The sequence below is a fragment of the Leuresthes tenuis genome, unplaced genomic scaffold (assembly GCF_036924035.1).
Source record: "Leuresthes tenuis unplaced genomic scaffold, fLeuTen1.0.hap1 SCAF_23, whole genome shotgun sequence".
Classification (NCBI taxonomy): domain Eukaryota; kingdom Metazoa; phylum Chordata; class Actinopteri; order Atheriniformes; family Atherinopsidae; genus Leuresthes; species Leuresthes tenuis.
The window spans coordinates 27,850,847-27,922,935 of record NW_027325377.1 but is presented as its reverse complement, the minus strand read 5'-3'; the positions used below and the strand labels follow the sequence as shown (position 1 = coordinate 27,922,935).

Genomic DNA, 72,089 nt, shown 5'->3' with positions numbered 1-72,089 from the left:
ATTATCGTGGACCAAAAACGGAACATTATCGTGGACCAGAGACAGAACATTATCGTGGATCAGAGACAGAACATTATCGTGGACCAGCGACGGAACTTTATCAAGGACCAGAGACAGACCATTACCATGAAACCTAAACAGAACATTATCGTTGACCAGAAACGGAAAATTATCGTGAAACCGAACATTACCGTGAAACAGAAACACAACATTATCGTGGACCAGAGACGGAACATTACCGTGGACCAGAACATTACCGTGAAACCGAACATTATCGTGGACCAGAGATCGAAAATTACCGTGGACCAGAGACAGAACATTACCGTGGACCAGAGACATAACATTACCGTGGACCAGAGACAGAACATTACCATGGACCAGAGACCGAACTTTACCTTGAAACCGAACATTACCGTGGACCAGAGACAGAACATTACCATGGACCAGAGACAGAACATTACCGTGAAACCGAAACAGAACATTATCGTGGACCAGACACGGAACATTACCGTGAAACCGAACATTATCGTGGACAAGAGATCGAACATTACCGTGGACCAGAGACAGAACATTACCGTGGACCAGAGACATAACATTACCATGGACCAGAGACAGAACATTACCATGGACCAGAGACCGAACTTTACCTTGAAACCGAACATTACCGTGGACCAGAGACAGAACATTACCATGGACCAGAGACAGAACATTACCGTGAAACAGAACATTATCATGGACCAGAAACGGAACATTACCGTGAAACAGAAACAGAACATTATCGTGGACCAGAAACGGAACATTACCGTGAAACCGAAACAGAAGATTATCGTGGACCACAAACGGAACATTACCGTGAAACAGAAACACAACATTACCGTGGACCAGAGACAGAACATTACCGTGAAACCGAAACAGAACATTATCGTGGACCAGAGACGGAACATTACCGTGAAACCGAACATTATCGTGGACCAGACACAGAACATTACCGTGGACCAGAGACAGAACATTACCATGAAACCGAAACAGAGCATTATCGCGGACCAGAAACGGAACATTACCGTGAAACAGAAACACAAAATTATCGTGGACCAGAAACGGAACATTACCGTGAAACAGAAACAGAACGTTACCTTGGACCAGAGACAGAACATTACCGTGAAACCGAAACAGAACATTATCGTGGACCAGAGACGGAACATTACAGTGAAACCGAACATTATCGTGGACCAGACACAGAACATTACCGTGGACCAGAGACAGAACATTACCATGAAACCGAAACAGAACATTATCGTGGACCAGAAACGGAACATTACCGTGAAACAGAAACAGAACGTTATCGTGGACCAGAGACGGAACATTACCGTGAAACCGAACATTATCGTGGACCAGAGATGGAACATTACCGTGGACCAGAGACAGAACATTACCGTGGACCAGAGACAGAACATTACTGTGGACCAGAGACCGAACTTTACCTTGAAACCGAACGTTACCGTGGACCAGAGACAGAACATTACCGTGAAACCGAACATTATCGTGGACCAGAGATCGAACATTACCGTGGACCAGAGACAGAACATTACCATGGACCAGAGACGGAACATTACTGTGAAACCGAACATTATCGTGGACCAGACACAGAACATTACCGTGGACCAGAGACAGAACATTACCATGAAACCGAAACAGAACATTATCGTGGACCAGAAACGGAACATTACCGTGAAACAGAAACACAAAATTATCGTGGACCAGAAACGGAACATTACCGTGAAACAGAAACAGAACGTTACCTTGGACCAGAGACAGAACATTACCGTGAAACCGAAACAGAACATTATCGTGGACCAGAGACGGAACATTACAGTGAAACCGAACATTATCGTGGACCAGACACAGAACATTACCGTGGACCAGAGACAGAACATTACCATGAAACCGAAACAGAACATTATCGTGGACCAGAAACGGAACATTACCGTGAAACAGAAACAGAACGTTATCGTGGACCAGAGACGGAACATTACCGTGAAACCGAACATTATCGTGGACAAGAGATGGAACATTACCGTGGACCAGAGACAGAACATTACCGTGGACCAGAGACAGAACATTACTGTGGACCAGAGACCGAACTTTACCTTGAAACCGAACGTTACCGTGGACCAGAGACAGAACATTACCATGGACCAGAGACAGAACATTACCATGAAACAGAACATTATCATGGACCAGAAATGGAACATTACCGTGTAACAGAAACACAACATTATCGTGGACCAGAGACGGAACATTACCGTGAACCTGAAACAGAATATTATCGTGGACCAGAAACGGAACATTACCGTGAAACCGAAACAGAACATTATCGTGGACCAGAGACGGAACATTACCGTGAAACCGAACATTATCGTGGACCAGAGATCGAACATTACCGTGGACCAGAGACAGAACATTACCGTGGACCAGAGACAGAACATTACCGTGGACCAGAGACCGAACTTTACCTTGAAACCGAACATTACCGTGGACCAGAGACAGAACATTACCCTGGACCAGAGACAGAACATTACCGTGAAAAAGAACATTATCATGGACCAGAAACGGAACATTACCGTGAAACAGAAACAGAACATTATCATGGACCAGAAACGGAACATTACCGTGAAACCGAAACAGAAAATTATCGTGGACCAGAAACGGAACATTACCGTGAAACAGAAACACAACATTACCGTGGACCAGAGACAGAACATTACCGTGAAACCGAAACAGAACATTATCGTGGACCAGAAACGGAATATTATCGTGGACCAGAGACAGAACATTATCGTTGATCAGAGAAAGAACATTATCGTGGACCAGAGACGGAACTTTATCAAGGACCAGAGACAAAACATTACCGTGAAACCTAAACAGAACATTATCGTTGACCAGAAACGGAACATTATCGTGAAACCGAACATTATCGTGGACCAAAAACACAACATTATCGTGGACCAGAAATGGAACATTACCGTGAAACAGAAACACAAAATTATCGTGGACCAGAAACGGAACATTACCGTGAAACAGAAACAGAACGTTATCGTGGACCAGAGACGGAACATTACCGTGAAACCGAACATTATCGTGGACCAGAGATCGAACATTACCGTGGACCAGAGACAGAACATTACCGTGGACCAGAGACCGAACATTACCTTGAAACCGAACATTACCGTGGACCAGAGACAGAACATTACCATGGACCAGAGACAGAACATTACCGTGAAACAGAACATTATCATGGACCAGAAACGGAACATTACCGTGAAACAGAAACAGAACATTATCGTGGACCAGAAACGGAACATTACCGTGAAACCGAAACAGAAGATTATCGTGGACCAGAAACGGAACATTACCGTGAAACAGAAACACAACATTACCTTGGACCAGAGACAGAACATTACCGTGAAACCGAAACAGAACATTATCGTGGACCAGAGATCGAACATTACCGTGAAACCGAACATTATCGTGGACCAGACACAGAACATTACCGTGGACCAGAGACAGAACATTACCATGAAACCGAAACAGAACATTATCGTGGACCAGAAACGGAACATTACCGTGAAACAGAAACACAAAATTATCGTGGACCAGAAACGGAACATTACAGTGAAACAGAAACAGAACGTTATCGTGGACCAGAGACGGAACATTATCGTGAAACCGAACATTATCGTGGACCAGAGATCGAACATTACCGTGGACCAGAGACAGAACATTACCGTGGACCAGAGACAGAACATTACTGTGGACCAGAGACCGAACTTTACCTTGAAACCGAACGTTACCGTGGACCAGAGACAGAATATTACCATGGACCAGAGACAGAACATTACCATGAAACAGAACATTATCATGGACCAGAAACGGAACATTACCGTGTAACAGAAACACAACATTATCGTGGACCAGAGAAGGAACATTACCGTGGACCAGAGACGGAACATTACCGTGAACCTGAAACAGAATATTATCGTGGACCAGAAACGGAACATTACCGTGAAACCAAAACAGAACATTATCGTGGACCAGAAACGGAACATTACCGTTAAAACGAAAGAGAAGATTATCGTGGACCAGAAACGGAACATTACCGTGAAACAGAAACACAACATTACCGTGGACCAGAGACAGAACATTACCGTGAAACCGAAACAGAACATTATCGTGGACCAAAAACGGAACATTATCGTGGACCAGAGACAGAACATTATCGTGGATCAGAGACAGAACATTATCGTGGACCAGCGACGGAACTTTATCAAGGACCAGAGACAGACCATTACCATGAAACCTAAACAGAACATTATCGTTGACCAGAAACGGAAAATTATCGTGAAACCGAACATTACCGTGAAACAGAAACACAACATTATCGTGGACCAGAGACGGAACATTACCGTGGACCAGAACAGTACCGTGAAACCGAACATTATCGTGGACCAGAGACCGAACATTACCGTGAAACCGAAACAGAACATTATCGTGGACCAGACACGGAACATTACCGTGAAACCGAACATTATCGTGGACCAGAGATCGAAAATTACCGTGGACCAGAGACAGAACATTACCGTGGACCAGAGACATAACATTACCGTGGACCAGAGACAGAACATTACCATGGACCAGAGACCGAACTTTACCTTGAAACCGAACATTACCGTGGACCAGAGACAGAACATTACCATGGACCAGAGACAGAACATTACCGTGAAACCGAAACAGAACATTATCGTGGACCAGACACGGAACATTACCGTGAAACCGAACATTATCGTGGACAAGAGATCGAACATTACCGTGGACCAGAGACAGAACATTACCGTGGACCAGAGACATAACATTACCATGGACCAAAGACAGAACATTACCATGGACCAGAGACCGAACTTTACCTTGAAACCGAACATTACCGTGGACCAGAGACAGAACATTACCATGGACCAGAAACGGAACATTACCGTGAAACAGAAACAGAACATTATCGTGGACCAGAAACGGAACATTACCGTGAAACCGAAACAGAAGATTATCGTGGACCAGAAACGGAACATTACCGTGAAACCGAAACAGAAGATTATCGTGGACCACAAACGGAACATTACCGTGAAACAGAAACACAACATTACCGTGGACCAGAGACAGAACATTATTACCGTGAAACCGAACATTATCGTGGACCAGAGATCGAGCTTTATCCTGGACCAGAGACAGAACATTACCGTGGACCAGAAATGGAACATTACCGTGGACCAGAGACAGAACATTACTGTGGACAAGAGACCGAACTTTACCTTGAAACCGAACATTACCGTGGACAAGAGACAGAACATTACCATGGACCAGAGACAGAACATTACCATGAAACAGAACATTATCGTGGACCAGAAACGGAACATTATCGTGAAACCGAAACAGAACATTATCGTGGACCAGAAACGGAACATTACCGTGAAACCGAAACAGAACATTATGGTGGACGAGAGACGGAACATTACCGTGAAACCGAACATTATCGTGGACCAGAGATCGAACATTACCGTGGACCAGAGACAGAACATTACCGTGGACCAGAGACAGAAAATTACCGTGGACCAGAAATGGAACATTACCGTGAAACCGAACATTATCGTGGACCAGATACGGAACATTACTGTAGACCAGAGACGGAACATTACCGTGGACCAGAACATTACCGTGGACCAGAACATTACCGTGAAACCGAACATTATCGTCAAACCGAACATTATCGTGGACCAGAGACTGAACATTACCGTGAAACCGAACATTACCGTGGATCAGAGACCGAACATTACCGTGAAACCCAACATTACCGTGAAACCAAAACACAAAACTACCGTGGACCAGAGACAGAACATTACCGTGAAACCGAAACAGAACATTATCGTGGACCAGAAACGGAACATTACCGTGAAACCGAAACAGAACATTATCGTGGACCAGAAACGGAACATTACCGTGAATCAGAAACAGAACATTAGCGTGGACCAGAGACAGAACATTACCGTGAACTAGAGACAGAACATTACCGTGAAACAGAAAAACAACATTTTCGTGGACCAGAGACGGAACATTACCGTGAAACCGAAACAGAACATTATCGTGGACCAGAAACGGAACATTACCATGGACCAGAGACAGAACATTACCATGGACCAAAGACAGAACATTACCGTGAAAGAGAACATTATCATGGACCAGAAACGGAACATTACCGTGAAACAGAAACAGAACATTATCGTGGACCAGAAACGGAAAATTACCGTGAAACCGAAACAGAACATTATCGTGGACCAGAAACGGAACATTACCGTGAAACCGAAACAGAACATTATCGTGGACCAGAAACGGAACATTACCGTGAAACCGAAACAGAACATTATCGTGGACCAGAAACGGAACATTACCGTGGACCAGAGACAGAACATTACCTTGAAACCAAAACAGAACATTATCGTGGACCAGAAACGGAACATTATCGTGGACCAGAAACGGAACATTATCGTGGACCAGAGACAGAACATTACCGTGAAACCGAAACAGAACATTATCGTGGACCAGAACCGGAACATTATCGTGGACCAGAGACAGAACATTATCGTGGATCAGAGACAGAACATTATCGTGGACCAGAGACGGAACATTATCGTGGACCAGAGACAGAACATTACCGTGAAACCTAAACAGAACATTACCGTGGACCAGAAACGGAACATTATCGTGAAACCGAACATTATCGTGGACCAGAAACACAACATTATCGTGGACCAGAAACGGAACATTACCGTGAAACAGAAACACAACATTATCGTGGACCAGAGACGGAACATTACCGTGAAACCGAACATTATCGTGGACCAGAGATCGAACTTTATCCTGGACCAGAGACAGAACATTACCGTCGACCAGAAATGGAACATTACCGTGGACCAGAGACAGAATATTACTGTGGACCAGAGACCGAACTTTACCTTGAAACCGAACATTACCGTGGACCAGAGACAGAACATTACCATGGACCAGAGACAGAACATTACCATGAAACAGAACATTATCATGGACCAGAAAAGGAACATTACCGTGAAACAGAAACACAACATTATCGTGGACCAGAGACGGAACATTACCGTGGACCAGAGACGGAACATTACCGTGAAACCGAAACAGAACATTATTGTGGACCAGAAACGGAACATTACCGTGAAACCAAAACAGAACATTATCGTGGACCAGAGACGGAACATTACCATGAAACCGAAACAGATTATTATCGTGGACCAGAAACGGAACATTACCGTGAAACCGAAACAGAACATTATCGTGGACCAGAGACGGAACATTACCGTGAAACCGAACATTATCGTGGACCAGAGATCAAACATTACCGTGGACCAGAGACAGAACATTACCGTGGACCAGAGACAGAAAATTACCGTGGACCAGAGATAGAACATTACCGTGGACCAGAGACAGAACATTACCGTGGACCAGAGACAGAATATTACTGTGGACCAGAGACCGAACTTTATCTTGAAACCGAACATTACCGTGGACAAGAGACAGAACATTACCATGGACCAGAGACAGAACATTACCGTGAAACAGAACATTATCATGGACCAGAAACGGAACATTACCGTGAAACAGAAACACAACATTTTCGTGGACCAGAGACGGAACATTACCGTGGACCAGAGACGGAACATTACCGTGAAACCGAAACAGAACATTATCGTGAACCAGAAACGGAACATTACCGTGAAACCGAACATTATCGTGGACCAGACACGGAACATTACCGTGAAACCGAACATTATCGTGGACCAGAGATCGAACATTACCGTGGACCAGAGACAGAACATTACCTGGACCAGAGACAGAACATTACCGTGGACCAGAGACAGAACATTACCTTGAAACCAAAACAGAACATTATCGTGGACCAGAAACGGAACATTATCGTGGACCAGAAACGGAACATTATCGTGGACCAGAGACAGAACATTACCGTGAAACCGAAACAGAACATTATCGTGGACCAGAACCGGAACATTATCGTGGACCAGAGACAGAACATTATCGTGGATCAGAGACAGAACATTATCGTGGACCAGAGACGGAACATTATCGTGGACCAGAGACAGATCATTACCGTGAAACCTAAACACAACATTACCGTGGACCAGAAACGGAACATTATCGTGAAACCGAACATTATCGTGGACCAGAAACACAACATTATCGTGGACCAGAAACGGAACATTACCGTGAAACAGAAACACAACATTATCGTGGACCAGAGACGGAACATTACCGTGAAACCGAACATTATCGTGGACCAGAGATCGAACTTTATCCTGGACCAGAGACAGAACATTACCGTCGACCAGAAATGGAACATTACCGTGGACCAGAGACAGAATATTACTGTGGACCAGAGACCGAACTTTACCTTGAAACCGAACATTACCGTGGACCAGAGACAGAACATTACCATGGACCAGAGACAGAACATTACCATGAAACAGAACATTATCATGGACCAGAAAAGGAACATTACCGTGAAACAGTAACACAACATTATCGTGGACCAGAGACGGAACATTACCGTGGACCAGAGACGGAACATTACCGTGAAACCGAAACAGAACATTATTGTGGACCAGAAACGGAACATTACCGTGAAACCAAAACAGAACATTATCGTGGACCAGAGACGGAACATTACCGTGAAACCGAAACAGATTATTATCGTGGACCAGAAACGGAACATTACCGTGAAACCGAAACAGAACATTATCGTGGACCAGAGACGGAACATTACCGTGAAACCGAACATTATCGTGGACCAGAGATCGAACATTACCGTGGACCAGAGACAGAACATTACCGTGGACCAGAGACAGAAAATTACCGTGGACCAGAGATAGAACATTACCGTGGACAAGAGACAGAACATTACCGTGGACCAGAGACAGAATATTACTGTGGACCAAAGACCGAACTTTATCTTGAAACCGAACATTACCGTGGACAAGAGACAGAACATTACCATGGACCAGAGACAGAACATTACCGTGAAACAGAACATTATCATGGACCAGAAACGGAACATTACTGTGAAACAGAAACACAACATTTTCGTGGACCAGAGACGGAACATTACCGTGGACCAGAGACGGAACATTACCGTGAAACCGAAACAGAACATTATCGTGAACCAGAAACGGAACATTACCGTGAAACCGAACATTATCGTGGACCAGACACGGAACATTACCGTGAAACCGAACATTATCGTGGACCAGAGATCGAACATTACCGTGGACCAGAGACAGAACATTACCGTGGACCAGAGACAGAACATTACCGTGGACCAGAGACAGAACATTACCGTGGACCAAAAATGGAACATTACCGTGAAACCGAACATTACCATGGACCAGATACGGAACATTACTGTGGACCAGAGACGGAACATTACCGTGGACCAAAACATTACCGTGGACCAGAACATTACCGTGAAACCGAACATTATCGTGGACCAGAGACCGAACATTACCGTGAAATCGAAACAGAACATTATCGTGGACCAGACACGGAACATTACCGTGAAACCGAACATTATCGTGGACCAGAGATCGAACATTACCGTGGACCAGAGACAGAACATTACCGTGGACCAGAGACAGAACATTACCGTGGACCAGAGACAGAACATTACCATGGACGAGAGACCGAACTTTACCTTGAAACCGAACATTACCGTGGACCAGAGACAGAACATTACCATGGACAAGAGACAGAACATTACCGTGAAACAGAACATTATAATGGACCAGAAACGGAACATTACCGTGAAACAGAAACAGAACATTATCGTGGACCAGAAACGGAACATTACCGTGAAACCGAAACAGAAGATTATCGTGGACCAGAAACGGAACATTACCGTGAAACAGAAACACAACATTACCGTGGACCAGAGACAGAACATTACCGTGAAACCGAAACAGAACATTATCGTTGACCAGAAACGGAACATTATCGTGGACCAGAGACAGAACATTATCGTGGATCAGAGACAGAACATTATCGTGGACCAGAGACGGAACATTATCATGGACCAGAGACAAAACATTACCGTGAAACCTAAACAGAACATTATCGTTGACCAAAAACGGAACATTATCGTGAAACCGAACATTATCGTGGACCAGAAACACAACATTATCGTGGACCAGAAATGGAACATTACCGTGAAACAGAAACACAACATTATCGTGGACCAGAGACGGAACATTACCGTGAAACCAAACATTACCGTGGACCAGAGACAGAACATTACCGTGAAACCGAAACAGAACATTATCGTGGACCAGAAACGGAACATTACCGTGAAACAGAAACACAACATTATCGTGGACAAGAGACGGAACATTACCGTGAAACCAAACATTATCGTGGACCAAAGATCGAACATTATCGTGGACCAGAGACAGAACATTACCGTGGACCAGAAATGGAAAATTACCGTGAAACCGAACATTATCGTGGACCAGACACGGAACATTACCGTGGACCAGAAATGGAACATTACCGTGAAACCGAACATCACCATGGACAAGATACGGAACATTACTGTGGACCAGAGACGGAACATTACCGTGGACCAGAACATTACCGTGGACCAGAACATTACCGTGAAACCGAACATTATCGTGGACCAGAGACCGAACATTACCGTGAAACCGAACATTACCGTGGACCAGAACCGGAACATTACCGTGAAACAGAAAAACAACATTATCGTGGACCAGAACCGGAACATTATCGTGGACCAGACACAGAACATTATCGTGGATCAGAGACAGAACATTATCGTGGACCAGAGACGGAACATTATCGTGGACCAGAGACAGAACATTATCGTGGACCAGAGACGGAACATTATCGTGGACCAGAAACTGAACATTATCGTGAAACCGAACATTATCGTGGACCAGAAACACAACATTATCGTGGACCAGAAACGGAACATTACCGTGAAACAGAAACACAACATCATCGTGGACCAGAGACGGAACATTACCGTGAAACCGAACATTATCGTGGACCAGAGATCGAACTTTATCCTGGACCAGAGACAGAACATTACCGTGGACCAGAAATGGAACAATACCGTGGACCAGAGACAGAACATTACTGTGGACCAGAGACAGAACTTTACATTGAAACCGAACATTACCGTGGACCAGAGACAGAACATTACCATGGACCAGAGACAGAACATTACCATGAAACAGAACATTATCATGGACCAGAAACGGAACATTACCGTGAAACAGAAACACAACATTATCGTGGACCAGAGACGGAATATTACCGTGGACCAGAGACGGAACATTACCGTGAAACCGAAACAGAACATTATCGTGGACCAGAAACGGAACATTACCGTGAAACCGAAACAGAACATTATCGTGGACTAGAGACGGAACATTACCGTGAAACCGAAACAGAATATTATCGTGGACCAGAAACGGAACATTACCGTGAAACCGAAACAGAACATTATCGTGGACCAGAGACGGAACATTACCGTGAAACCGAACATTATCGTGGACCAGAGATCGAACATTACCATGGACCAGAGACAGAACATTACCGTGGACCAGAGACAGAAAATTACCGTGGAACAGAGATAGAACATTACCGTGGACCAGAGACAGAACATTACCGTGGACCAGAGACAGAAAATTACCGTGGACCAGAGATAGAACATTACCGTGGACCAGAGACAGAACATTACCGTGGACAAGAGACAGAACATTACCATGGACCAGAGACAGAACATTACCGTGAAACAGAACATTATCATGGACCAGAAACGGAACATTACCGTGAAACAGAAACACAACATTTTCGTGGACCAGAGACGGAACATTCCCGTGGACCAGAGACGGAACATTATCGTGGACCAGAAATGGAACATTACCGTGAAACCGAAACAGAACATTATCGTGGACCAGAAACGGAACATTACCGTGAAAAAGAAACACAACATTATCGTGGACCAGAAACGGAACATTACCGTGAAACAGAAACAGAACATTACCGTGGACCAGAAACGGAACATTATCGTGGACCAGAGAAAGAACATTACCGTGAAACCGAAACAGAACATTATCGTGGACCAGAAACGGAACATTACCGTGAAACCGAACATTATCGTGGACCAGACACAGAACATTACCGTGGACCAGACACAGAACATTACCGTGGACCAGAGACAGAACATTACCGTGAAACCGAAACAGAACATTATCGTGGACCAGAAACGGAACATTACCGTGAAACAGAAACACAAAATTATCGTGGACCAGAGACGGAACATTACCGTGAAACCGAACATTATCGTGGACCAGAGATCGAACATTACCGTGGACCAGAGACAGAACATTACCGTGGACCAGAGACAGAACATTTCCGTGGACCAGAGACAGAACATTACCGTGAACCAGAGACAGAACATTACCGTGTACCAGAGACAGAATATTACCATGGACCAGAGACAGAACATTACCATGAAACAGAACATTATCATGGACCAGAAACGGAACATTACCGTGAAACAGAAACACAACATTATCGTGTACCAGAGACGGAACATTATCGTGGACCAGAGACAGAACATTACCGTGAAACCTAAACAGATTATTATCGTGGACCAGAAACGGAACATTATCGTGAAACCGAACATTATCGTGGACCAGAGACGGAACATTACCGTGAAAGAGAAACACAACATTACCGTGGACCAGAGACAGAACATTACCATAAAACGGAAACAGAACATTACCGTGAAACCGAAACAGAACATTATCGTGGACCAGAAACGGAACATTACCGTGAAACAGAAACACAAAATTATCGTGGACCAGAAACGGAACATTACCATGAAACAGAAACAGAACATTATCGTGGACCAGAGACGGAACATTATCATGGACCAGAGACAAAACATTACCGTGAAACCTAAACAGAACATTATCGTTGACCAAAAACGGAACATTATCGTGAAACCGAACATTATCCTGGACCAGAAACACAACATTATCGTGGACCAGAAATGGAACATTACCGTGAAACAGAAACACAACATTATCGTGGACCAGAGACGGAATATTACCGTGAAACCAAACATTACCGTGGACCAGAGACAGAACATTACCGTGAAACCGAAACAGAACATTATCGTGGACCAGAAACGGAACATTACCGTGAAACAGAAACACAACATTATCGTGGACAAGAGACGGAACATTACCGTGAAACCAAACATTATCGTGGACCAAAGATCGAACATTATCGTGGACCAGAGACAGAACATTACCGTGGACCAGAAATGGAAAATTACCGTGAAACCGAACATTATCGTGGACCAGAGACGGAACATTACCGTGGACCAGAAATGGAACATTACCGTGAAACCGAACATCACCATGGACAAGATACGGAACATTACTGTGGACCAGAGACGGAACATTACCGTGGACCAGAACATTACCGTGGACCAGAACATTACCGTGAAACCGAACATTATCGTGGACCAGAGACCGAACATTACCGTGAAACCGAACATTACCGTGGACCAGAACCGGAACATTACCGTGAAACAGAAAAACAACATTATCGTGGACCAGAACCGGAACATTATCGTGGACCAGACACAGAACATTATCGTGGATCAGAGACAGAACATTATCGTGGACCAGAGACGGAACATTATCGTGGACCAGAGACAGAACATTATCGTGGACCAGAGACGGAACATTATCGTGGACCAGAAACTGAACATTATCGTGAAACCGAACATTATCGTGGACCAGAAACACAACATTATCGTGGACCAGAAACGGAACATTACCGTGAAACAGAAACACAACATCATCGTGGACCAGAGACGGAACATTACCGTGAAACCGAACATTATCGTGGACCAGAGATCGAACTTTATCCTGGACCAGAGACAGAACATTACCGTGGACCAGAAATGGAACAATACCGTGGACCAGAGACAGAACATTACTGTGGACCAGAGACCGAACTTTACCTTGAAACCGAACATTACCGTGGACCAGAGACAGAACATTACCATGGACCAGAGACAGAACATTACCATGAAACAGAACATTATCATGGACCAGAAACGGAACATTACCGTGAAACAGAAACACAACATTATCGTGGACCAGAGACGGAATATTACCGTGGACCAGAGACGGAACATTACCGTGAAACCGAAACAGAACATTATCGTGGACCAGAAACGGAACATTACCGTGAAACCGAAACAGAACATTATCGTGGACCAGAGACGGAACATTACCGTGAAACCGAAACAGAATATTATCGTGGACCAGAAACGGAACATTACCGTGAAACCGAAACAGAACATTATCGTGGACCAGAGACGGAACATTACCGTGAAACCGAACATTATCGTGGACCAGAGATCGAACATTACCGTGGACCAGAGACAGAACATTACCGTGGACCAGAGACAGAAAATTACCGTGGAACAGAGATAGAACATTACCGTGGACCAGAGACAGAACATTACCGTGGACCAGAGACAGAAAATTACCGTGGACCAGAGATAGAACATTACCGTGGACCAGAGACAGAACATTACCGTGGACAAGAGACAGAACATTACCATGGACCAGAGACAGAACATTACCGTGAAACAGAACATTATCATGGACCAGAAACGGAACATTACCGTGAAACAGAAACACAACATTTTCGTGGACCAGAGACGGAACATTCCCGTGGACCAGAGACGGAACATTACCGTGAAAACGAAACAGAACATTATCGTGGACCAGAAATGGAACATTACCGTGAAACCGAAACAGAACATTATCGTGGACCAGAAACGGAACATTACCGTGAAACAGAAACACAAAATTATCGTGGACCAGAGACGGAACATTACCGTGAAACCGAACATTATCGTGGACCAGAGATCGAACATTACCGTGGACCAGAGACAGAACATTACCGTGGACCAGAGACAGAACATTTCCGTGGACCAGAGACAGAACATTACCGTGAACCAGAGACAGAACATTACCGTGTACCAGAGACAGAATATTACCATGGACCAGAGACAGAACATTACCATGAAACAGAACATTATCATGGACCAGAAACGGAACATTACCGTGAAACAGAAACACAACATTATCGTGTACCAGAGACGGAACATTATCGTGGACCAGAGACAGAACATTACCGTGAAACCTAAACAGATTATTATCGTGGACCAGAAACGGAACATTATCGTGAAACCGAACATTATCGTGGACCAGAGACGGAACATTACCGTGAAAGAGAAACACAACATTACCGTGGACCAGAGACAGAACATTACCATAAAACGGAAACAGAACATTACCGTGAAACCGAAACAGAACATTATCGTGGACCAGAAACGGAACATTACCGTGAAACAGAAACACAAAATTATCGTGGACCAGAAACGGAACATTACCATGAAACAGAAACAGAACATTATCGTGGACCAGAGACGGAACATTATCATGGACCAGAGACAAAACATTACCGTGAAACCTAAACAGAACATTATCGTTGACCAAAAACGGAACATTATCGTGAAACCGAACATTATCGTGGACCAGAAACACAACATTATCGTGGACCAGAAATGGAACATTACCGTGAAACAGAAACACAACATTATCGTGGACCAGAGACGGAATATTACCGTGAAACCAAACATTACCGTGGACCAGAGACAGAACATTACCGTGAAACCGAAACAGAACATTATCGTGGACCAGAAACGGAACATTACCGTGAAACAGAAACACAACATTATCGTGGACAAGAGACGGAACATTACCGTGAAACCAAACATTATCGTGGACCAAAGATCGAACATTATCGTGGACCAGAGACAGAACATTACCGTGGACCAGAAATGGAAAATTACCGTGAAACCGAACATTATCGTGGACCAGAGACGGAACATTACCGTGGACCAGAAATGGAACATTACCGTGAAACCGAACATCACCATGGACAAGATACGGAACATTACTGTGGACCAGAGACGGAACATTACCGTGGACCAGAACATTACCGTGGACCAGAACATTACCGTGAAACCGAACATTATCGTGGACCAGAGACCGAACATTACCGTGAAACCGAACATTACCGTGGACCAGAACCGGAACATTACCGTGAAACAGAAAAACAACATTATCGTGGACCAGAACCGGAACATTATCGTGGACCAGACACAGAACATTATCGTGGATCAGAGACAGAACATTATCGTGGACCAGAGACGGAACATTATCGTGGACCAGAGACAGAACATTATCGTGGACCAGAGACGGAACATTATCGTGGACCAGAAACTGAACATTATCGTGAAACCGAACATTATCGTGGACCAGAAACACAACATTATCGTGGACCAGAAACGGAACATTACCGTGAAACAGAAACACAACATCATCGTGGACCAGAGACGGAACATTACCGTGAAACCGAACATTATCGTGGACCAGAGATCGAACTTTATCCTGGACCAGAGACAGAACATTACCGTGGACCAGAAATGGAACAATACCGTGGACCAGAGACAGAACATTACTGTGGACCAGAGACCGAACTTTACCTTGAAACCGAACATTACCGTGGACCAGAGACAGAACATTACCATGGACCAGAGACAGAACATTACCATGAAACAGAACATTATCATGGACCAGAAACGGAACATTACCGTGAAACAGAAACACAACATTATCGTGGACCAGAGACGGAATATTACCGTGGACCAGAGACGGAACATTACCGTGAAACCGAAACAGAACATTATCGTGGACCAGAAACGGAACATTACCGTGAAACCGAAACAGAACATTATCGTGGACCAGAGACGGAACATTACCGTGAAACCGAAACAGAATATTATCGTGGACCAGAAACGGAACATTACCGTGAAACCGAAACAGAACATTATCGTGGACCAGAGACGGAACATTACCGTGAAACCGAACATTATCGTGGACCAGAGATCGAACATTACCGTGGACCAGAGACAGAACATTACCGTGGACCAGAGACAGAAAATTACCGTGGAACAGAGATAGAACATTACCGTGGACCAGAGACAGAACATTACCGTGGACCAGAGACAGAAAATTACCGTGGACCAGAGATAGAACATTACCGTGGACCAGAGACAGAACATTACCGTGGACAAGAGACAGAACATTACCATGGACCAGAGACAGAACATTACCGTGAAACAGAACATTATCATGGACCAGAAACGGAACATTACCGTGAAACAGAAACACAACATTTTCGTGGACCAGAGACGGAACATTCCCGTGGACCAGAGACGGAACATTACCGTGAAAACGAAACAGAACATTATCGTGGACCAGAAATGGAACATTACCGTGAAACCGAAACAGAACATTATCGTGGACCAGAAACGGAACATTACCGTGAAAAAGAAACACAACATTATCGTGGACCAGAAACGGAACATTACCGTGAAACAGAAACAGAACATTACCGTGGACCAGAAACGGAACATTATCGTGGACCAGAGAAAGAACATTACCGTGAAACCGAAACAGAACATTATCGTGGACCAGAAACGGAACATTACCGTGAAACCGAACATTATCGTGGACCAGACACAGAACATTACCGTGGACCAGACACAGAACATTACCGTGGACCAGAGACAGAACATTACCGTGAAACCGAAACAGAACATTATCGTGGACCAGAAACGGAACATTACCGTGAAACAGAAACACAAAATTATCGTGGACCAGAGACGGAATATTACCGTGAAACCGAACATTATCGTGGACCAGAGATCGAACATTACCGTGGACCAGAGACAGAACATTACCGTGGACCAGAGACAGAACATTTCCGTGGACCAGAGACAGAACATTACCGTGAACCAGAGACAGAACATTACCGTGTACCAGAGACAGAATATTACCATGGACCAGAGACAGAACATTACCATGAAACAGAACATTATCATGGACCAGAAACGGAACATTACCGTGAAACAGAAACACAACATTATCGTGTACCAGAGACGGAACATTATCGTGGACCAGAGACAGAACATTACCGTGAAACCTAAACAGATTATTATCGTGGACCAGAAACGGAACATTATCGTGAAACCGAACATTATCGTGGACCAGAGACGGAACATTACCGTGAAAGAGAAACACAACATTACCGTGGACCAGAGACAGAACATTACCATAAAACGGAAACAGAACATTACCGTGAAACCGAAACAGAACATTATCGTGGACCAGAAACGGAACATTACCGTGAAACAGAAACACAAAATTATCGTGGACCAGAAACGGAACATTACCATGAAACAGAAACAGAACATTATCGTGGACCAAAGACGGAACATTATCTTGGACCAGAGACGGAACATTACCGTGAAACCGAACATTATCGTGGACCAGACACAGAACATTACCGTGAAACACAAAATTATCGTGGACCAGAAACGGAACATTACCGTGATACAGAAACAGAACGTTATCGTGGACCAGAGACGGAACATTACCGTGAAACCGAACATTATTGTGGACCAGAGATCGAACATTATCGTGGACCAGAGACAGAACATTACCGTGGACCAGAGACAGAACATTACCGTTGACCAGAGACAGAACATTACCGTGGACCAGAGACCGAACTTTACCTTGAAACCGAACATTACCGTGGACCAGAAACAGAATATTACCATGGACCCGAGACAGAACATTACCGTGAAACAGAACATTATCGTGAACCAGAAACGGAACATTACCGTGAAACCGAACATTATCGTGGACCAGACACGGAACATTACCGTGAAACCGAACATTATCGTGGACCAGAGATCGAACATTACCGTGGACCAGAGACAGAACATTACCGTGGACCAGAGACAGAACATTACCGTGGACCAGAGACAGAACATTACCGTGGACCAGAGACCGAACTTTACCTTGAAACCGAACATTACCGTGGACCAGAGACAGAACATTACCATGGACCAGAGACAGAACATTACCGTGAAAAAGAACATTATCATGGACCAGAAACTGAACATTACCGTGAAACAGAAACAGAACATTATCGTGGACAAGAAACGGAACATTACCGTGAAACCGAAAAAGAAGATTATCGTGGACCAGAAACGGAACATTACCGTGAAAAAGAAACACAACATTACCGTGGACCAGAGACAGAACATTACCGTGAAACCGAAACAGAACATTATCGTGGACCAGAAACGGAACATTATCGTGGACCAGAGACGGAACTTTATCAAGGACCAGAGACAGAACATTACCGTGAAACCTAAACAGAACATTATTGTTGACCAGAAACGGAACATTATCGTGAAACCGAACATTATCGTGGACCAGAAACACAACATTATCGTGGACCAGAAATGGAACATTACCGTGATACAGAAACACAACATTATTGTGGACCAGAGACGGAACATTACCGTGAAACCGAACATTACCGTGGACCAGAGACAGAACATTACCGTGGACCAGAGACAGAACATTACCGTGAAACCGAAACAGAACATTATCGTGGACCAGAAACGGAACATTACCGTGAAACAGAAACACAACATTATCGTGGACCAGAGACGGAACATTACCGTGAAACCAAACTTTATCGTGGACCAGAGATCGAACATTATCGTGGACCAGAGACAGAACATTACCGTGGACCAGAAATGGAACATTACCGTGAAACCGAACATTATCGTGGACCAGAGACGGAACATTACCGTGAAACCGAACATTATCGTCGACCAGAAATCAAACATTATCGTGGACCAGAGACAGAACATTACCGTGGACCAGAAATGGAACATTACCGTGAAACCGAACATTACCATGGACCAGATATGGAACATTACTGTGGACCAGAGACGGAACATTACCGTGGACCAAAACATTACCGTGGACCAGAGACAGAACATTACCGTGAAACAGAACATTATCATGGACCAGAAACGGAACATTACCGTGAAACAGAAACACAACATTTTCGTGGACCAGAAACGGAACATTCCCGTGGACCAGAGACGGAACATTACCGTGAAAACGAAACAGAACATTATCGTGGACCAGAAATGGAACATTACCGTGAAACCGAAACAGAACATTATCGTGGACCAGAAACGGAACATTACCGTGAAAAAGAAACACAACATTATCGTGGACCAGAAACGGAACATTACCGTGAAACAGAAACAGAACATTACCGTGGACCAGAAACGGAACATTATCGTGGACCAGAGAAAGAACATTACCGTGAAACCGAAACAGAACATTATCGTGGACCAGAAACGGAACATTACCGTGAAACCGAACATTATCGTGGACCAGACACAGAACATTACCGTGGACCAGACACAGAACATTACCGTGGACCAGAGACAGAACATTACCGTGAAACCGAAACAGAACATTATCGTGGACCAGAAACGGAACATTACCGTGAAACAGAAACACAAAATTATCGTGGACCAGAGACGGAACATTACCGTGAAACCGAACATTATCGTGGACCAGAGATCGAACATTACCGTGGACCAGAGACAGAACATTACCGTGGACCAGAGACAGAACATTTCCGTGGACCAGAGACAGAACATTACCGTGAACCAGAGACAGAACATTACCGTGTACCAGAGACAGAATATTACCATGGACCAGAGACAGAACATTACCATGAAACAGAACATTATCATGGACCAGAAACGGAACATTACCGTGAAACAGAAACACAACATTATCGTGTACCAGAGACGAAACATTATCGTGGACCAGAGACAGAACATTACCGTGAAACCTAAACAGATTATTATCGTGGACCAGAAACGGAACATTATCGTGAAACCGAACATTATCGTGGACCAGAGACGGAACATTACCGTGAAAGAGAAACACAACATTACCGTGGACCAGAGACAGAACATTACCATAAAACGGAAACAGAACATTACCGTGAAACCGAAACAGAACATTATCGTGGACCAGAAACGGAACATTACCGTGAAACAGAAACACAAAATTATCGTGGACCAGAAACGGAACATTACCATGAAACAGAAACAGAACATTATCGTGGACCAGAGACGGAACATTATCATGGACCAGAGACAAAACATTACCGTGAAACCTAAACAGAACATTATCGTTGACCAAAAACGGAACATTATCGTGAAACCGAACATTATCGTGGACCAGAAACACAACATTATCGTGGACCAGAAATGGAACATTACCGTGAAACAGAAACACAACATTATAGTGGACCAGAGACGGAACATTACCGTGAAACCAAACATTACCGTGGACCAGAGACAGAATATTGCCGTGAAACCGAAACAGAACATTATCGTGGACCAGAAACGGAACATTACCGTGGACCAGAAATGGAACATTACCGTGAAACCGAACATCACCATGGACAAGATACGGAACATTACCGTGGACCAGAACATTACCGTGGACCAGAACATTACCGTGAAACCGAACATTATCGTGGACCAGAGACCGAACATTACCGTGAAACCGAACATTACCGTGGACCAGAACCGGAACATTACCGTGAAACAGAAAAACAACATTATCGTGGACCAGAACCGGAACATTATCGTGGACCAGACACAGAACATTATCGTGGATCAGAGACAGAACATTATCGTGGACCAGAGACGGAACATTATCGTGGACCAGAGACAGAACATTATCGTGGACCAGAGACGGAACATTATCGTGGACCAGAAACTGAACATTATCGTGAAACCGAACATTATCGTGGACCAGAAACACAACATTATCGTGGACCAGAAACGGAACATTACCGTGAAACAGAAACACAACATCATCGTGGACCAGAGACGGAACATTACCGTGAAACCGAACATTATCGTGGACCAGAGATCGAACTTTATCCTGGACCAGAGACAGAACATTACCGTGGACCAGAAATGGAACAATACCGTGGACCAGAGACAGAACATTACTGTGGACCAGAGACCGAACTTTACCTTGAAACCGAACATTACCGTGGACCAGAGACAGAACATTACCATGGACCAGAGACAGAACATTACCATGAAACAGAACATTATCATGGACCAGAAACGGAACATTACAGTGAAACAGAAACACAACATTATCGTGGACCAGAGACGGAATATTACCGTGGACCAGAGACGGAACATTACCGTGAAACCGAAACAGAACATTATCGTGGACCAGAAACGGAACATTACCGTGAAACCGAAACAGAACATTATCGTGGACCAGAGACGGAACATTACCGTGAAACCGAAACAGAATATTATCGTGGACCAGAAACGGAACATTACCGTGAAACCGAAACAGAACATTATCGTGGACCAGAGACGGAACATTACCGTGAAACCGAACATTATCGTGGACCAGAGATCGAACATTACCGTGGACCAGAGACAGAACATTACCGTGGACCAGAGACAGAAAATTACCGTGGAACAGAGATAGAACATTACCGTGGACCAGAGACAGAACATTACCGTGGACCAGAGACAGAAAATTACCGTGGACCAGAGATAGAACATTACCGTGGACCAGAGACAGAACATTACCGTGGACAAGAGACAGAACATTACCATGGACCAGAGACAGAACATTACCGTGAAACAGAACATTATCATGGACCAGAAACCGAACATTACCGTGAAACAGAAACACAACATTTTCGTGGACCAGAGACGGAACATTCCCGTGGACCAGAGACGGAACATTACCGTGAAAACGAAACAGAACATTATCGTGGACCAGAAATGGAACATTACCGTGAAACCGAAACAGAACATTATCGTGGACCAGAAACGGAACATTACCGTGAAAAAGAAACACAACATTATCGTGGACCAGAAACGGAACATTACCGTGAAACAGAAACAGAACATTACCGTGGACCAGAAACGGAACATTATCGTGGACCAGAGAAAGAACATTACCGTGAAACCGAAACAGAACATTATCGTGGACCAGAAACGGAACATTACCGTGAAACCGAACATTATCGTGGACCAGACACAGAACATTACCGTGGACCAGACACAGAACATTACCGTGGACCAGACACAGAACATTACCGTGGACCAGAGACAGAACATTACCGTGAAACCGAAACAGAACATTATCGTGGACCAGAAACGGAACATTACCGTGAAACAGAAACACAAAATTATCGTGGACCAGAGACGGAACATTACCGTGAAACCGAACATTATCGTGGACCAGAGATCGAACATTACCGTGGACCAGAGACAGAACATTACCGTGGACCAGAGACAGAACATTTCCGTGGACCAGAGACAGAACATTACCGTGAACCAGAGACAGAACATTACCGTGTACCAGAGACAGAATATTACCATGGACCAGAGACAGAACATTACCATGAAACAGAACATTATCATGGACCAGAAACGGAACATTACCGTGACACAGAAACACAACATTATCGTGTACCAGAGACGGAACTTTATCGTGGACCAGAGACAGAACATTACCGTGAAACCTAAACAGATTATTATCGTGGACCAGAAACGGAACATTATCGTGAAACCGAACATTATCGTGGACCAGAGACGGAACATTACCGTGAAAGAGAAACACAACATTACCGTGGACCAGAGACAGAACATTACCATAAAACGGAAACAGAACATTACCGTGAAACCGAAACAGAACATTATCGTGGACCAGAAACGGAACATTACCGTGAAACAGAAACACAAAATTATCGTGGACCAGAAACGGAACATTACCATGAAACAGAAACAGAACATTATCGTGGACCAAAGACGGAACATTATCTTGGACCAGAGACGGAACATTACCGTGAAACCGAACATTATCGTGGACCAGACACAGAACATTACCGTGAAACACAAAATTATCGTGGACCAGAAACGGAACATTACCGTGATACAGAAACAGAACGTTATCGTGGACCAGAGACGGAACATTACCGTGAAACCGAACATTATTGTGGACCAGAGATCGAACATTATCGTGGACCAGAGACAGAACATTACCGTGGACCAGAGACAGAACATTACCGTTGACCAGAGACAGAACATTACCGTGGACCAGAGACCGAACTTTACCTTGAAACCGAACATTACCGTGGACCAGAAACAGAATATTACCATGGACCCGAGACAGAACATTACCGTGAAACAGAACATTATCGTGAACCAGAAACGGAACATTACCGTGAAACCGAACATTATCGTGGACCAGACACGGAACATTACCGTGAAACCGAACATTATCGTGGACCAGAGATCGAACATTACCGTGGACCAGAGACAGAACATTACCGTGGACCAGAGACAGAACATTACCGTGGACCAGAGACAGAACATTACCGTGGACCAGAGACCGAACTTTACCTTGAAACCGAACATTACCGTGGACCAGAGACAGAACATTACCATGGACCAGAGACAGAACATTACCGTGAAAAAGAACATTATCATGGACCAGAAACTGAACATTACCGTGAAACAGAAACAGAACATTATCGTGGACAAGAAACGGAACATTACCGTGAAACCGAAAAAGAAGATTATCGTGGACCAGAAACGGAACATTACCGTGAAAAAGAAACACAACATTACCGTGGACCAGAGACAGAACATTACCGTGAAACCGAAACAGAACATTATCGTGGACCAGAAACGGAACATTATCGTGGACCAGAGACGGAACTTTATCAAGGACCAGAGACAGAACATTACCGTGAAACCTAAACAGAACATTATTGTTGACCAGAAATGGAACATTATCGTGAAACCGAACATTATCGTGGACCAGAAACACAACATTATCGTGGACCAGAAATGGAACATTACCGTGATACAGAAACACAACATTATTGTGGACCAGAGACGGAACATTACCGTGAAACCGAACATTACCGTGGACCAGAGACAGAACATTACCGTGGACCAGAGACAGAACATTACCGTGAAACCGAAACAGAACATTATCGTGGACCAGAAACGGAACATTACCGTGAAACAGAAACACAACATTATCGTGGACCAGAGACGGAACATTACCGTGAAACCAAACTTTATCGTGGACCAGAGATCGAACATTATCGTGGACCAGAGACGGAACATTACCGTGAAACCAAACTTTATCGTGGACCAGAGATCGAACTTTATCGTGGACCAGAGATCGAACATTATCGTGGACCAGAAATGGAACATTACCGTGAAACCGAACATTATCGTGGACCAGAGACGGAACATTACCGTGAAACCGAACATTATCGTTGACCAGAAATCAAACATTATCGTGGACCAGAGACAGAACATTACCGTGGACCAGAAATGGAACATTACCGTGAAACCGAACATTACCATGGACCAGATATGGAACATTACTGTGGACCAGAGACGGAACATTACCGTGGACCAAAACATTACCGTGGACCAGAACATTACCGTGAAACCGAACATTACCGTGAAACCGAAACAGAACATTATCGTGGACCAGAGACGGAACATTACCGTGAAACCGAAACAGAATATTATCGTGGACCAGAAACGGAACATTTCCGTGAAACCGAAACAGAACATTATCGTGGACCAGAGACGGAACATTACCGTGAAACCGAACATTATCGTGGACCAGAGATCGAACATTACCGTGGACCAGAGACAGAACATTACCGTGGACCAGAGACCGAACTTTACCTTGAAACCGAACATTACCGTGGACCAGAGACAGAACATTACCATGGACCAGAGACAGAACATTACCGTGAAAAAGAACATTATCATGGACCAGAAACTGAACATTACCGTGAAACAGAAACAGAACATTATCGTGGACAAGAAACGGAACATTACCGTGAAACCGAAAAAGAAGATTATCGTGGACCAGAAACGGAACATTACCGTGAAAAAGAAACACAACATTACCGTGGACCAGAGACAGAACATTACCGTGAAACCGAAACAGAACATTATCGTGGACCAGAAACGGAACATTATCGTGGACCAGAGACGGAACTTTATCAAGGACCAGAGACAGAACATTACCGTGAAACCTAAACAGAACATTATTGTTTACCAGAAACGGAACATTATCGTGAAACCGAACATTATCGTGGACCAGAAACACAACATTATCGTGGACCAGAAATGGAACATTACCGTGATACAGAAACACAACATTATTGTGGACCAGAGACGGAACATTACCGTGAAACCGAAACAGAACATTATCGTGGACCAGAAACGGAACATTACCGTGAAACAGAAACACAACATTATCGTGGACCAGAGACGGAACATTACCGTGAAACCAAACTTTATCGTGGACCAGAGATCGAACATTATCGTGGACCAGAGACAGAACATTACCGTGGACCAGAAATGGAACATTACCGTGAAACCGAACATTATCGTGGACCAGAGACGGAACATTACCGTGAAACCGAACATTATCGTCGACCAGAAATCAAACATTATCGTGGACCAGAGACAGAACATTACCGTGGACCAGAAATGGAACATTACCGTGAAACCGAACATTACCATGGACCAGATATGGAACATTACTGTGGACCAGAGACGGAACATTACCGTGGACCAAAACATTACCGTGGACCAGAGACAGAACATTACCGTGAAACAGAACATTATCATGCACCAGAAACGGAACATTACCGTGAAACAGAAACACAACATTTTCGTGGACCAGAGACGGAACATTCCCGTGGACCAGAGACGGAACATTACCGTGAAAACGAAACAGAACATTATCGTGGACCAGAAATGGAACATTACCGTGAAACCGAAACAGAACATTATCGTGGACCAGAAACGGAACATTACCGTGAAAAAGAAACACAACATTATCGTGGACCAGAAACGGAACATTACCGTGAAACAGAAACAGAACATTACCGTGGACCAGAAACGGAACATTATCGTGGACCAGAGAAAGAACATTACCGTGAAACCGAAACAGAACATTATCGTGGACCAGAAACGGAACATTACCGTGAAACCGAACATTATCGTGGACCAGACACAGAACATTACCGTGGACCAGACACAGAACATTACCGTGGACCAGAGACAGAATATTACCGTGAAACCGAAACAGAACATTATCGTGGACCAGAAACGGAGCATTACCGTGAAACAGAAACACAAAATTATCGTGGACCAGAGACGGAACATTACCGTGAAACCGAACATTATCGTGGACCAGAGATCGAACATTACCGTGGACCAGAGACAGAACATTACCGTGGACCAGAGACAGAACATTTCCGTGGACCAGAGACAGAACATTACCGTGAACCAGAGACAGAACATTACCGTGTACCAGAGACAGAATATTACCATGGACCAGAGACAGAACATTACCATGAAACAGAACATTATCATGGACCAGAAACGGAACATTACCGTGAAACAGAAACACAACATTATCGTGTACCAGAGACGAAACATTATCGTGGACCAGAGACAGAACATTACCGTGAAACCTAAACAGATTATTATCGTGGACCAGAAACGGAACATTATCGTGGACCAGAAACTGAACATTATCGTGAAACCGAACATTATCGTGGACCAGAAACCGAACATTATCGTGGACCAGAGACGGAACATTACCGTGAAAGAGAAACACAACATTACCGTGGACCAGAGACAGAACATTACCATAAAACGGAAACAGAACATTACCGTGAAACCGAAACAGAACATTATCGTGGACCAGAAACGGAACATTACCGTGAAACAGAAACACAAAATTATCGTGGACCAGAAACGGAACATTACCATGAAACAGAAACAGAACATTATCGTGGACCAGAGACGGAACATTATCATGGACCAGAGACAAAACATTACCGTGAAACCTAAACAGAACATTATCGTTGACCAAAAACGGAATATTATCGTGAAACCGAACATTATCGTGGACCAGAAACACAACATTATCGTGGACCAGAAATGGAACATTACCGTGAAACAGAAACACAACATTATCGTGGACCAGAGACGGAACATTACCGTGAAACCAAACATTACCGTGGACCAGAGACAGAACATTACCGTGAAACCGAAACAGAACATTATCGTGGACCAGAAACGGAACATTACCGTGAAACAGAAACACAACATTATCGTGGACAAGAGACGGAACATTACCGTGAAACCAAACATTATCGTGGACCAAAGATCGAACATTATCGTGGACCAGAGACAGAACATTACCGTGGACCAGAAATGGAAAATTACCGTGAAACCGAACATTATCGTGGACCAGAGACGGAACATTACCGTGGACCAGAAATGGAACATTACCGTGAAACCGAACATCACCATGGACAAGATACGGAACATTACCGTGGACCAGAACATTACCGTGGACCAGAACATTACCGTGAAACCGAACATTATCGTGGACCAGAGACCGAACATTACCGTGAAACCGAACATTACCGTGGACCAGAACCGGAACATTACCGTGAAACAGAAAAACAACATTATCGTGGACCAGAACCGGAACATTATCGTGGACCAGACACAGAACATTATCGTGGATCAGAGACAGAACATTATCGTGGACCAGAGACGGAACATTATCGTGGACCAGAGACAGAACATTATCGTGGACCAGAGACGGAACATTATCGTGGACCAGAAACTGAACATTATCGTGAAACCGAACATTATCGTGGACCAGAAACACAACATTATCGTGGACCAGAAACGGAACATTACCGTGAAACAGAAACACAACATCATCGTGGACCAGAGACGGAACATTACCGTGAAACCGAACATTATCGTGGACCAGAGATCGAACTTTATCCTGGACCAGAGACAGAACATTACCGTGGACCAGAAATGGAACAATACCGTGGACCAGAGACAGAACATTACTGTGGACCAGAGACCGAACTTTACCTTGAAACCGAACATTACCGTGGACCAGAGACAGAACATTACCATGGACCAGAGACAGAACATTACCATGAAACAGAACATTATCATGGACCAGAAACGGAACATTACCGTGAAACAGAAACACAACATTATCGTGGACCAGAGACGGAATATTACCGTGGACCAGAGACGGAACATTACCGTGAAACCGAAACAGAACATTATCGTGGACCAGAAACGGAACATTACCGTGAAACCGAAACAGAACATTATCGTGGACCAGAGACGGAACATTACCGTGAAACCGAAACAGAATATTATCGTGGACCAGAAACGGAACATTACCGTGAAACCGAAACAGAACATTATCGTGGACCAGAGACGGAACATTACCGTGAAACCGAACATTATCGTGGACCAGAGATCGAACATTACCGTGGACCAGAGACAGAACATTACCGTGGACCAGAGACAGAAAATTACCGTGGAACAGAGATAGAACATTACCGTGGACCAGAGACAGAACATTACCGTGGACCAGAGACAGAAAATTACCGTGGACCAGAGATAGAACATTACCGTGGACCAGAGACAGAACATTACCGTGGACAAGAGACAGAACATTACCATGGACCAGAGACAGAACATTACCGTGAAACAGAACATTATCATGGACCAGAAACGGAACATTACCGTGAAACAGAAACACAACATTTTCGTGGACCAGAGACGGAACATTCCCGTGGACCAGAGACGGAACATTACCGTGAAAACGAAACAGAACATTATCGTGGACCAGAAATGGAACATTACCGTGAAACCGAAACAGAACATTATCGTGGACCAGAAACGGAACATTACCGTGAAAAAGAAACACAACATTATCGTGGACCAGAAACGGAACATTACCGTGAAACAGAAACAGAACATTACCGTGGACCAGAAACGGAACATTATCGTGGACCAGAGAAAGAACATTACCGTGAAACCGAAACAGAACATTATCGTGGACCAGAAACGGAACATTACCGTGAAACCGAACATTATCGTGGACCAGACACAGAACATTACCGTGGACCAGACACAGAACATTACCGTGGACCAGACACAGAACATTACCGTGGACCAGAGACAGAACATTACCGTGAAACCGAAACAGAACATTATCGTGGACCAGAAACGGAACATTACCGTGAAACAGAAACACAAAATTATCGTGGACCAGAGACGGAACATTACCGTGAAACCGAACATTATCGTGGACCAGAGATCGAACATTACCGTGGACCAGAGACAGAACATTACCGTGGACCAGAGACAGAACATTTCCGTGGACCAGAGACAGAACATTACCGTGAACCAGAGACAGAACATTACCGTGTACCAGAGACAGAATATTACCATGGACCAGAGACAGAACATTACCATGAAACAGAACATTATCATGGACCAGAAACGGAACATTACCGTGACACAGAAACACAACATTATCGTGTACCAGAGACGGAACATTATCGTGGACCAGAGACAGAACATTACCGTGAAACCTAAACAGATTATTATCGTGGACCAGAAACGGAACATTATCGTGAAACCGAACATTATCGTGGACCAGAGACGGAACATTACCGTGAAAGAGAAACACAACATTACCGTGGACCAGAGACAGAACATTACCATAAAACGGAAACAGAACATTACCGTGAAACCGAAACACAAAATTATCGTGGACCAGAAACGGAACATTACCATGAAACAGAAACAGAACATTATCGTGGACCAAAGACGGAACATTATCTTGGACCAGAGACGGAACATTACCGTGAAACCGAACATTATCGTGGACCAGACACAGAACATTACCGTGAAACACAAAATTATCGTGGACCAGAAACGGAACATTACCGTGATACAGAAACAGAACGTTATCGTGGACCAGAGACGGAACATTACCGTGAAACCGAACATTATTGTGGACCAGAGATCGAACATTATCGTGGACCAGAGACAGAACATTACCGTGGACCAGAGACAGAACATTACCGTTGACCAGAGACAGAACATTACCGTGGACCAGAGACGGAACATTACCGTGAAACCGAACATTATTGTGGACCAGAGATCGAACATTATCGTGGACCAGAGACAGAACATTACCGTGGACCAGAGACAGAACATTACCGTTGACCAGAGACAGAACATTACCGTGGACCAGAGACCGAACTTTACCTTGAAACCGAACATTACCGTGGACCAGAAACAGAATATTACCATGGACCCGAGACAGAACATTACCGTGAAACAGAACATTATCGTGAACCAGAAACGGAACATTACCGTGAAACCGAACATTATCGTGGACCAGACACGGAACATTACCGTGAAACCGAACATTATCGTGGACCAGAGATCGAACATTACCGTGGACCAGAGACAGAACATTACCGTGGACCAGAGACAGAACATTACCGTGGACCAGAGACAGAACATTACCGTGGACCAGAGACCGAACTTTACCTTGAAACCGAACATTACCGTGGACCAGAGACAGAACATTACCATGGACCAGAGACAGAACATTACCGTGAAAAAGAACATTATCATGGACCAGAAACTGAACATTACCGTGAAACAGAAACAGAACATTATCGTGGACAAGAAACGGAACATTACCGTGAAACCGAAAAAGAAGATTATCGTGGACCAGAAACGGAACATTACCGTGAAAAAGAAACACAACATTACCGTGGACCAGAGACAGAACATTACCGTGAAACCGAAACAGAACATTATCGTGGACCAGAAACGGAACATTATCGTGGACCAGAGACGGAACTTTATCAAGGACCAGAGACAGAACATTACCGTGAAACCTAAACAGAACATTATTGTTGACCAGAAATGGAACATTATCGTGAAACCGAACATTATCGTGGACCAGAAACACAACATTATCGTGGACCAGAAATGGAACATTACCGTGATACAGAAACACAACATTATTGTGGACCAGAGACGGAACATTACCGTGAAACCGAACATTACCGTGGACCAGAGACAGAACATTACCGTGGACCAGAGACAGAACATTACCGTGAAACCGAAACAGAACATTATCGTGGACCAGAAACGGAACATTACCGTGAAACAGAAACACAACATTATCGTGGACCAGAGACGGAACATTACCGTGAAACCAAACTTTATCGTGGACCAGAGATCGAACATTATCGTGGACCAGAGACGGAACATTACCGTGAAACCAAACTTTATCGTGGACCAGATATCGAACTTTATCGTGGACCAGAAACCGAACATTATTGTGGACCAGAGATCGAACATTATCGTGGACCAGAGACAGAACATTACCGTGGACCAGAGACAGAACATTACCGTTGACCAGAGATAGAACATTACCGTGGACCAGAGACCGAACTTTACCTTGAAACCGAACATTACCGTGGACCAGAAACAGAATATTACCATGGACCCGAGACAGAACATTACCGTGAAACAGAACATTATCGTGAACCAGAAACGGAACATTACCGTGAAACCGAACATTATCGTGGACCAGACACGGAACATTACCGTGAAACCGAACATTATCGTGGACCAGAGATCGAACATTACCGTGGACCAGAGACAGAACATTACCGTGGACCAGAGACAGAACATTACCGTGGACCAGAGACAGAACATTACCGTGGACCAGAGACCGAACTTTACCTTGAAACCGAACATTACCGTGGACCAGAGACAGAACATTACCATGGACCAGAGACAGAACATTACCGTGAAAAAGAACATTATCATGGACCAGAAACTGAACATTACCGTGAAACAGAAACAGAACATTATCGTGGACAAGAAACGGAACATTACCGTGAAACCGAAAAAGAAGATTATCGTGGACCAGAAACGGAACATTACCGTGAAAAAGAAACACAACATTACCGTGGACCAGAGACAGAACATTACCGTGAAACCGAAACAGAACATTATCGTGGACCAGAAACGGAACATTATCGTGGACCAGAGACGGAACTTTATCAAGGACCAGAGACAGAACATTACCGTGAAACCTAAACAGAACATTATTGTTGACCAGAAATGGAACATTATCGTGAAACCGAACATTATCGTGGACCAGAAACACAACATTATCGTGGACCAGAAATGGAACATTACCGTGATACAGAAACACAACATTATTGTGGACCAGAGACGGAACATTACCGTGAAACCGAACATTACCGTGGACCAGAGACAGAACATTACCGTGGACCAGAGACAGAACATTACCGTGAAACCGAAACAGAACATTATCGTGGACCAGAAACGGAACATTACCGTGAAACAGAAACACAACATTATCGTGGACCAGAGACGGAACATTACCGTGAAACCAAACTTTATCGTGGACCAGAGATCGAACATTATCGTGGACCAGAGACGGAACATTACCGTGAAACCAAACTTTATCGTGGACCAGAGATCGAACTTTATCGTGGACCAGAGATCGAACATTATCGTGGACCAGAAATGGAACATTACCGTGAAACCGAACATTATCGTGGACCAGAGACGGAACATTACCGTGAAACCGAACATTATCGTCGACCAGAAATCAAACATTATCGTGGACCAGAGACAGAACATTACCGTGGACCAGAAATGGAACATTACCGTGAAACCGAACATTACCATGGACCAGATATGGAACATTACTGTGGACCAGAGACGGAACATTACCGTGGACCAAAACATTACCGTGGACCAGAACATTACCGTGAAACCGAACATTACCGTGAAACCGAAACAGAACATTATCGTGGACCAGAGACGGAACATTACCGTGAAACCGAAACAGAATATTATCGTGGACCAGAAACGGAACATTACCGTGAAACCGAAACAGAACATTATCGTGGACCAGAGACGGAACATTACCGTGAAACCGAACATTATCGTGGACCAGAGATCGAACATTACCGTGGACCAGAGACAGAACATTACCATGGACCAGAGACAGAAAATTACCGTGGAACAGAGATAGAACATTACCGTGGACCAGAGACAGAACATTACCATGGACCAGAGACAGAACATTACCGTGAAACAGAACATTATCATGGACCAGAAACGGAACATTACCGTGAAACAGAAACACAACATTTTCGTGGACCAGAGACGGAACATTACCGTGGACCAGAGACGGAACATTACCGTGAAAACGAAACAGATCATTATCGTGGACCAGAAATGGAACATTACCGTGAAACCGAAACAGAACATTATCGTGGACCGGAAACGGAACATTACCGTGAAAAAGAAACACAACATTATCGTGGACCAGAAACGGAAATTTACCGTGAAACAGAAACAGAACATTACCGTGGACCAGAAACGGAACATTATCGTGGACCAGAGAAAGAACATTACCGTGAAACCGAAACAGAACGTTATCGTGGACCAGAAACGGAACATTACCGTGAACCCGAACATTATCGTGGACCAGACACAGAACATTACCGTGGACCAGACACAGAACATTACCGTGGACCAGAGACAGAACATTACCGTGAAACCGAAACAGAACATTATCGTGGACCAGAAACGGAACATTACCGTGAAACAGAAACACAAAATTATCGTGGACCAGAGACGGAACATTACCGTGAAACCGAACATTATCGTGGACCAGAGATCGAACATTACCGTGGACCAGAGACAGAACATTACCGTGGACCAGAGACAGAACATTTCCGTGGACCAGAGACAGAACATTACCGTGGACCAGAGACAGAACATTACCGTGGACCAGAGACAGAACATTACTGTGGACCAGAGACCGAACTTTACCTAGAAACCGAACATTACCGTGTACCAGAGACAGAATATTACCATGGACCAGAGACAGAACATTACCATGAAACAGAACATTATCTTGGACCAGAAACGGAACATTACCGTGAAACAGAAACACAACATTATCGTGTACCAGAGACGGAACATTATCGTGGACCAGAGACAGAACATTACCGTGAAACCTAAACAGATTATTATCGTGGACCAGAAACGGAACATTATCGTGAAACCGAACATTATCGTGGACCAGAGACGGAACATTACCGTGAAACAGAAACACAACATTACCGTGGACCAGAGACAGAACATTACCGTAAAACGGAAACAGAACATTACCGTGAAACCGAAACAGAACATTATCGTGGACCAGAAACGGAACAATACCGTGAAAGAGAAACACAAAATTATCGTGGACCAGAAACGGAACATTACCATGAAACAGAAACAGAACATTATCGTGGACCAAAGACGGAACATTATCTTGGACCAGAGACGGAACATTACCGTGAAACCGAACATTATTGTGGACCAGAGATCGAACATTATCGTGGACCAGAGACAGAACATTACCGTGGACCAGAGACAGAACATTACCGTTGACCAGAGACAGAACATTACCGTGGACCAGAGACCGAACTTTACCTTGAAACCGAACATTACCGTGGACCAGAAACAGAATATTACCATGGACCCGAGACAGAACATTACCGTGAAACAGAACATTATCGTGAACCAGAAACGGAACATTACCGTGAAACCGAACATTATCGTGGACCAGACACGGAACATTACCGTGAAACCGAACATTATCGTGGACCAGAGATCGAACATTACCGTGGACCAGAGACAGAACATTACCGTGGACCAGAGACAGAACATTACCGTGGACCAGAGACAGAACATTACCGTGGACCAGAGACCGAACTTTACCTTGAAACCGAACATTACCGTGGACCAGAGACAGAACATTACCATGGACCAGAGACAGAACATTACCGTGAAAAAGAACATTATCATGGACCAGAAACTGAACATTACCGTGAAACAGAAACAGAACATTATCGTGGACAAGAAACGGAACATTACCGTGAAACCGAAAAAGAAGATTATCGTGGACCAGAAACGGAACATTACCGTGAAAAAGAAACACAACATTACCGTGGACCAGAGACAGAACATTACCGTGAAACCGAAACAGAACATTATCGTGGACCAGAAACGGAACATTATCGTGGACCAGAGACGGAACTTTATCAAGGACCAGAGACAGAACATTACCGTGAAACCTAAACAGAACATTATTGTTGACCAGAAACGGAACATTATCGTGAAACCGAACATTATCGTGGACCAGAAACACAACATTATCGTGGACCAGAAATGGAACATTACCGTGATACAGAAACACAACATTATTGTGGACCAGAGACGGAACATTACCGTGAAACCGAACATTACCGTGGACCAGAGACGGAACATTACCGTGAAACCAAACTTTATCGTGGACCAGAGATCGAACATTATCGTGGACCAGAGACAGAACATTACCGTGGACCAGAAATGGAACATTACCGTGAAACCGAACATTATCGTGGACCAGAGACGGAACATTACCGTGAAACCGAACATTATCGTCGACCAGAAATCAAACATTATCGTGGACCAGAGACAGAACATTACCGGGGACCAGAAATGGAACATTACCGTGAAACCGAACATTACCATGGACCAGATATGGAACATTACTGTGGACCAGAGACGGAACATTACCGTGGACCAAAACATTACCGTGGACCAGAACATTACCGTGAACCCGAGCATTACCGTGAAACCGAAAAGGAACATTATCGTGGACCAGAGACGGAACATTACCGTGAAACCGAAACAGAATATTATCGTGGACCAGAAACGGAACATTACCGTGAAACCGAAACAGAACATTATCGTGGACCAGAGACGGAACATTACCGTGAAACCGAACATTATCGTGGACCAGAGATCGAACATTACCGTGGACCAGAGACAGAACATTACCATGGACCAGAGACAGAAAATTACCGTGGAACAGAGATAGAACATTACCGTGGACCAGAGACAGAACATTACCGTGGACCAGAGACAGAAAATTACCGTGGACCAGAGATAGAACATTACCGTGGACCAGAGACAGAACATTACCGTGGACAAGAGACAGAACATTACCATGGACCAGAGACAGAACATTACCGTGAAACAGAACATTATCATGGACCAGAAACGGAACATTACCGTGAAACAGAAACACAACATTTTCGTGGACCAGAGACGGAACATTACCGTGGACCAGAGACGGAACATTACCGTGAAAACGAAACAGATCATTATCGTGGACCAGAAATGGAACATTACCGTGAAACCGAAACAGAACATTATCGTGGACCGGAAACGGAACATTACCGTGAAAAAGAAACACAACATTATCGTGGAACAGAAACGGAAATTTACCGTGAAACAGAAACAGAACATTACCGTGGACCAGAAACGGAACATTATCGTGGACCAGAGAAAGAACATTACCGTGAAACCGAAACAGAACATTATCGTGGACCAGAAACGGAACATTACCGTGAAACCGAACATTATCGTGGACCAGACACAGAACATTACCGTGGACCAGACACAGAACATTACCGTGGACCAGAGACAGAACATTACCGTGAAACCGAAACAGAACATTATCGTGGACCAGAAACGGAACATTACCGTGAAACAGAAACACAAAATTATCGTGGACCAGAGACGGAACATTACCGTGAAACCGAACATTATCGTGGACCAGAGATCGAACATTACCGTGGACCAGAGACAGAACATTACCGTGGACCAGAGACAGAACATTTCCGTGGACCAGAGACAGAACATTACCGTGGACCAGAGACAGAACATTACCGTGGACCAGAGACAGAACATTACTGTGGACCAGAGACCGAACTTTACCTAGAAACCGAACATTACCGTGTACCAGAGACAGAATATTACCATGGACCAGAGACAGAACATTACCATGAAACAGAACATTATCATGGACCAGAAACGGAACATTACCGTGAAACAGAAACACAACATTATCGTGTACCAGAGACGGAACATTATCGTGGACCAGAGACAGAACATTACCGTGAAACCTAAACAGATTATTATCGTGGACCAGAAACGGAACATTATCGTGAAACCGAACATTATCGTGGACCAGAGACGGAACATTACCGTGAAACAGAAACACAACATTACCGTGGACCAGAGACAGAACATTACCGTAAAACGGAAACAGAACATTACCGTGAAACCGAAACAGAACATTATCGTGGACCAGAAACGGAACATTACCGTGAAACCGAAACACAAAATTATCGTGGACCAGAAACGGAACATTACCATGAAACAGAAACAGAACATTATCGTGGACCAAAGACGGAACATTATCTTGGACCAGAGACAGAACATTACCGTGAAACCGAACATTATCGTGGACCAGACACAGAACATTACCGTGAAACACAAAATTATCGTGGACCAGAAACGGAACATTACCGTGATGCAGAAACAGAACATTATCGTGGACCAGAGACGGAACATTACCGTGAAACCGAACATTATCGTGGACCAGAGATCGAACATTATCGTGGACCAGAGACAGAACATTACCGTGGACCAGAGACAGAACATTACCGTTGACCAGAGACAGAACATTACCGTGGACCAGAGACCGAACTTTACCTTGAAACCGAACATTACCGTGGACCAGAAACAGAACATTACCATGGACCAGAGACAGAACATTACCGTGAAACAGAACATTATCGTGAACCAGAAACGGAACATTACCGTGAAACCGAACATTATCGTGGACCAGACACGGAACATTACCGTGAAACCGAACATTACCGTGGACCAGAGACAGAACATTACCATGGACCAGAGACAGAACATTACCGTGAAAAAGAACATTACCGTGGACCAGAAACTGAACATTACCGTGAAACAGAAACAGAACATTATCGTGGACAAGAAACGGAACATTACCGTGAAACCGAAAAAGAAGATTATCGTGGACCAGAAACGGAACATTACCGTGAAACCGAAACAGAACATTATCGTGGACCAGAAACGGAACATTATCGTGGACCAGAGACGGAACTTTATCAAGGACCAGAGACAGAACATTACCGTGAAACCTAAACTGAACATTATTGTTGACCAGAAACGGAACATTATCGTGAAACCGAACATTATCATGGACCAGAAACACAACATTATCGTGGACCAGAAATGGAACATTACCGTGATACAGAAACACAACATTATTGTGGACCAGAGACGGAACATTACCGTGAAACCGAACATTACCGTGGACCAGAGACAGAACATTACCGTGGACCAGAGACAGAACATTACCGTGAAACCGAAACAGAACATTATCGTGGACCAGAAACGGAACATTACCGTGAAACAGAAACACAACATTATCGTGGACCAGAGACGGAACATTACCGTGAAACAAAACTTTATCGTGGACCAGAGATCGAACATTATCGTGGACCAGAGACAGAATATTATCGTGGACCAGAAACGGAACATTACCGTGAAACCGAAACAGAACATTATCGTGGACCAGAAACGGAACATTACCGTGAAAGAGAAACACAAAATTATCGTGTACCAGAAACGGAACATTACCATGAAACAGAAACAGAACATTATCGTGGACCAAAGACGGAACATTATCTTGGACCAGAGACGGAACATTACCGTGAAACCGAAAATTATCGTGGACCAGACACAGAACATTACCGTGAAACACAAAATTATCGTGGACCAGAAACGGAACATTACCGTGATACAGAAACAGAACATTATCGTGGACCAGAGACGGAACATTACCGTGAAACCGAACATTATCGTGGACCAGAGATCGAACATTATCGTGGACCAGAGACAGAACATTACCGTGGACCACAAATGGAATATTACCGTGAAACCGAACATTATCGTGGACCAGAGACGGAACATTACCGTGAAACCGAACATTATCGTCGACCAGAAATCAAACATTATCGTGGACCAGAGACAGAACATTACCGTGGACCAGAAATGGAACATTACCGTGAAACCGAACATTACCATGGACCAGATATGGAACATTACTGTGGACCAGAGACGGAACATTACCGTGAAACCGAAACAGAACATTATCGTGGACCAGAAACGGAACATTATCGTGGACCAGAGACGGAACTTTATCAAGGACCAGAGACAGAACATTACCGTGAAACCTAAACTGAACATTATTGTTGACCAGAAACGGAACATTATCGTGAAACCGAACATTATCGTGGACCAGAAATGGAACATTACCGTGATACAGAAACACAACATTATTGTGGACCAGAGACGGAACATTACCGTGAAACCGAACATTACCGTGGACCAAAGACAGAACATTACCGTGAAACCGAAACAGAACATTATCGTGGACCAGAAACGGAACATTACCGTGGACCAGAGACAGAACATTACCATGGACCAGAGACCGAACTTTACCTTGAAACCGAACATTACCGTGGACCAGAGACAGAACATTACCGTGAAACAGACCAAGAACATTATCGTGGACCAGAAACGGAACATTACCGTGAAACCGAAACAGAAGATTATCGTGGACCAGAAACGGAACATTACCGTGAAACAGAAACACAACATTACCGTGGACCAGAGACAGAACATTACCGTGAAACCGAAACAGAACATTATCGTTGACCAGAAACGGAACATTATCGTGGACCAGAGACAGAACATTATCGTGGATCAGAGACAAAACATTATCGTGGACCAGAGACGGAACATTATCATGGACCAGAGACAAAACATTACCGTGAAACCTAAACAGAACATTATCGTTGACCAAAAACGGAACATTATCGTGAAACCGAACATTATCGTGGACCAGAAAAACAACATTATCGTGGATCAGAAATGGAACATTACCGTGAAACAGAAACACAACATTATCGTGGACCAGAGACGGAAAATTACCGTGAAACCAAACATTACCGTGGACCAGAGACAGAACATTACCGTGGACCAGAGACAGAACATTACCGTGAAACCGAAACAGAACATTATCGTGGACCAGAAACGGAACAATCCCGTGAAACAGAAACACAACATTATCGTGCACCAGAGACGGAAAATTACCGTGAAACCAAACATTACCGTGGACCAGAGACGGAACATTACCGTGGACCAGAAATGGAACATTACCGTGAAACCGAAAATTACCATGGACCAGATACGGAACATTACTGTGGACCAGAGACGGAACATTACCGTGGACCAGAACATTACCGTGGACCAAAACATTACCGTGAAACCGAACATTATCGTGGACCAGAGACTGAACATTACCGTGAGACCGAACATTACCGTGGACCAGAAACGGAACATTACCGTGAAACAGAAAAACAACATTATCGTGGACCAGAAACGGAACATTATCGTGGACCAGAGACAGAACATTACCGTGAAACCGAAACAGAACATTATCGTGGACCAGAACCGGAACATTATCGTGGACCAGAGACAGAACATTATCTTGGATCAGAGACAGAACATTATCGTGGACCAGAGACGGAACATTATCGTGGACCAGAGACAGAACATTACCGTGAAACCTAAACAGAACATTATCGTGGACCAGAAACGGAACATTATCGTGAAACCGAACATTATCGTGGACCAGAAACACAACATTATCGTGGACCAGAAACGGAACATTACCGTGAAACCGAAACAGAACATTACCGTGAAACAGAAACACAACATTACCGTGAAACCGAAACAGAATATTATCGTGGACCAGAAACGGAACATTACCGTGAAACCGAAACAGAACATTATCGTGGACCAGAAACGGAACATTACCGTGAAAGAGAAACACAAAATTATCGTGTACCAGAAACGGAACATTACCATGAAACAGAAACAGAACATTATCGTGGACCAAAGACGGAACATTATCTTGGACCAGAGACGGAACATTACCGTGAAACCGAACATTATCGTGGACCAGACACAGAACATTACCGTGAAACACAAAATTATCGTGGACCAGAAACGGAACATTACCGTGATACAGAAACAGAACATTATCGTGGACCAGAGACGGAACATTACCGTGAAACCGAACATTATCGTGGACCAGAGATCGAACATTATCGTGGACCAGAGACAGAACATTACCGTGGACCACAAATGGAATATTACCGTGAAACCGAACATTATCGTGGACCAGAGACGGAACATTACCGTGAAACCGAACATTATCGTCGACCAGAAATCAAACATTATCGTGGACCAGAGACAGAACATTACCGTGGACCAGAAATGGAACATTACCGTGAAACCGAACATTACCATGGACCAGATATGGAACATTACTGTGGACCAGAGACGGAACATTACCGTGAAACCGAAACAGAACATTATCGTGGACCAGAAACGGAACATTATCGTGGACCAGAGACGGAACTTTATCAAGGACCAGAGACAGAACATTACCGTGAAACCTAAACTGAACATTATTGTTGACCAGAAACGGAACATTATCGTGAAACCGAACATTATCGTGGACCAGAAATGGAACATTACCGTGATACAGAAACACAACATTATTGTGGACCAGAGACGGAACATTACCGTGAAACCGAACATTACCGTGGACCAGAGACAGAACATTACCGTGAAACCGAAACAGAACATTATCGTGGACCAGAAACGGAACATTACCGTGAAACAGAAACACAACATTATCGTGGACCAGAGACGGAACATTACCGTGAAACCAAACTTTATCGTGGACCAGAGATCGAACATTATCGTGGACCAGAGACAGAACATTACCGTGGACCAGAAATGGAACATTACCGTTAAACCGAACATTATCGTGGACCAGAGACGGAACATTACCGTGAAACCGAACATTATCGTCGACCAGAAATCAAACATTATCGTGGACCAGAGACAGAACATTACCGTGGACCAGAAATGGAACATTACCGTGAAACCGAACATTACCATGGACCAGATATGGAACATTACTGTGGACCAGAGACGGAACATTACCGTGGACCAAAACATTACCGTGGACCAGAACATTACCGTGAAACCGAACATTATCGTGGACCAGAGATCGAACATTACCGTGGACCAGAGACAGAACATTACCGTGGACCAGAGACAGAACATTACCGTGGACCAGAGACAGAACATTACCATGGACCAGAGACCGAACTTTACCTTGAAACCGAACATTACCGTGGACCAGAGACAGAACATTACCGTGAAACAGACCAAGAACATTATCGTGGACCAGAAACGGAACATTACCGTGAAACCGAAACAGAAGATTATCGTGGACCAGAAACGGAACATTACCGTGAAACAGAAACACAACATTACCGTGGACCAGAGACAGAACATTACCGTGAAACCGAAACAGAACATTATCGTTGACCAGAAACGGAACATTATTGTGGACCAGAGACAGAACATTATCGTGGATCAGAGACAAAACATTATCGTGGACCAGAGACGGAACATTATCATGGACCAGAGACAAAACATTACCGTGAAACCTAAACAGAACATTATCGTTGACCAAAAACGGAACATTATCGTGAAACCGAACATTATCGTGGACCAGAAAAACAACATTATCGTGGATCAGAAATGGAACATTACCGTGAAACAGAAACACAACATTATCGTGGACCAGAGACGGAAAATTACCGTGAAACCAAACATTACCGTGGACCAGAGACAGAACATTACCATGGACCAGAGACAGAACATTACCGTGAAACCGAAACAGAACATTATCGTGGACCAGAAACAGAACAATCCCGTGAAACAGAAACACAACATTATCGTGCACCAGAGACGGAAAATTACCGTGAAACCAAACATTACCGTGGACCAGAGACGGAACATTACCGTGGACCAGAAATGGAACATTACCGTGAAACCGAACATTACCATGGACCAGATACGGAACATTACTGTGGACGAGAGACGGAACATTACCGTGGACCAGAACATTACCGTGGACCAGAACATTACCGTGAAACCGAACATTATCGTGGACCAGAGACTGAACATTACCGTGAGACCGAACATTACCGTGGACCAGAAACGGAACATTACCGTGAAACAGAAAAACAACATTATCGTGGACCAGAAACGGAACATTATCGTGGACCAGAGACAGAACATTACCGTGAAACCGAAACAGAACATTATCGTGGACCAGAACCGGAACATTATCGTGGACCAGAGACAGAACATTATCTTGGATCAGAGACAGAACATTATCGTGGACCAGAGACGGAACATTATCGTGGACCAGAGAAAGAACATTACCGTGAAACCTAAACAGAACATTATCGTGGACCAGAAACGGAACATTATCGTGAAACCGAACATTATCGTGGACCAGAAACACAACATTATCGTGGACCAGAAACGGAACATTACCGTGAAACAGAAACACAACATTATCGTGGACCAGAGACGGAACATTACCGTGAAACCGAACATTATCGTGGACCAGAGATCGAACTTTATCCTGGACCAGAGACAAAACATTACCGTGGACCAGAAATGGATCAATACCGTGGACCAGAGACAGAACATTACTGTGGACCAGAGACCGAACTTTACCTTGAAACCGAACATTACCGTGGACCAGAGACAGAACATTACCATGGACCAGAGACAGAACATTACCATGAAACAGAACATTATCATGGACCAGAAACGGAACATTACCGTGAAACAGAAACACAACATTATCGTGGACCAGAGACGGAACATTACTGGGACCAGAGACGGAACATTACCGTGAAACCGAAACAGAACATTATTGTGGACCAGAAACGGAACATTACCGTGAAACCGAAACAGAACATTATCGTGGACCAGAGACGGAACATTACCGTGAAACCGAACATTATCGTGGACCAGAGACGGAACATTACCGTGAAACCGAACATTATCGTGGACCAGAGATCGAACATTACCGTGGACCAGAGACAGAACATTACCGTTGACCAGAGACAGAAAATTACCGTGGACCAGAGATAGAACATTACCGTGGACCAGAGACAGAACATTACCGTGGACCAGAGACAGAATATTACTGTGGACCAGAGACCGAACTTTATCTTGAAACCGAACATTACCGTGGACAAGAGACGGAACATTACCGTGAAAACGAAACAGAACATTATCGTGGACCAGAAATGGAACATTACCGTGAAACCGAAACAGAACATTATCGTGGACCAGAGACGGAACATTACCGTGGACCAGAGACGGAAAATTACCGTGAAAACGAAACAGAACATTATCGTGGACCAGAAATGGAACATTACCGTGAAACCGAAACAGAACATTATCGTGGACCAGAAACGGAACATTACCGTGAAAAAGAAACACAACATTACCGTGGACCAGAAACGGAACATTATCGTGGACCAGAGAAAGAACATTACCGTGAAACCGAAACAGAACATTATCGTGGACCAGAAACGGAACATTACCGTGAAACCGAACATTATCGTGGACCAGACACAGAACATTACCGTGGACCAGAGACAGAACATTACCGTGAAACCGAAACAGAACATTATCGTGGACCAGAAACGGAACATTACCGTGAAAAAGAAACACAAAATTATCGTGGACCAGAGACGGAACATTACCGTGAAACCGAACATTATCGTGGACCAGAGATCGAACATTACCGTGGACCAGAGACAGAACATTACCGTGGACCAGAGACAGAACATTTTCGTGGACCAGAGACAAAACATTACTGTGGACCAGAGACCGAACTTTACCTTGAAACCGAACATTACCGTGGACCAGAGACAGAATATTACCATGGACCAGAGACAGAACATTACCGTGAAACAGAACATTATCATGGACCAGATACGGAACATTACCGTGAAACACAAACAGAACATTATCGTGGACCAGAAACGGAACATTACCGTGAAACCGAAACAAAACATTATCGTGGACCAGAAACGGAACATTACCATGGACCAGAGACAGAACATTACCATGGACCAGAGACAGAACATTATCGTGGATCAGAGACAGAACATTATCGTGGACCAGAAACGGAACATTACCGTGAAACAGAAACAGAACATTATCGTGGACCAGAAACGGAACATTACCGTGAAACCGAAACAGAACATTATCGTGGACCAGAAACGGAACATTACCGTTGACCAGAGACAGAACATTACCGTGAAACCGAAACAGAACATTATCGTGGACCAGAACCGGAACATTATCGTGGACCAGAGACAGAACATTATCGTGGATCAGAGACAGAACATTATCGTGGACCAGAGACGGAACATTATCGTGGACCAGAGACAGAACATTACCGTGAAACCGAAACAGAACATTATCGTGGACCAGAAACGGAACATTACCGTGAAACAGAAACACAACATTATCGTGGACCAGAGACGGAACATTACCGTGAAACCAAACATTATCGTGGACCAGAGACAGAACATTACCGTGGACCAGAGACAGAACATTACTGTGAAACCGAAACAGAACATTATCGTGGACCAGAAACGGAACATTACCGTGAAATAGAAACACAACATTATCGTGGACCAGAGACCGAACATTACCGTGAAACCGAACATTACCGTGGACCAGAGACCGAACATTACCGTGAAACCCAACATTACCGTGAAACCAAAACAGAAAACTACCGTGGACCAGAGATCGAACATTATCGTGGACCAGAGACAGAACATTACCGTGGACCAGAAATGGAACATTACCGTGAAACCGAACATTATCGTGGACCAGAGACGGAACATTACCGTGAAACCGAACATTATCGTCGACCAGAAATCGAACATTATCGTGGACCAGAGACAGAACATTACCGTGTACCAGAAATGGAACATTACCGTGAAACCGAACATTACCATGGACCAGATACGGAACATTACTGTGGACCAGAGACGGAACATTACCGTGGACCAAAACATTACCGTGGACCAGAACATTACCGTGAAACCGAACATTATCGTGGACCAGAGACCGAATATTACCGTGAAATCGAAACAGAACATTATCGTGGACCAGACACGGAACATTACCGTGAAACCGAACATTATCGTGGACCAGAGATCGAACATTACCGTGGACCAGAGACAAAACATTACCGTGGACCAGAGACAGAACATTACCGTGGACCAGAGACAGAACATTACCATGGCCCAGAGACCGAAATTTACCTTGAAACCGAACATTATCGTGGACCAGAGACAGAACATTACCATGGACCAGAGACAGAACATTACCGTGAAACAGAACATTATCATGGACCAGAAACGGAACATTACCGTGAAACAGAAACAGAACATTATCGTGGACCAGAAACGGAACATTACCGTGAAACCGAAACAGAAGATTATCGTGGACCAGAAACGGAACATTACCGTGAAACAGAAACACAACATTACCGTGGACCAGAGACAGAACATTACCGTGAAACCGAAACAGAACATTATCGTTGACCAGAAACGGAACATTACCGTGGACCAGAGACAGAACATTACCTTGAAACCAAAACAGAACATTATCGTGGATCCGAAACGGAACATTATCGTGGACCAGAAACGGAACATTATCGTGGACCAGAGACAGAACATTACCGTGAAACCGAAACAGAACATTATCGTGGACCAGACACGGAACATTACCGTGAAACCGAACATTATCGTGGACCAGAGATCGAACTTTATCCTGGACCAGAGACAGAACATTACCGTGGACCAGAAATGGAACATTACCGTGGACCAGAGACAGAACATTACTGTGGACCAGAGACCGAACTTCACCTTGAAACCGAACATTACCGTGGACCAGAGACAGAACATTACCATGGACCAGAGACAGAACATTACCATGAAACAGAACATTATCATGGACCAGAAACGGAACATTACCGTGAAACAGAAACACAACATTATCGTGGACCAGAGACGGAACATTACCGTGGACCAGAGACGGAACATTACCGTGAAACCGAAACAGAATATTATCGTGGACCAGAAACCGAACATTACTGTGAAACCGAAACAGAACATTATCGTGGACCAGAAACGGAACATTACCGTGAAACCGAACATTATCGTCAAACCGAACATTATCGTGGACCAGAGACCGAACATTACCGTGAAACCGAACATTACCGTGGACCAGAGACAGAACATTACCGTGAAACCCAACATTACCGTGAAACCAAAACAGAAAACTACCGTGGACCAGAGACAGAACATTACCGTGAAACCGAAACAGAACATTATCGTGGACCAGAAACGGAACATTACCGTGAAACCGAAACAGAACATTATCGTGGACCAGAAACGGAATATTACCGTGAAACAGAAACAGAACATTAGCGTGGACCAGAGACAGAACATTACCGTGAACCAGAGACAGAACATGACCGTGAAACAGAAACACAACATTTTCGTGGGCCAGAGACGGAACATTACCGTGGACCAGAGACGGAACATTACCGTGAAACCGAAACAGAACATTATCGTGGACCAGAAATGGAACATTACCGTGAAACCGAAACAGAACATTATCGTGGACCAGAAACGGAACATTACCGTGAAAAAGAAACACAACATTATCGTAGACCAGAAACGGAACATTACCGTGAAACCGAAACAGAACATTATCATGGACCAGAAACGGAACATTACCATGGACCAGAGACAGAACATTACCGTGAAACCGAAACAGAACATTATCGTGGACCAGAAACGGAACATTACCGTGAAACAGAACATTATTGTGGACCAGAGATCGAACATTACCGTGGACCAGAGACAGAACATTACCGTGGACCAGAGACAGAACATTTCCGTGGACCAGAGACAGAACATTACCGTGGACAAGAGACAGAACATTACCGTGGACCAGAGACAGAACATTACTGTGGACCAGAGACCGAACTTTACCTTGAAACCGAACATTACCGTGGACCAGAGTCAGAATATTACGATGGACCAGAGACAGAACATTACCATGAAACAGAAAATTATCATGGACCAGAAACGGAACATTACCGTGAAAAAGAACACTATCATGGACCAGAAACGGAACATTACGGTGAAACAGAAACAGAACATTATCGTGGACCAGAAACGGAACATTACCGTGAAACCGAAACAGAACATTATCGTGGACCAGAAACGGAACATTACCGTGATACAGAAACAGAACATTATCGTGGACCAGAGACAGAACATTGCCGTGAAACCGAACATTATCGTGGACCAGAGATCGAACATTACCGTGGACCAGAGAAACAATATTACCGTGGACCAGAGACAGAACATTACCGTGGACCAGAGACGGAACATTACCGTGGACCAGAGACAGAACATTATCGTGGACCAGAGATGGAACATTACCATGAAACCGAACATTATCGTGGACCAGAGACAGAACATTACCGTGGTCCAGAGACAGAACATTACCGTGGACCAGAGACAGAACATTACCGTGGACCAGAGACAGAACATTACCGTGGACCATGGACAGAACATTATTGTGGACCAGAGACCGAACTTTACCTTGAAACCGAACATTACCGTGGACCAGAGATCGAACTTTATCGTGGACCAGAGACAGAACATTACCATGGACCAGAGACAGAACATTACCGTGAAACAGAACATTATCATGGACCAGATACGGAAGATTACCGTGAAACAGAAACAGAACATTATCGTGGACCAGAAACGGAACATTACCGTGAAACCGAAACAGAACATTATCGTGGACCAGAAACGGAACATTACCATGGACCAGAGACAGAACATTACCATGGACCAGAGACAGAACATTACCGTGAAACAGAACATTATCATGGACCAGAAACGGAACATTATCGTGGACCAGAAACGGAACATTATCGTGGACCAGAGACAGAACATTACCGTGAAACCGAAACAGAACATTATCGTGGACCAGAACCGGAACATTATCGTGGACCAGAGACAGAACATTATCGTGGATCAGAGACAGAACATTATCGTGGACCAGAGACGGAACATTATCGTGGACCAGAGACAGAACATTACCGTGAAACCGAAACAGAACATTATCGTGGACCAGAAACGGAACATTACCGTGAAACAGAAACACAACATTATCGTGGACCAGAGACGGAACATTACCGTGAAACCAAACATTATCGTGGACCAGAGACAGAACATTACCGTGGACCAGAGACAGAACATTACTGTGAAACCGAAACAGAACATTATCGTGGACCGGAAACGGAACATTACCGTGAAACAGAAACACAACATTATCGTGGACCAGAGACGGAACATTACCGTGAAACCAAACATTATCGTGGACCAGAGACAGAACATTACCGTGGACCAGAAATGGAACATTACCGTGAAACCGAACATTATCGTGGACCAGAGACGGAACATTACCGTGAAACCGAACATTATCGTCGACCAGAAATCGAACATTATCGTGGACCAGAGACAGAACATTACCGTGTACCAGAAATGGAACATTACCGTGAAACCGAACATTACCATGGACCAGATACGGAACATTACTGTGGACCAGAGACGGAACATTACCGTGGACCAAAACATTACCGTGGACCAGAACATTACCGTGAAACCGAACATTATCGTGGACCAGAGACCGAACATTACCGTGAAATCGAAACAGAACATTATCGTGGACCAGACACGGAACATTACCGTGAAACCGAACATTATCGTGGACCAGAGATCGAACATTACCGTGGACCAGAGACAAAACATTACCGTGGACAAGAGACAGAACATTACCGTGGACCAGAGACAGAACATTACCATGGCCCAGAGACCGAAATTTACCTTGAAACCGAACATTACCGTGGACCAGAGACAGAACATTACCATGGACCAGAGACAGAACATTACCGTGAAACAGAACATTATCATGGACCAGAAACGGAACATTACCGTGAAACAGAAACAGAACATGATCGTGGACCAGAAACGGAATATTACCGTGAAACCGAAAGAGAAGATTATCGTGGAACAGAAACGGAATATTACCGTGAAACAGAAACACAACATTACCGTGGACCAGAGACAGAACATTACCGTGAAACCGAAACAGAACATTATCGTTGACCAGAAACGGAACATTACCGTGGACCAGAGACAGAACATTACCTTGAAACCAAAACAGAACATTATCGTGGATCAGAAACGGAAGATTATCGTAGACCAGAAACGGAACATTATCGTGGACCAGAGACAGAACATTATCGTGGATCAGAGACAGAACATTATCGTGGACCAGAGACGGAACATTATCGTGGACCAGAGAAAGAACATTACCGTGGAACCTAAATAGAACAATATCGTGGACCAGAAACGGAACATTATCGTGAAACCGAACATTATCGTGGACCAGAAACACAACATTATCGTGGACCAGAAACGGAACATTACCGTGAAACAGAAACACAACATTATCGTGGACCAGACACGGAACATTACCGTGAAACCGAACATTATCGTGGACCAGAGATCGAACTTTATCCTGGACCAGAGACAGAACATTACCGTGGACCAGAAATGGAACATTACCGTGGACCAGAGACAGAACATTACTGTGGACCAGAGACCGAACTTCACCTTGAAACCGAACATTACCGTGGACCAGAGACAGAACATTACCGTGGACCAGAGACAGAACATTTCCGTGGACCACAGACAGAACATTACCGTGGACCAGAGACAGAACATTACCGTGGACCAGAGACAGAACATTACCATGGCCCAGAGACCGAAATTTACCTTGAAACCGAACATTATCGTGGACCAGAGACAGAACATTACCATGGACCAGAGACAGAACATTACCGTGAAACAGAACATTATCATGGACCAGAAACGGAACATTACCGTGAAACAGAAACAGAACATTATCGTGGACCAGAAACGGAACATTACCGTGAAACCGAAACAGAAGATTATCGTGGACCAGAAACGGAACATTACCGTGAAACAGAAACACAACATTACCGTGGACCAGAGACAGAACATTACCGTGAAACCGAAACAGAACATTATCGTTGACCAGAAACGGAACATTACCGTGGACCAGAGACAGAACATTACCTTGAAACCAAAACAGAACATTATCGTGGATCCGAAACGGAACATTATCGTGGACCAGAAACGGAACATTATCGTGGACCAGAGACAGAACATTACCTTGAAACCGAAACAGAACATTATCGTGGACCAGACACGGAACATTACCGTGAAACCGAACATTATCGTGGACCAGAGATCGAACTTTATCCTGGACCAGAGACAGAACATTACCGTGGACCAGAAATGGAACATTACCGTGGACCAGAGACAGAACATTACTGTGGACCAGAGACCGAACTTCACCTTGAAACCGAACATTACCGTGGACCAGAGACAGAACATTACCATGGACCAGAGACAGAACATTACCATGAAACAGAACATTATCATGGACCAGAAACGGAACATTACCGTGAAACAGAAACACAACATTATCGTGGACCAGAGACGGAACATTACCGTGGACCAGAGACGGAACATTACCGTGAAACCGAAACAGAATATTATCGTGGACCAGAAACCGAACATTACTGTGAAACCGAAACAGAACATTATCGTGGACCAGAAACGGAACATTACCGTGAAACCGAACATTATCGTCAAACCGAACATTATCGTGGACCAGAGACCGAACATTACCGTGAAACCGAACATTACCGTGGACCAGAGACAGAACATTACCGTGAAACCCAACATTACCGTGAAACCAAAACAGAAAACTACCGTGGACCAGAGACAGAACATTACCGTGAAACCGAAACAGAACATTATCGTGGACCAGAAACGGAACATTACCGTGAAACCGAAACAGAACATTATCGTGGACCAGAAACGGAATATTACCGTGAAACAGAAACAGAACATTAGCGTGGACCAGAGACAGAACATTACCGTGAACCAGAGACAGAACATGACCGTGAAACAGAAACACAACATTTTCGTGGGCCAGAGACGGAACATTACCGTGGACCAGAGACGGAACATTACCGTGAAACCGAAACAGAACATTATCGTGGACCAGAAATGGAACATTACCGTGAAACCGAAACAGAACATTATCGTGGACCAGAAACGGAACATTACCGTGAAAAAGAAACACAACATTATCGTAGACCAGAAACGGAACATTACCGTGAAACCGAAACAGAACATTATCATGGACCAGAAACGGAACATTACCATGGACCAGAGACAGAACATTACCGTGAAACCGAAACAGAACATTATCGTGGACCAGAAACGGAACATTACCGTGAAACAGAACATTATTGTGGACCAGAGATCGAACATTACCGTGGACCAGAGACAGAACATTACCGTGGACCAGAGACAGAACATTTCCGTGGACCAGAGACAGAACATTACCGTGGACAAGAGACAGAACATTACCGTGGACCAGAGACAGAACATTACTGTGGACCAGAGACCGAACTTTACCTTGAAACCGAACATTACCGTGGACCAGAGTCAGAATATTACGATGGACCAGAGACAGAACATTACCATGAAACAGAAAATTATCATGGACCAGAAACGGAACATTACCGTGAAAAAGAACACTATCATGGACCAGAAACGGAACATTACGGTGAAACAGAAACAGAACATTATCGTGGACCAGAAACGGAACATTACCGTGAAACCGAAACAGAACATTATCGTGGACCAGAAACGGAACATTACCGTGATACAGAAACAGAACATTATCGTGGACCAGAGACAGAACATTGCCGTGAAACCGAACATTATCGTGGACCAGAGATCGAACATTACCGTGGACCAGAGAAACAATATTACCGTGGACCAGAGACAGAACATTACCGTGGACCAGAGACGGAACATTACCGTGGACCAGAGACAGAACATTATCGTGGACCAGAGATGGAACATTACCATGAAACCGAACATTATCGTGGACCAGAGACAGAACATTACCGTGGTCCAGAGACAGAACATTACCGTGGACCAGAGACAGAACATTACCGTGGACCAGAGACAGAACATTACCGTGGACCATGGACAGAACATTATTGTGGACCAGAGACCGAACTTTACCTTGAAACCGAACATTACCGTGGACCAGAGATCGAACTTTATCGTGGACCAGAGACAGAACATTACCATGGACCAGAGACAGAACATTACCGTGAAACAGAACATTATCATGGACCAGATACGGAAGATTACCGTGAAACAGAAACAGAACATTATCGTGGACCAGAAACGGAACATTACCGTGAAACCGAAACAGAACATTATCGTGGACCAGAAACGGAACATTACCATGGACCAGAGACAGAACATTACCATGGACCAGAGACAGAACATTACCGTGAAACAGAACATTATCATGGACCAGAAACGGAACATTATCGTGGACCAGAAACGGAACATTATCGTGGACCAGAGACAGAACATTACCGTGAAACCGAAACAGAACATTATCGTGGACCAGAACCGGAACATTATCGTGGACCAGAGACAGAACATTATCGTGGATCAGAGACAGAACATTATCGTGGACCAGAGACGGAACATTATCGTGGACCAGAGACAGAACATTACCGTGAAACCGAAACAGAACATTATCGTGGACCAGAAACGGAACATTACCGTGAAACAGAAACACAACATTATCGTGGACCAGAGACGGAACATTACCGTGAAACCAAACATTATCGTGGACCAGAGACAGAACATTACCGTGGACCAGAGACAGAACATTACTGTGAAACCGAAACAGAACATTATCGTGGACCGGAAACGGAACATTACCGTGAAACAGAAACACAACATTATCGTGGACCAGAGACGGAACATTACCGTGAAACCAAACATTATCGTGGACCAGAGACAGAACATTACCGTGGACCAGAAATGGAACATTACCGTGAAACCGAACATTATCGTGGACCAGAGACGGAACATTACCGTGAAACCGAACATTATCGTCGACCAGAAATCGAACATTATCGTGGACCAGAGACAGAACATTACCGTGTACCAGAAATGGAACATTACCGTGAAACCGAACATTACCATGGACCAGATACGGAACATTACTGTGGACCAGAGACGGAACATTACCGTGGACCAAAACATTACCGTGGACCAGAACATTACCGTGAAACCGAACATTATCGTGGACCAGAGACCGAACATTACCGTGAAATCGAAACAGAACATTATCGTGGACCAGACACGGAACATTACCGTGAAACCGAACATTATCGTGGACCAGAGATCGAACATTACCGTGGACCAGAGACAAAACATTACCGTGGACAAGAGACAGAACATTACCGTGGACCAGAGACAGAACATTACCATGGCCCAGAGACCGAAATTTACCTTGAAACCGAACATTACCGTGGACCAGAGACAGAACATTACCATGGACCAGAGACAGAACATTACCGTGAAACAGAACATTATCATGGACCAGAAACGGAACATTACCGTGAAACAGAAACAGAACATGATCGTGGACCAGAAACGGAATATTACCGTGAAACCGAAAGAGAAGATTATCGTGGAACAGAAACGGAATATTACCGTGAAACAGAAACACAACATTACCGTGGACCAGAGACAGAACATTACCGTGAAACCGAAACAGAACATTATCGTTGACCAGAAACGGAACATTACCGTGGACCAGAGACAGAACATTACCTTGAAACCAAAACAGAACATTATCGTGGATCAGAAACGGAAGATTATCGTAGACCAGAAACGGAACATTATCGTGGACCAGAGACAGAACATTATCGTGGATCAGAGACAGAACATTATCGTGGACCAGAGACGGAACATTATCGTGGACCAGAGAAAGAACATTACCGTGGAACCTAAATAGAACAATATCGTGGACCAGAAACGGAACATTATCGTGAAACCGAACATTATCGTGGACCAGAAACACAACATTATCGTGGACCAGAAACGGAACATTACCGTGAAACAGAAACACAACATTATCGTGGACCAGACACGGAACATTACCGTGAAACCGAACATTATCGTGGACCAGAGATCGAACTTTATCCTGGACCAGAGACAGAACATTACCGTGGACCAGAAATGGAACATTACCGTGGACCAGAGACAGAACATTACTGTGGACCAGAGACCGAACTTCACCTTGAAACCGAACATTACCGTGGACCAGAGACAGAACATTACCATGGACCAGAGACAGAACATTACCATGAAACAGAACATTATCATGGACCAGAAACGGAACATTACCGTGAAACAGAAACACAACATTATCGTGGACCAGAGACGGAACATTACCGTGGACCAGAGACGGAACATTACCGTGAAACTGAAACAGAATATTATCGTGGACCAGAAACCGAACATTACTGTGAAACCGAAACAGAACATTATCGTGGACCAGAAACGGAACATTACCGTGAAACCGAACATTATCGTCAAACCGAACATTATCGTGGACCAGAGACCGAACATTACCGTGAAACCGAACATTACCGTGGACCAGAGACCGAACATTACCGTGAAACCCAACATTACCGTGAAACCAAAACAGAAAACTACCGTGGACCAGAGACAGAACATTACCGTGAAACCGAAACAGAACATTATCGTGGACCAGAAACGGAACATTACCGTGAAACCGAAACAGAACATTATCGTGGACCAGAAACGGAACATTACCGTGAAACAGAAACAGAACATTAGCGTGGACCAGAGACAGAACATTACCGTGAACCAGAGACAGAACATGACCGTGAAACAGAAACACAACATTTTCGTGGGCCAGAGACGGAACATTACCGTGGACCAGAGACGGAACATTACCGTGAAACCGAAACAGAACATTATCGTGGACCAGAAATGGAACATTACCGTGAAACCGAAACAGAACATTATCGTGGACCAGAAACGGAACATTACCGTGAAAAAGAAACACAACATTATCGTAGACCAGAAACGGAACATTACCGTGAAACCGAAACAGAACATTATCATGGACCAGAAACGGAACATTACCATGGACCAGAGACAGAACATTACCGTGAAACCGAAACAGAACATTATCGTGGACCAGAAACGGAACATTACCGTGAAACAGAACATTATTGTGGACCAGAGATCGAACATTACCGTGGACCAGAGACAGAACATTACCGTGGACCAGAGACAGAACATTTCCGTGGACCAGAGACAGAACATTACCGTGGACAAGAGACAGAACATTACCGTGGACCAGAGACAGAACATTACTGTGGACCAGAGACCGAACTTTACCTTGAAACCGAACATTACCGTGCACCAGAGTCAGAATATTACGATGGACCAGAGACAGAACATTACCATGAAACAGAAAATTATCATGGACCAGAAACGGAACATTACCGTGAAAAAGAACATTATCATGGACCAGAAACGGAACATTACGGTGAAACAGAAACAGAACATTATCGTGGACCAGAAACGGAACATTACCGTGAAACCGAAACAGAACATTATCGTGGACCAGAAACGGAACATTACCGTGATACAGAAACAGAACATTATCGTGGACCTGAGACAGAACATTGCCGTGAAACCAAACATTATCGTGGACCAGAGACAGAACATTACCGTGGACCAGAAATGGAACATTACCGTGAAACCGAACATTATCGTGGACCAGAGACGGAACATTACCGTGAAACCGAACATTATCGTCGACCAGAAATCGAACATTATCGTGGACCAGAGACAGAACATTACCGTGTACCAGAAATGGAACATTACCGTGAAACCGAACATTACCATGGACCAGATACGGAACATTACTGTGGACCAGAGACGGAACATTACCGTGGACCAAAACATTACCGTGGACCAGAACATTACCGTGAAACCGAACATTATCGTGGACCAGAGACCGAACATTACCGTGAAATCGAAACAGAACATTATCGTGGACCAGACACGGAACATTACCGTGAAACCGAACATTATCGTGGACCAGAGATCGAACATTACCGTGGACCAGAGACAAAACATTACCGTGGACAAGAGACAGAACATTACCGTGGACCAGAGACAGAACATTACCATGGCCCAGAGACCGAAATTTACCTTGAAACCGAACATTACCGTGGACCAGAGACAGAACATTACCATGGACCAGAGACAGAACATTACCGTGAAACAGAACATTATCATGGACCAGAAACGGAACATTACCGTGAAACAGAAACAGAACATGATCGTGGACCAGAAACGGAATATTACCGTGAAACCGAAAGAGAAGATTATCGTGGAACAGAAACGGAATATTACCGTGAAACAGAAACACAACATTACCGTGGACCAGAGACAGAACATTACCGTGAAACCGAAACAGAACATTATCGTTGACCAGAAACGGAACATTACCGTGGACCAGAGACAGAACATTACCTTGAAACCAAAACAGAACATTATCGTGGATCAGAAACGGAAGATTATCGTAGACCAGAAACGGAACATTATCGTGGACCAGAGACAGAACATTATCGTGGATCAGAGACAGAACATTATCGTGGACCAGAGACGGAACATTATCGTGGACCAGAGAAAGAACATTACCGTGGAACCTAAATAGAACAATATCGTGGACCAGAAACGGAACATTATCGTGAAACCGAACATTATCGTGGACCAGAAACACAACATTATCGTGGACCAGAAACGGAACATTACCGTGAAACAGAAACACAACATTATCGTGGACCAGACACGGAACATTACCGTGAAACCGAACATTATCGTGGACCAGAGATCGAACTTTATCCTGGACCAGAGACAGAACATTACCGTGGACCAGAAATGGAACATTACCGTGGACCAGAGACAGAACATTACTGTGGACCAGAGACCGAACTTCACCTTGAAACCGAACATTACCGTGGACCAGAGACAGAACATTACCATGGACCAGAGACAGAACATTACCATGAAACAGAACATTATCATGGACCAGAAACGGAACATTACCGTGAAACAGAAACACAACATTATCGTGGACCAGAGACGGAACATTACCGTGGACCAGAGACGGAACATTACCGTGAAACTGAAACAGAATATTATCGTGGACCAGAAACCGAACATTACTGTGAAACCGAAACAGAACATTATCGTGGACCAGAAACGGAACATTACCGTGAAACCGAACATTATCGTCAAACCGAACATTATCGTGGACCAGAGACCGAACATTACCGTGAAACCGAACATTACCGTGGACCAGAGACCGAACATTACCGTGAAACCCAACATTACCGTGAAACCAAAACAGAAAACTACCGTGGACCAGAGACAGAACATTACCGTGAAACCGAAACAGAACATTATCGTGGACCAGAAACGGAACATTACCGTGAAACCGAAACAGAACATTATCGTGGACCAGAAACGGAACATTACCGTGAAACAGAAACAGAACATTAGCGTGGACCAGAGACAGAACATTACCGTGAACCAGAGACAGAACATGACCGTGAAACAGAAACACAACATTTTCGTGGGCCAGAGACGGAACATTACCGTGGACCAGAGACGGAACATTACCGTGAAACCGAAACAGAACATTATCGTGGACCAGAAATGGAACATTACCGTGAAACCGAAACAGAACATTATCGTGGACCAGAAACGGAACATTACCGTGAAAAAGAAACACAACATTATCGTAGACCAGAAACGGAACATTACCGTGAAACCGAAACAGAACATTATCATGGACCAGAAACGGAACATTACCATGGACCAGAGACAGAACATTACCGTGAAACCGAAACAGAACATTATCGTGGACCAGAAACGGAACATTACCGTGAAACAGAACATTATTGTGGACCAGAGATCGAACATTACCGTGGACCAGAGACAGAACATTACCGTGGACCAGAGACAGAACATTTCCGTGGACCAGAGACAGAACATTACCGTGGACAAGAGACAGAACATTACCGTGGACCAGAGACAGAACATTACTGTGGACCAGAGACCGAACTTTACCTTGAAACCGAACATTACCGTGCACCAGAGTCAGAATATTACGATGGACCAGAGACAGAACATTACCATGAAACAGAAAATTATCATGGACCAGAAACGGAACATTACCGTGAAAAAGAACATTATCATGGACCAGAAACGGAACATTACGGTGAAACAGAAACAGAACATTATCGTGGACCAGAAACGGAACATTACCGTGAAACCGAAACAGAACATTATCGTGGACCAGAAACGGAACATTACCGTGATACAGAAACAGAACATTATCGTGGACCTGAGACAGAACATTGCCGTGAAACCGAACATTATCGTGGACCAGAGATCGAACATTACCGTGGACCAGAGAAACAATATTACCGTGGACCAGAGACAGAACATTACCGTGGACCATAGACGGATTATTACCGTGGACCAGAGACAGAACATTATCGTGGACCAGAGATGGAACATTACCATGAAACCGAACATTATCGTGGACCAGAGACAGAACATTACCGTGGTCCAGAGACAGAACATTACCGTGGACCAGAGACAGATCATTACCGTGGACCAGAGACAGAACATTACCGTGGACCATGGACAGAACATTATTGTGGACCAGAGACCGAACTTTACCTTGAAACCGAACATTACCGTGGACCAGAGATCGAACTTTATCGTGGACCAGAGACAGAACATTACCATGGACCAGAGACAGAACATTACCGTGAAACAGAACATTATCATGGACCAGATACGGAAGATTACCGTGAAACAGAAACAGAACATTATCGTGGACCAGAAACGGAACATTACCGTGAAACCGAAACAGAACATTATCGTGGACCAGAAACGGAACATTACCATGGACCAGAGACAGAACATTACCATGGACCAGAGACAGAACATTACCGTGAAACAGAACATTATCATGGACCAGAAACGGAACATTATCGTGGACCAGAAACGGAACATTATCGTGGACCAGAGACAGAACATTACCGTGAAACCGAAACAGAACATTATCGTGGACCAGAACCGGAACATTATCGTGGACCAGAGACAGAACATTATCGTGGATCAGAGACAGAACATTATCGTGGACCAGAGACGGAACATTATCGTGGACCAGAGACAGAACATTACCGTGAAACCGAAACAGAACATTATCGTGGACCAGAAACGGAACATTACCGTGAAACAGAAACACAACATTATCGTGGACCAGAGACGGAACATTACCGTGAAACCAAACATTATCGTGGACCAGAGACAGAACATTACCGTGGACCAGAGACAGAACATTACTGTGAAACCGAAACAGAACATTATCGTGGACCGGAAACGGAACATTACCGTGAAACAGAAACACAACATTATCGTGGACCAGAGACGGAACATTACCGTGAAACCAAACATTATCGTGGACCAGAGACAGAACATTACCGTGGACCAGAAATGGAACATTACCGTGAAACCGAACATTATCGTGGACCAGAGACGGAACATTACCGTGAAACCGAACATTATCGTCGACCAGAAATCGAACATTATCGTGGACCAGAGACAGAACATTACCGTGTACCAGAAATGGAACATTACCGTGAAACCGAACATTACCATGGACCAGATACGGAACATTACTGTGGACCAGAGACGGAACATTACCGTGGACCAAAACATTACCGTGGACCAGAACATTACCGTGAAACCGAACATTATCGTGGACCAGAGACCGAACATTACCGTGAAATCGAAACAGAACATTATCGTGGACCAGACACGGAACATTACCGTGAAACCGAACATTATCGTGGACCAGAGATCGAACATTACCGTGGACCAGAGACAAAACATTACCGTGGACAAGAGACAGAACATTACCGTGGACCAGAGACAGAACATTACCATGGCCCAGAGACCGAAATTTACCTTGAAACCGAACATTACCGTGGACCAGAGACAGAACATTACCATGGACCAGAGACAGAACATTACCATGAAACAGAACATTATCATGGACCAGAAACGGAACATTACCGTGAAACAGAAACAGAACATGATCGTGGACCAGAAACGGAATATTACCGTGAAACCGAAACAGAAGATTATCGTGGACCAAAAACGGAACATTACCGTGAAACAGAAACACAACATTACCGTGGACCAGAGACAGAACATTACCGTGAAACCGAAACAGAACATTATCGTTGACCAGAAACGGAACATTACCGTGGACCAGAGACAGAACATTACCTTGAAACCAAAACAGAACATTATCGTGGATCAGAAACGGAAGATTATCGTAGCCCAGAAACGGAACATTATCGTGGACCAGAGACAGAACATTACCGTGAAACCGAAACAGAACATTATCGTGGACCAGAACCGGAACATTATCGTGGACCAGAGACAGAACATTATCGTGGATCAGAGACAGAACATTACCGTGAAACAGAAACACAACATTACCGTGGACCAGAGACAGAACATTACCGTGAAACCGAAACAGAACATTATCGTGGACCAGAAACGGAACATTATCGTGGACCAGAGACAGAACATTATCGTGGATCAGAGACAAAACATTATCGTGGACCAGAGACAGAACTTTATCAAGGACCAGAGACAGAACATTACCGTGAAAACTAAACAGAACATTATCGTTGACCAGAAACCGAACATTATAGTGAAACCGAACATTATCGTGGACCAGAAACACAACATTATCGTGGACCAGAAATGGAACATTACCGTGAAACAGAAACACAACATTATCCTGGACCAGAGACGGAACATTACCGTGAAACCAAACATTGCCGTGGACCAGAGACAGAACATTACCGTGGACCAGAAACAGAACATTACCGTGAAACCGAAACAGAATATTATCGTGGCCCAGAAAAGGAACATTACCGTGAAACAGAAACACAACATTATCGTGGACCAGAGACGGAACATTACCGTGAAACCAAACATTATCGTGGACCAGAGATCGAACATTATCGTGGACCAGAGACAGAACATTACCGTTGACCAGAAATGGAACATTACCGTGAAACCGAACATTATCATGGACCAGAGACGGAACATTACCATGAAACCGAACATTATCGTCGACCAAAAATCGAACATTATCGTGGACCAGAGACAGAACATTACCGTGGACCAGAAATGGAACATTACCGTGAAACCGAACATTACCATGGACCAGATACGGAACATTACTGTGGACCAGAGACGGAACATTACCGTGGACCAAAACATTACCGTGGACCAGAACATTACCGTGAAACCGAACATTATCATAGACCAGAAACCGAACATTACCGTGAAACCGAAACAGAACATTATCGTGGACCAGACACCGAACATTACCGTGAAACCGAACATTATCTTGGACCAGAGATCGAACATTACCGTGGACCAGAGACAGAACATTACCGTTGACCAGAGCCAGAACATTACCGTGGACCAGAGACAGAACATTACCTTGAAACCGAACATTACCGTGGACCAGAGACAAAACATTACCTTGAAACCGAACATTACCGTGGACCAGAGACAGAACATTACCATGGACCAGAGACAGAACATTACCGTGAAACAGAACATTATCATGGACCAGAAACGGAAAATTACCGTGAAACAGAAACAGAAGATTATCGTGGACCAGAAACGGAACATTACCGTGAAACCGAAACAGAAGATTATCGTGGACCAGAAACGGAACATTACCGTGAAAAAGAAACACAACATTACCGTGGACCAGAGACAGAACATTACCGTGAAACCGAAACAGAACATTATCGTGGACCAGAAACGGAACATTATCGTGGACCAGAGACAGAACATTATCGTGGATCAGAGACAGAACATTATCGTGGACCAGAGACGGAACATTATCATGGACCAGAGATAGAACATTACCGTGAAACCTAAACAGAACATTATCGTTGACCAGAAACGGAACATTATCGTGAAACCGAACATTATCGTGGACCAGAAACACAACATTATCGTGGACCAGAAATGGAAAATTACCGTGAAACAGAAACACAACATTATCGTGGACCAGAGACGGAACATTACCGTGAAACCGAACATTACCGTGGACCAGAGACAGAACATTACCCTGGACCAGAGACAGAACATTACCGTGGACCGGAGACAGAACATTACCTAGAAACCGAACATTACCGTGGACCAGAGACAGAACATTACCATGGACCAGAGACAGAACATTACCGTGAAACAGAACATTATCATGGACCAGAAACGGAACATTACCGTGAAACAGAAACAGAACATTATCGTGGACCAGAAACGGAACATTACCGTGAAACCGAAAAAGATGATTATCGTGGACCAGAGACGGAACATTACCGTGAAACCGAACATTACCTTGGACCAGAGACAGAACATTACCGTGAAACCGAAAGAGAACATTATCGTGGACCAGAAACGGAACATTACCGTGGACCAGAGACAGAACATTACCGTGGACCAGAGACAGAACATTACCGTGGACCAGAGACAAAACATTACCGTGGACAAGAGACAGAACATTACCGTGGACCAGAGACAGAACAGGTGAGGACACAGGAGAGGACACAAGAGAGGACACAAGAGAGGACACAGGAGAGGACACAGGTGAGGACACAGGAGAGGAGACAAGAGAGGACACAGGAGAGGAGACAGGAGAGGACACAGGTGAGGACACGGGAGAGGACACAGGAGAGGACACAGGTGAGGAGACAAGAGAGGACACAAGAGAGGACACAGGTGAGGACACAGGAGAGGACACAGCTGAGGAAACAGGTGAGGACACAAGAGAGGACACAGGAGAGGAGACAGGAGAGGACACAGATGAGGACACAGGAGAGGACACAAGAGAGGACATAGTTGAGGACACAGGAGAGGACACAGGTGAGGACACAGGAGAGAACACAGGAGAGGACACAGGTGAGGAGACAAGAGAGGACAAAAGAGAGGACACAGGAGAGGACACAAGTGAGGAGACAAGAGAGGACACAAGAGAGGACACAAGAGAGGACACAGGAGAGGACACAAGAGAGGACACAGAAGAGGACACAGGTGAGGAGACAAGAGAGGACACAGGTGAGGAGACAAGAGAGGACAAAAGAGAGGACACAGGTGAGGACACAGGAGAGGACACAGGTGAGGAGACAAGAGAGGACACAAGAGAGGACACAGGAGAGGACACAGGTGAGGAGACAAGAGAGGACACAGGAGAGGACACAGGTGAGGAGACAAGAGAGGACACAAGAGAGGACACAGGAGAGGACACAGTTGAGGAGACAAGAGAGGACACAAGAGAGGACACAGGTGAGTACACGGAAGAGGACACAGGAGAGGAGACAAGAGAGGAGACAAGAGAGGACACAGGAGAGGACACAGGAGAGGACACAGGAGAGGAGACAAGAGAGGACACAGGTGAGGAGACAAGAGAGGACACAAGAGAGGACACAGGAGAGGACACAGGTGAGGAGACAAGAGAGGAGACAAGAGAGGACACAAGAGAGGACACAGGTGAGGACACAGGTGAGGACACAAGAGAGGACAGATGAGAGGACACAGGAGAGGACACAGGTGAGGAGACAAGAGAGGACACAAGAGAGGACACAGGAGAGGACACAGGTGAGGAGACAAGAGAGGACACAAGAGAGGACACAGGTGAGTACACAGGAGAGGACACAGGAGAGGAGACAAGAGGGGAGACAAGAGAGGACACAGGAGAGGACACAGGTGAGGACACAGGAGAGGACACAGGAGAGGACACAGGAGAGGACACAGGTGAGGAGACAAGAGAGGACACAGGAGAGGATACAGGTGAGGAGACAAGAGAGGAGACAAGAGAGGACACAAGAGAGGACACAGGTGAGGACACAGGAGAGGACACAGATGAGGAGACAAGAGAGGAGACAAGAGAGGACAAAGGTGAGGACACAGGAGAGGACACAGGTGAGGACACAGGAGAGGACACAGGAGAGGACACAGGTGAGGAGACAAGAGAGGACACAGGAGAGAACACAGGTGAGGACACAGGTGAGGAGACAAGAGAGGAGACAAGAGAGGACACAGGTGAGGACACAGGAGAGGACACAGGTGAGGACACAGGAGAGGACACAGGAGAGGACACAGGTGAGGACACAGGAGAGGAGACAAGAGAGGACACAGGAGAGGAGACAGGAGAGGACACAGGTGAGGACACAGGAGAGGAGACAAGAGAGGACACATGAGAGGAGACAGGAGAGGACACAGGTGAGGACACAGGAGAGGACACAGGTGAGGACACAGGAGAGGACACAAGAGAGGACACAGGTGAGGACACAGGTGAGGACACAGGAGAGGACACAGGTGAGGAGACAAGAGAGGACACAAGACAGGACACAGGAGAAGACACAAGAGAGGACACAGGTGAGGAGACAAGAGAGGAGACAAGAGAGGACACAGGTGAGGACACAGGAGAGGAGACAGGAGAGGACACAGGAGAGGACACAAGAGAGGACACAAGAGAGGACACAGGAGAGGACATAGGTAAGGACACAGGAGAGGACACAGGTGAGGACACAGGTGAGGACACAGGAGTGGAGACAGGTGAGGAGACAGGAGAGGACACAGGTGAGGAAACAGGAGAGGACACAAGAGAGGACACAAGAGAGGACACAGGAGAGGACACAGGAGAGGACACAAGAGAGGACACAGGTGAGGAGACAAGAGAGGACACAGGTGAGGAAACAGGAGAGGACACAAGAGAGGACACAAGAGAGGACACAGGAGAGGACACAGGAGAGGACACAAGAGAGGACACAGGTGAGGAGACAAGAGAGGACACAAGAGAGGACACAGGAGAGGACACAGGTGAGGAGACAAGAGAGGACACAAGAGAGGACACAAGAGAGGACACAGGAGAGGACACAGGAGAGGACACAAGAGAGGACACAGGTGAGGAGACAAGAGAGGACACAAGAGAGGACACAGGTGAGTACACGGAAGAGGACACAGGAGAGGAGACAAGAGAGGAGACAAGAGAGGACACAGGAGAGGACACAGGTGAGGAGACAAGAGAGGACAAAAGAGAGGACACAGGTGAGGACACAGGAGAGGACACAGGTGAGGAGACAAGAGAGGACACAAGACAGGACACAGGAGAGGACACAGGTGAGGAGACAAGAGAGGACACAGGAGAGGACACAGGTGAGGAGACAAGAGAGGACACAAGAGAGGACACAGGAGAGGACACAGGTGAGGAGACAAGAGAGGACACAAGAGAGGACACAGGTGAGTACACGGAAGAGGACACAGGAGAGGAGACAAGAGAGGAGACAAGAGAGGACACAGGAGAGGACACAGGAGAGGACACAGGAGAGGAGACAAGAGAGGACACAGGAGAGGATACAGGTGAGGAGACAAGAGAGGAGACAAGAGAGGACACAAGAGAGGACACAGGTGAGGACACAGGTGAGGACACAAGAGAGGACACATGAGAGGACACAGGAGAGGACACAGGTGAGGAGACAAGAGAGGACACAAGAGAGGACACAGGAGAGGACACAGGTGAGGAGACAAGAGAGGACACAGGTGAGTACACAGGAGAGGACACAGGAGAGGAGACAAGAGAGGAGACAAGAGAGGACACAGGAGAGGACACAGGTGAGGACACAGGAGAGGACACAGGAGAGGACACAGGAGAGGACACAGGTGAGGAGACAAGAGAGGACACAGGAGAGGATACAGGTGAGGAGACAAGAGAGGAGACAAGAGAGGACACAAGAGAGGACACAGGTGAGGACACAGGTGAGGACACAGGAGTAGACACAGGTGAGGAGACAAGAGAGGACACAAGAGAGGACACAGGTGAGGACACAGGAGAGGCTAAGGCTTTGGTTGAAGGAAAAAGAAATTAGTGAAACGAATTGAAGCTGATTGGAAAAGGCAGAAGTGTCAGCAAAGAAAAGCTGAAGGGTTAAAAACAACAAAAGGATTTAAAGGGAAAAGTCTTGAAATGTTGCTGAGTCATTCTGAGAGTTAAATTAAATGAATTCCAGCCTAGTTGGACCTTAAATTGAATTTTAAAAGTGCAGAAGTGAGAGCTGAAGACGATTTCACCACAGAGATGAACAGTTCTCATGAGAAAGGTCAAAGGTTAAATGGATCACCAGAACACTGATGTTAAATGGGAAACAGAGAAGAAAGAAAAATGGTTTAATGCAAAGCAGCTGATCTGAACAATGGACTGGAAGGAAATGGGCTCACATTTTACTTCAAGATGGAAGTTATGAAGACGCCTGAAGATGCCAAAGCAGCAGAAAAAAGTTCAACTTTAGTAAAAAACATCTGAAGGAACTGAAGGGTTGAAGGACTTTGAATGTTAAAAGAAAAAAAAAGCGGAATGATTCCAAGCTGTTGGAAGAAGTGAAGACTTGATTAAAGAGTTGAAAGGTATTTCTGAAAGGAGCTGGAGCTGGATGAAGGCAGGAAACTGGAGGAAAGAGACAATGGGCTGGAATAGGTTGAAGTAATGAGAGCACAGGAGAGGATGCCCAAGTAGGTAAGAACTGGTTAAAGGTTTGAAAAGATGCAGAAGTCTCAGCAGTAAAAGGGTTAAAAACAAGAGAAGAAGAAGAAAAGAAGGGAAATGCAAAACCAACAGTGAAAATTTAGCAGAAGAAGAGAAACGATGCAGAAATATGTGAAAATGTAGCTGCTGATTTTTACTAGAAAAGCATTTTCTGGATTCTTAATTAGCAAAATATTCTATAAAGAAGGTGAAAAGTCAAGTGAGTCATAGTTAAAATGGCTGCAGCAGAAGAGTGATGTCATGGCAGTGATGTCATGGCAGTGATGTCATGGCAGTGATGTCATCATAGTGATGTCATGGCAGTGATGTCATGGCAGTGATGTCATGCAGTGATGTCATCATAGTGATGTCATGGCAGTGATGTCATGGCAGTGATGTCATGGCAGTGATGTCATCATAGTGATGTCATGGCAGTGATGTCATCATAGTGATGTCATGGCAGTGATGTCATGGCAGTGATGTCATCGCAGTGATGTGGCAGTGATGTCACAGCAGTGATGTCATGGCAGTGATGTCATCGTGTGTGATGTAAAGTAATTATCGATGCTTCTTATGGATCCAGTTCTTTATTAATTCCCTCATCTGACATCAGCTTCCTCCCACTGTTAGAGACACACTGAGCTCTTATCTTCTGGAACACAGATGCTGCTGATGTGCAGCTTCAGAGTTAATCAGCTGCTTTATGGCTGCGTTCACTGTTCACATCCACACATCCCTTCATGGACCTTTACCTTGTGTTTGTCTCTGTGTGGACAGACACAATGTGAGCTCATTCTTCATCATTCCTCCACAGAGTGGACCAGCAGAGCTCAGAAGTTCCCAGTGGTCAGTCTGCCCAGCAGCATCAGACACAGCTGGACTCCATATTTATGGTCTGTACATGTACAACAGCTACTTTTCCATCTATTGTGTTCACAGTCATCTCCAGGCTGCACTTTGCAGACCAGCGGATTGTCAGTGTGTCCAACATGGATCTGATGTTTGGCTCCATGATTTCAGTCTGATTGGCTCATTCATATAGTATTCTGTTCCAGCTGCTGGAGGACAACATGCTCACTTTTGTGAAGGAGGAGCTGAAGAAGATCCAGAAGGGTCTGAGTCCAGATTACCCAGAATGCTTAGAGAGTCAGAGGGAGGGTGAGGCTGAAGAGCAGAGGAGCAGCAGAGAGGCATTACTGAAGATCACAGTTCACTTCCTGAGGAGAATGAAGCAGGAGGAGCTGGCTGAGCGTCTGCAGAGCAGTAAGAGGATTTCTCTAAAGATTTAACCTGCTGGATAAATGACACATTTACTGATGTCTCAGCTCACAGAACAACACATGTTCAAATACTCATTCTTTACAGGGTGGAAATGTCTGTTTACTGATGTTATTTCTTGTCTTCATTCAGAACTTTCTCCAGTTTATAAACTTAAATCTGCTCTGAAGAAGAAGTTCCAGTGTGTGTTTGAGGGGATTCCTAAAGCAGGAAACCCAACCCTTCTGAATCAGATCTACACAGAGCTCTACATCACAGAGGGGGGGACTGGAGAGGTCAATGATGAACATGAGGTCAGACAGATTGAAGCAGCATCCAGGAAAGCAGGCAGAGCAGAAACATCCATCAGACAAGAAGACATCTTTAAACTCCCACCTGGAAGAGAGGAACCAATCAGAGCAGTGATGACAAAGGGAGTGGCTGGCATTGGGAAAACAGTCTTAACACAGAAGTTCACTCTGGACTGGGCTGAAGGCAAAGCCAACCAGGACATCCAGCTCCTGTTTCCATTCACTTTCAGAGAGCTGAATGTGCTGAAAGAGAAAAAGTTCAGCTTGGTGGAACTTGTTCATCACTTCTTTACTGAAACCAAAGAAGCAGGAATCTGCAGCTTTGAACAGTTCCAGGTTGTGTTCATCTTTGATGGTCTGGATGAGTGTCGACTTCCTCTGGACTTCCACAGCAAGGAGCCCCTGACTGATGCTACAGAGTCCACCTCAGTGGATGTGCTGCTGACAAACCTCATCAGGGGGAACCTGCTTCCCTCTGCTCGCCTCTGGATAACCACACGGCCTGCAGCAGCCAATCAGATCCCTCCTGGCTGTGTTGGCATGGTGACAGAGGTCAGAGGGTTCACTGACCCACAGAAGGAGGAGTACTTAAGGAAGAGATTCAGAGATAAGGAGCAGGCCAGCAGCATCATCTCCCACATCCAGACATCACGAAGCCTCCACATCATGTGCCACATCCCAGTCTTCTGCTGGATCACTGCTACAGTTCTGGAGGATGTGTTGGAAACCAGAGAGGGAGGAGAGCTGCCCAAGACCCTGACTGAGATGTTCATCCACTTCCTGGTGGTTCAGGCCAAAGTGAAGAAGGTCAAGTATGATGGAGGAGCTGAGACAGATCCACACTGGAGTCCAGAGAGCAGGAAGATGATTGAGTCTCTGGGAAAACTGGCTTTTGAGCAGCTGCAGAAAGGAAACGTGATCTTCTATGAATCAGACCTGACAGAGTGTGGCATCGATATCTCAGCAGCCTCAGTGTACTCAGGAGTGTTCACACAGGTCTTTATAGAGAGGGCTGTACCAGGAGAAGGTGTTCTGCTTCATCCATCTGAGTGTTCAGGAGTTTCTGGCTGCTCTTCATGTCCATCTGACCTTCATCAGCTCTGGAGTCAACCTGATGGGAGAAGAATCAACGTCTCAGGAGTCTGAAACACTGAAAGAGACTCTATTCTACCAGAGTGCTGTGAACAAGGCCTTACTGAGTCCAAATGGACACCTGGACCTGTCCCTCCGCTTCCTCCTGGGTCTTTCCCTGCAGACCAATCAGAGGCTCCTACGAGGCCTGCTGACACAGACAGGAAGTAGCTCACAGACAGGAAGTAGCTCACAAACAGGAAGTAGCTCACAGACCAATCAGGAAACAGTTTATTACATCAAGAAGAAGATCAGTAAGAATCTGTCTGCAGAGAGAAGCATCAATCTGTTTCACTGTCTGAATGAACTGAATGATCGTTCTCTGGTGGAGGAGATCCAACGGGCCCTGAGTTCAGGAAGTATCTCCACACGTTATCTGTCTCCTGCTCAGTGGTCAGCTCTGGTCTTCATCTTACTGTCATCAGGAGAACATC

At 44.7% G+C, this 72,089-nt stretch overlaps 1 protein-coding gene across 1 annotated transcript in view; it reads left to right on the top strand.

The window, feature by feature from the left end:
- Positions 1–71,638: 71,638 nt before the first annotated feature.
- The window catches only part of LOC140282793 (uncharacterized), an 8,352-nt gene continuing 7,901 nt past the window's right edge, over positions 71,639–72,089 (top strand). Inside the window, exons 1-2 of the mRNA XM_072377354.1 lie at positions 71,639–71,704; positions 71,816–72,089. The exon at positions 71,816–72,089 is cut by the window's right edge and continues 88 nt beyond it. Of these exons, the coding sequence (XP_072233455.1) occupies positions 71,639–71,704; positions 71,816–72,089 (340 nt within the window). The remainder of the gene's footprint in view (positions 71,705–71,815) is intronic.